At 35.4% G+C, this 72089-nt stretch overlaps 2 protein-coding genes across 2 annotated transcripts; one reads left to right on the forward strand and one right to left on the reverse strand.

Annotated features, from left to right (window-relative positions):
* The first annotated feature begins 14343 nt into the window (after positions 1–14343).
* LOC122590639 (cellulose synthase A catalytic subunit 7 [UDP-forming]) lies at positions 14344–20766 on the forward strand. Its single transcript, XM_043762816.1, has 13 exons — positions 14344–14570; positions 15505–15700; positions 15815–16011; positions 16611–16704; positions 16803–16923; positions 17192–17458; positions 17958–18303; positions 18394–18657; positions 18736–18948; positions 19031–19244; positions 19341–19540; positions 19629–19982; positions 20069–20766. Exons 1-13 carry the CDS (start codon positions 14496–14498, stop codon positions 20648–20650), a joined length of 3123 nt encoding a protein of 1040 aa, XP_043618751.1. The 5' UTR covers positions 14344–14495; the 3' UTR covers positions 20651–20766.
* Positions 20767–28594: 7828 nt separating this feature from the next.
* On the reverse strand, positions 28595–33535 carry LOC122593928 (QWRF motif-containing protein 4). The gene is made up of 7 exons (XM_043766390.1): positions 33324–33535; positions 31861–33088; positions 31635–31754; positions 31336–31452; positions 30689–30778; positions 30270–30377; positions 28595–28937 (listed from the first exon to the last, which is right to left on the reverse strand). Exons 2-7 carry the CDS (start codon positions 32971–32973, stop codon positions 28893–28895), a joined length of 1593 nt encoding a protein of 530 aa, XP_043622325.1. The 5' UTR covers positions 32974–33088; positions 33324–33535; the 3' UTR covers positions 28595–28892.
* Between the last annotated feature and the right edge of the window lie 38554 nt (positions 33536–72089).

Consider the following 72089-nt stretch of genomic DNA (forward strand, 5'->3'; position numbering starts at 1 on the left):
GCAAACTGAGCTCTTAATCTGAATGTAGAGTTCAGATTCAGCTTCTCATGCTCCAGGACTTCCTTCAGTAACCCCTGTTTGTCATCAGATAGAGCACCAGAGGGAGGAGGAGTAACAACTTTAGGAGTTTTCTTGAGCAGGGCCAGGATTTCATCCAGTTGCTTTGACTGGTTCTGAACTTGTTTATCAAGAGTTGACACAGAATTTTTCATGTCAGTTACAACTTTGTCAACCTTGTCATTTGTTGCTTTAGAGACTTCAGAAACCAGCACCCTGACCCTCTCTTCAACTTTGTCAGCCACCGACACTGAAATCTGAGAAATGAGATCTTCAGAAAATATAGATTTCAGTGTCGCAGAAACTTTATCACCAACTGAGGCACCAAGAGACTCTTCATCAACACTTGGCTTCTTTACCAACTCACCTACTTCCTTTTCAAGTGCCAAGAAGGAGTTTTGTATAATTAATAACCAGGATTGCAGATTCGCAACTACTAAACTCTGCACATCCCTCTTAGTCAACTTGAAGGCTTCACCAATCGCCCTACTTAACCCATTGCAAGATGACACCAATTCATGCAACTTCCCAACCACCAAGCTCTCATTCACTGCAATTCTTGTAAATTCAGTACCCATAACACCCTGGGCATCCTTCAGATCGGTTAGAGACTTGGTGTTGGCAGCCATAGATTTTGATAAGCCCTCAACCTGAATGAGAAGGTTTTAGACTGCATTTTGCGATTTCTCTAGCTGAGCTTCCATGCTCAGTGGGGCAGCAGTCAAAGTGGAAGTTGAAGCAACAAAAGGAGTAGTCCTGATGCTCGCCAGAGATTTCTCTAGGATTCTTTCTGAAGGACCATCAGACTCGGTCTCAGAATCCAACTCTTTCTCTTGCTCTCCTGGCAGATCATACGTCCTCCTTGGTGGAACATCATGGATTTGTGGGTGAAGGAATTGAAGAGGTGGTTGAAAGACAGCAGAAGTGACATAGGCAGGAGTTGTGCCTTGAGGAAATAGAGGGTGTTGATGAGAAATTGGTGGTGCTTGATAGGGTGGATCGAGATCAATGAATTGTTGTTGTTGTTGTTGTTGTTGTGGTGGTGGTGGTGGTGGTGGTGGTGGTGGTGGTGGTGAATCTGGTTCTTCAAAATGAGTGAGGGTTGGCTCAGAATCTGAAAGATTCTCCCTCAATAACTCTTCATCAAAAACAAAGTCTTCGAGGTTTCCCTCAGGTAGCTCATCTTCATCCTAGACATTTACATTCTGGTCAGATATGCTCTGGTCTAGATTCCCAAAATCCAAACCAGCACCCAGTTCAGCAGCTGCTTCAGCAGGTGCATCGTTACTGGTCAGAGATGGGACTGCTTCAGACGATACCAGTTGTGCCTCAGTAACTCTTGTGCTGGATCCAAGAGTCTCATCATCGGCCGTAGACTTAGAAACCTCCATTCCTCTGGGTATCACCTGAGAAACATCAAAAGTTTGTGCAAGCAAAGAGTGTAAGATTTGTGAAGTTACAGGGAGTGCATGTACAGACACAACTTCTAATGTGTGTTGGGCTGACACACCAATATCTTCACCATCTCCTCCTAAAGAAGTTGTGGAGATGGCTGCTTGTAGGTTTCCCATTTGACCTTCTTCTGAAACCTGTTTTGAGGTTTCAAAAGGCTGAGCTTGGGTACTAATATCCTTGGGTTGTAAGGATGGCCTAAAAGGACGCAGTGTTAATAAACCCTTTGGAAATCCTGAGGAGTCTTTTGAGAGATCCTCAGGTTGGTCAGTGGAAGATGAAGGTGGCAGGGTAGAACTTGTTTTGGGTTTAAACAAGTGTAGCGTATTGCCACTAGATCGGCTGGTGGGTCTCACATTCTTTTGTGACCCGCCCAGTGATCTTTCTGAGCCAGCCGGTCGTGCTGTGTCAGTTTTAATGTTGTTACTAAGTACTTGAAGCATAGCAGGAGACAGTTCAGGTTCGTCCTCAGACTCAGTCATCTTGGAGAGGTCCTTGCAAAATTCGGTCTGAATCAGACAGTTCAGAGCTCCTCAGACAGTTCAGAGCTCTCCTAAAGAACGTCAGTGTATCCTTCTCCCAGAATCGCCAAAAAACAAATACTTAAAAATCTGGGGAAGGCAATATGGATGCTCCTCTTCCCCTTCAACTTAGTCAACAGCTGAGCAAATAGCATCTCAGCAAAGTCTATCTTCATCCCGTGCCACAAATAGTAGCCCATCTCGACCTGAATCAAAGAGATTTGATCCAGTCGTCCACTATTCCCTCCTAGACACTCTACAATCTGTGTCCAGAAGTATCTCCAGCACCCCTTGAAACCCGCAATGAAGATGTGGCCCGACGTCTTCAAATTGCCATCATCATCAATGATCTGGTTGTGGCTAGTGACCAGCAAAACTTCCCTGAAGTTCACCCCTTTTTGTCTTTTCGTGTACGGGGTGTTGGGAGGCAAATAGTTCAGCCTGAGCGCCTCCCTGAAACTGTCAAGCGTCAATACGCACTTCACCGTACCCTCCTTCAGCGTGAAGGCTATTGACTTCTCATCTTTAGCAACTTCGGCCGTATACCAAAATTCCAGCAAGTATCGATGGTATAAACGCTCTGGGTCAGCAGTAAGAGCGTATGAAATGGGACAACGTTGAAGAAACGCGTTTAATTTGCCCATAAGCCCTTCAGATTTGGCATTCAGGGCTGCTTTAAAATTGTTCATATTGAAACAAATGGTTTTAGACTCAAAGTCTTTTGGCCATTGAGAGCTGGGTTTAACAGTAGATTTGGGTGGAGAATATTCAAAAGCGATGAGTGTTTTGGGTTCTTTAACGGATGATGAGGAAGCCATTTTAAAAGGAGATAGAATGAAATGAAAGAAAGGAGATGAAAATGTGTTAAGAAACTTTAGGGTTTGAAGTTATCAAAGAAGATGAAATGAATGTTAAATATTTGAGAGAATGAAATGAATGTTTGAGAGAATGTGAGAGAGATATGATTGGAAGTAAATGAAAAATGAAGTAAATGAAGGAATGATCTTGGAAAAAGATATATCTATTTTTAAAGAAATTCAAAGGATTTTTTTTTTTGTTGAAAATAAGTAAAAAGATTTTGGAATTCAAACCCAATAAAATATTTATTGATGGTAATTTTGATCGGTTTTGAAGTCTGAAATAATTTTCGGCGACACGTCCGCATTAAATGCAACAACGGCCAAGACCCCACTTTTTCAAGAAAAATTCAACAATTTTAAATGCAAAAGCAATTATCATTTTCCTTTACGACGCAAGTAGTATGACACGTCAGCAAAAAGGTATCCTGGAACAGTAAAAATCACGTGTCCACTTGCCAGCTAGGTATCCATTGTGTAATAAAAGGTTTTGATGGACTTCAGATTGAATAATTTAAAATTCTGAGAAAGGTTAAGGAAGTGCAATCTAAACCTTCTCATATTCTAGAAATTCAGAAGTCCCTCAGTTCCTGAGACATTTCAGACAGAGTGTTTTCTGAGACAAAAATTCCCCCTCAAAAAAAAATTTCTTTTTCTTGTAAAAACATTTTTGTCTATTCCCCCTGAAATGCTACACAGGATTTAGCATTCCTAACTCACTGATGAGATGTTTAAAAGTTTTGACATCTAAAGGTTTTGTAAACACATCAGCCAGTTGTTTATCAGTGGGAATGAAATGAATTTCAATGTCACCTTTTAAAATATGATTACGAATGAAATGGTACCTTAGATCAATATGCTTGGTTTTAGAGTGCATGACAGGATTGTGAGATATTGCAATGGCACTTGTGTTATCACAAAATATTGGCGTTCTTGTGTACTTAACACCATAATCAGTTAGTTGATTCTTCATCCATAAGATCTGAGCACAACAACTTGCAGCAGAAATGTACTCAGCCTCAGCAGTTGATAATGATACTGCAGTCTGCTTCTTGCTTGTCCAACTAACTAATTTGCCACCAAGAAAATGACACCCACCTGTGGTACTTTTCCTATCTATCTTACAACCTGCATGATCAGAATCTGAATAGCCCATGAGATCTAGACTTGAGCCTTTGGGATACCAAAGACCTAGTCTGGGGACACCTTTCAGGTATCGAAAAATTCTTTTTACTGCATTTTGGTGTGCTTCTCTGGGATCAGATTGAAATCGTGCACAAAGACATGTTGCAAACATTATGTCTGGTCTACTTGCAATTAAGTACATTAATGATCCCACCATACCACGATACTTTGTGGGATCAACAGGTTTTCCATTAGGATCTGAGTCCAAAGTTAATGGTGCAGAAATTGGAGTATCTTTAGATGAGACTGAATCAAATTGATATTTCTTTAATAAATCTTTGACATATTTTTCTTGATTAATAAAAATACCATCACTGGTTTGTTTTACTTGTAGACCTAGAAAATATGTCAATTCAGCCATCATACTCATTTCATACTCAGAAGACATAATTTTTGAAAACTTGTCACACAATTTTTTATTTGTAGACCCAAACACAATATCATCAACATATACTTGTACAAGTAAGATATCACTTTTCTCATGCAATATGAATAAGGTGTTATCTATAGCACCTCTACGAAAATCATTATCTAAAAGATGTCGAGTTAGAGTATCATACCAGGCTCTAGGTGCTTGTCTCAGACCATATAATGCTTTGTTCAGTTGATACACCCAGTGAGGTTTTTCTTTGCTTTCAAACCCTGGAGGTTGATACACATACACAACTTCTTCTAGCTCTCCATTCAGGAATGCACTTTTAACATCCATTTGGTAGACTTTGAACTCATGATGAGCTGCAAATGCTAAGAAAATTCTGATAGCTTCTAGTCTTGCCACTGGTGCAAAAGTCTCATCAAAATCAATTCCTTCTTCTTGTACATAACCCTTTGCAACAAGTCTGGCCTTGTTTCTGATTACATGGCCATCTTCATCTACCTTGTTTCTAAAGACCCATCTTGTCCCAATTGGTTCTTTCTTCAGATTGGGGGGACATGGAACAAGCTCCCAAACATTGTTCCTTTCAAATTGGTTGAGCTCTTCTTGCATGGCTTCAATCCAACTTGGATCTTTCAAAGCCTCGTCAATTTTCTTCGGTTCTATCAGTGATAAGAAGCTGACGTATAAGCATTGATCGCTTGTGGCTCTTCTGGTCTGAACCCCTCTACTTGGATCGTCAATCACTTGATCAATTGGATGTGAGCGAGTCCATTTAGAGTAATGACCAGGATGAACAATGATATCAGTGCAAGAACTCCTCTGTCCTACTTCAGAAGATGGATCAGAATAAACTATTTCAGTTTCATCATCTTCATCATCTTGTAAATCACGATTTGCATCATGAAATTCTTCGTTCTGAGGTATTTCAGGGGAAACTGATATGTGAGGAGTAACACGCACGTCTGATCCAATAGTAAATTCAGTAGGTAGTTTGAATGTGACTGAAGGATAGAATGGAATGTTACTTTGCTGATTTGAAGTTGGTTCTGAACTGGATTGAACAGAAACATGTTCAGGTGACTAATCTGATTTGTCATTTTGATCAGAATCATTGAAACTGAGAGGACTTTCTGAAGGTGGTTCAGAGACTGGTTTATCAAAGATTGCAGAATTTGATTCATCAAAGGTAACATGAACTGACTCATCAACCTTTTCAAGTCTTTTGTTATAGACTCTAAAGGCCTTGCGAATTGTTGAATAACCTAGGAAGTACCCTTCATCAGCTTTGGCATCAAATTTGCCCAATTTGCTGGAATCATTCAGAATGTATAATGGACATCCAAAAACATGAAAATATCCAATATTAGGCTTTCTATTTCTGAGTACTTCATAGGCAGTCTTCTTATGTCTTTTGACATAAATGGAACGATTCTGAGTGTAGCAAGCAGTTGCAACAGCTTCAGCCCAAAAACATTTTGGAAGACCTGACTCATTCAACATACTTCTGGCAGCTTCAATCAGTGTTCGATTCTTTCTCTCTACAACACCATTTTGCTCTGGAGTATGTGCTGAGGAGAAGTTCTGAGATATGCCAGTGTCAATGCAGAAGGTTTCCAGAGTGGAATTTCTGAATTCAGTGCCATTGTCACTTCTGAGCTGACGAACTTTTTGCTTGTGCTTGAGTTCAATTTGTTTGATGAGAACAATAATTTCAGCAGCAGCTTCACTTTTATTTCTGAGCAAGATTACGCAACAGTATCTTGAATATTCATCAACTACAACCAGAGTGTACTTCTTCCCGGCTCTTGTCTGAATATTCATAGGACCAAAGAGATCCATGTGTAACATGTGAAGTGGTTCAGTGATGCTGAAATTTTGCTTGGTTTTGAAAGATGCTCGTTTCTTCTTTCCCATTTCACACCCTGGACATGGCTTGTCTTTATTGAAAGACATGGCTGGTATCCCATCAGCAAGTTGTTTTCTTGACAACTTATTTATATTTTTGAAATTGAGATGGGATAACCTTTTGTGCCACAACCAATTGGTGTCCTCATCAGCCTTTGTATAGAAACATTGTTCAGAAGTAGTGAGAAAACGTGTTTCAGCACGTTCCCGGATCGATTAACACGAGATCTAACAATCATAGATGTGCGGAATCCGTCTATGATCGTCTTTAGGGTTAATTAATGATTATCATGATAAACACACACGAAGATAATAAGAACAGGAGATCAACACAAAAATACTATCATTAATCATATGATTACAAGATGAATCCGTATGAACAACATCTACAATGATTACGGATTACAATCATCGAGATGAATCGTGATAGTTTGGGCGGTATCTCGAGGTATAGATCTCTACCTCGAGAACCTAGTGAATGACTCTATGTTGCAACTAAATCATCAACCTAAATTCGTGACCTAAGACTTATATTTATAGGCTGTACAAACAAACTGGGCCTTATTAACTTAATAGTTCTTAGCCTTTTAGAATTATTGCATCGGACAACAGATTGTGCACTTTATGTGCTCTAACAAGTAGCACTGTTCATATCTACTACATAAATGTTTCCTTTTCTGGGAGCAATCATTACTACCTTCCAATCTCTGTTGAATATGGTGCCTTGTGAAATATCAAATAAAACCTTAAAGCCATCATCACAAAGATGGCTGACACTGATCAGGTTATATTTCAAACCATTCACATATGCAACTTTTGTGAATTTGAACTGACCGTTATTCACAATACCATATCCTTCAGTTTGTCCATGATCATCATTACCAAAAGTTATTGAGGGCCCCTCTTGCACCCTATATTCCTCCAGCAGGGATTTGTGACCAGTCATGGTTCTGCCAGCAGCACTGTCAAGAAACCAAGTATTCTTTTTGCGGTCACCCTGCACATACACAAAAATTAGTTCTTTTTGGGAACCCATCTTTTGATGGGTTCACTGGACTTTCCCTGAACAATCTCAGATTTCTTTGGTATGTGGGGAACAAATGGATCAAAGGGAATTTCAGTCATAATTTCTGATGACACAAAAACAGTTGGTTTAATGACCTCAGAAACCTTTTTCTTCTCAGATTTTTGCTTTTCTTGTTTAATTTTCTTTGAAAAAGGTTTTGGGTTTTGTTTGGGATTTTGGGGAGTGCTTTCAACATTTTTCAATCGTGCATTACAGCTTTGCTACTTGCCTAGCCAAATTTTGAAATTGACTTTCAATCCTTAACAAAATAGATTCTTGATCAGACACCTGAGCTCTACCAGAATCTGAGGTAAAAGGCTCAGCAGGGATGACATTCTTCTCCTTTTTCTGGTTTTGGAACCCTGATTTGAAGATTGAGGGGAAGGCTTCTTGGATTTAGCCTTCTTTTCTGAAGCACTGGTCTGACATGCTTCAGATTTGCCCTCAGGTTGTTCCTGGGCTTGATCAGTTATCAGTTTTGATTTTCCAAGATCTTTAAAAACAATTTCTGGTCTCATTTCTTTTGGAAGAGCATCAAGATCAGTTATTACAGAAGCAAGATGAAGATCACCAGTGCCATAGGCGATTCTTTGGTTTTCAAAGGTTTTCTTTATGGGAGCTTCTGGAAAAGGTGATTTCATCCAAGATTTTATTATTTTTTGTTCTTTTTCCAAAATGATGTTCAGTTCTTCCTTTTCCAATTCTAATTTTGAAACCATTGATTGATAACTTTTCAGGGTCAACTAAACATCTTTCAGTTCTTTTAATCTGGCCTGACTGGCGTTCAGTTCAGAAGAATTTATTTCAAAATTTTTAATACTTTCTGAACGCACAGTCTCAACATATGATATGTCAGCCTCAATTCGAACTAAAAGATCCAGTTTTAGTCCATCATTCTCAAAACCAAATTCACTAACCTTTTTCATGATAATATCCACCCAACGACCAGATTCCACATCAGACTTAACAACATGACTTTGATCTTCACGAGCCATGAAACACATATCCCTTATTTCTTCTTCGTCATCAGATGACTCGTCAGAATCCTCCCATTTTTCAGTATCAGCTACCATGCAGCTATTTTTGTTGGATTCTTCTTGTGCCATCATTGCCATGTGGGCTTTCAGCTTTTTGTACTTAGCTTTATACCCATCATCTGGCTTCTGAAAGATAGAGTGGTTAGGGGCAGTGTGTGATGAGGAAGCTTGTGATGATCTGCATTCCTTCATAAAATGTCCTTTCTTTCCACATTTAAAACATTCAAGATTGGACTTATCAACAGTATTGTTTGAAGAAAATTGTTTGCCATTTCTTTTGGTTTTAAATTTAAAACTATTAAAGGTTTTGGCAATCATAGCAACCAGATCATCATCATCATCTTAATCACATTCATGTGATGCATAATCAGCAATACCAACTTTCATTAGTTCAGCTACTATCTTCTTCACAGAGTCAGACTGATCACTCTAAAAAGATAGTAGGGCAGTATCTTGAGGTTCAGAATAATGAACCAGAGTTGACTTGGTAGATGAATGATTCTTTGCATCTTGCTCAGCCACAGCCTCTCTGCTTTGTTTTTCTCAGTAAATCTAAAAGTACCATACAGAGAGGCCAGAGTGTGGCTGTGAAGGATATTGCCTTGTCTTAACACCATGATCAAATTTTCCCATTTTGAAGGCAAAGTATCACAAAATTTTTCAAGCAAAATTTCATTGTCTTTTGTGACACCAAGAGCTTTTAATTGATTGACCAAATTTGTAAATCTAAGATATGTTTCAGTTAAAGACTCATTTGGTAATGCAAAAAATGCTTCATATTTTTTATTTTAAAAAAACTTTTCTTGTGGTGACAGTTTCCTTTGTTCCTTCAAATTGTGTTAGCAATTCTTCCCACATCAACTTAGAATTATCAAGTAAAACAAGAGTGGGTTTCAAACTTTCTGGGACAGCAAAGAGAATCATGTTTTGTAATTTAGAGTCTAGGTCAGCCAAACGATGATCTTCTTCTAACCAATGATCTTTCTCTTTGGGTGTTAACCTAGGGGTCCCATCTTGATTAAAGACAACAGTTGATGCATTCATGGGAACATAAGGACCTTCAACAAGAATGGTGGTCAAGTGTCTTTCAACACCAGCGATGTACTTGAGCATACATGCCTTCCAAGTAATGAATGTGTCACTAATTCCATTAAATTTAGGTACCGGATTGTTTGGAAAGTGAACATGAACACTGGGTTGAGCTGGTGGTGGAGGTGGTGGATTTTGATTCATATTGGCATTTGGGTTAGGGTTTGGTTGTTCGGTTCCAGACATCTTGTAGGATCAAAACAGGTATAACAACTTAATCATTTAACCTGGCTCTGATACCAAATGTAAGTTCACCTAACAAGATGTACACAAGATCAAGATATAACAAGATATAAGGTTAGACAATAATAATCACAAGTTATATCAAGTAACCCGACTGGCAAGTAAATCGAAACTAGATATGACTAGTTAGAATTACGATCCAGATAATGGATAAAAGTAATAAGATATAATTGCTTGAAACTATATAAATTACTAAATATAATCAAGTATCATGGCAATGAGTCGAGATGTACTTTTCAATGTATTTTATTTATTGCTTATAAACAAAATACAAGAGTTGTTGCGGAACAAAGATAATCACACTTGTGAAAGTATCTAAACAACCCAGAAATACAAATGATCTATGCGACGAGGAATTACTCGTAAGAATACTTAGAGTAATATCACACGTTGCAATTGCCAAAGTTCCAAGCAATATTGCAAGTGTGAGAAGTCTTATATTTATAGGCAAACATGTCCTGATGACATGGCAATATGCCGTACTGAATATGGTTGGATGGATTCGTGGGACAAATCCATAACATGCTTGTTTAAGGTAAAGTATGTAAGTTTCTTGATGTGACTTGACATACTTTATTCCTAACCTTTTTGCTAAAACTTTCCCAATCCCAGGTTGATAGTAATTAACCGGGTAAAGGTAGTTAAAGCTGCAAAAAGACTTTCCTCGTAATCAGTGAAAAAATGTTGTAAGTACTTTTTCACTGAGCCTCTTCAGATTCAACTTCAGGTAAGATCTTCTCTGAGCTCTGCTTCTTAGATGATCTTCTTCCTCAGTCTTCAGTCTTTGACTTCCGTCTGAACGTCTTCAGTGTTGGTTGATTCTGAATCTGAAGTGAAGCTTCAGTGAGCTATATTCTGAATGACTTCAGAATCCTGAGCAAGCATTCTTCACTGAGCTTCAACTATTTTGAACAAATTATACTTAGTCGATTTTTGACCTAATATGAATGATTAGGATAAATGTGGGGTTGAGGCTTACAATTTTGGGTATGGACAGGAGTATTTATACACTTAACTAACTTTCACTAATACTCCTTCCATTATTAAAATAATTACATTTTAACACCATTTTAGATTTCTAACATTCTTCCCCTTGGTGTTGAAATGTAATTCATACACGACATCATCTATAAATACGAATTTGTTGATGAAGGTCTTCGAAGCTTTCTCATTGTCTTCAAGATCTTCCATTAAACTTGACTTTACGTCTTTAATCTTCACACTTACCTTAAAGATGTATCTTTAAGTCTTGAACTTCTCAGAGTATAAGCATTGCAGAAACTTGATCTTGGCTCTTTAGATTTGAACATGAAAGCCTCTTCTTGACAAACTTAACTTTGTCACACTTCCCCTTAATTAATGAATCTCTCTCTTAAGGCATTTGGACAAACATCATTTTCATCACAAACTTCCCCTCGATCAAACAATCATATTTGCGTACCACCAACGCTTATGTATAGGGTGTACCCGCGGCGTACCCACCACGTTGGCGATAACTATCTTCAAAGAATAATTTTGGGATCACTTTAGTCAACAATTTATCTTTCTTCCCCTCAACTGATGAATTCTTCTTTTTCCCATCAAATTTCAAGAAAACATTAAGGTTGTTCGATTTCATTGTTCTTTTTCTTCCCGTCATGATGAATATGAGTCTTCATGTTCATCATGTCTTTTTGAAGTCAAAACTGGGAATCAACCATTATGAAGTAGTAATCCAATAAACATCTTTAGCCCGGGTTATACACTGACATGTGTATAAGCCATATTCATCGAATCACTTACGAACAACCTTTGGGACCCATTTTTGTGTAGGCCCAACGGTTTTTGTCTTGACATTCCATATCTACGTGTCATCGATTCGACAAATAGAATCTGCACTCCACGGAGGATGAAAACTTGACGTTGAGGAAAAGTGAATTTTCCGTGGAAGAAGTGGAGAAGCAAAGTCATTCACTTTTTGCACTAGAGAAGGTGCAAGGTCAAACAGCTTCAAAAGTGAATATTTGAATGACTTTGACTCGGTTGTCTTTGGTTTGTATACTTGTTGACATTTCAGCTTCTTCAACTTAGATTTTGCTTGAGAGATGAACTTGGTATTGTCTTCAAATGATAAGAATGAGACTGAAGATACTGATCCATCAACTGTAGATGATGTTGAATACTTCTTACTCTTCTCCAATGAGTAATTGGTAAACTGAGACATCTTTCGGGCAGGAGTTGATGACACATTGACATTAGAACTCTTTGGGATGGACTCAGTGGAAACTTTCTTTGAAACATCAAGTTCAGTTGGAAGTATTGGACTTGTATCATGATAAACTGGGTCATCATCACTTTGAGTGTCACAAGATGTTGATTGTGTTTGCAATTCAATCTCAAGTTCAGAGATTCTCTTTTGTAAAGATGTTTCATTTGATTGAGATTGCAAACATTTTTCTTCAAGAGTCTTGATTTTGTTGCAAACATCTTGTCTCTCCTTCTCAACTTTGTTCATCTCAGCAATAAACTTTCTCTCCATGGTTAAGAAAATGGAGGACTCATTTTGCAACTGAAGTTGAACATTTGAAATCTTTTCTTGCAAAATAAGTTCTCTTGATTTGCTCTCCAAGATAGTATCATTCATCTTCTTGTTGGAAGTTTCCAATTCCTTTGATAGACTTGAAATCTTGGACTCCAAAAGATCTTGTTCCTTTTTAACACTTTTCATGTTGGAGCTCCTTTAATCGGAACAGTGACAAGGGTTTGGTTTATATAGCCAAACCTTATTTTAAGTTACATAAATCACCCTTGAATATAAATAAATGCATTTTGCTCCCAAAATTCAAGAAGGCAATAAATGTACATCTTCAATCCCTCATAAGCATAAACTGAGCACTTCAAATCCTTTCTTGTAAAACAGTCTTGATTGCAGCTTCCTTCATTGCATTGTTTAACATCTACTTGATATCTTGATCAACCATAAGTCTCACAAAACTATCCAAATAACCACAATTGATTTGATAAAATAACAGATGATGTACCACCAGTAGGCACATTCTCATCACTAGTGTTTTCAACATTAACAACCTAACAGGTGCATCTTTAGGTTTATTTAATATGAGAAAAGGAGGGTTGACCCCCTTCCTCACCATCCATCTGTTTAATACGATTTATTCTAGCAGCTAGCAAAGCAAAGTTTAGGCTATCTCTCTTACTCATTAACTAATACCCATATACACACGAAAAAAAGGAAACGACCAGAAAAGAAAAAAAAAGCACAAAGAATTCCACCTAGGGATGTTCATGGTCCGGTTTGGACGGTTTTAGCCAAAAATCTCAATCAAACCAATACATACGGTTTCATAATTTTTCAAACCAATCCGTCCAAATTGTTATGTCGAACCAAACCAACTAAAACCAATTAACCCGGTTTGGTTTGTACGGTTAAACGGTTTTTTATATTTTATTGAAAGTAAATGTATAAAAGCATAAAATAATACGTAGCATTTAAGATTCAATATCATGACATAACAAAATATACATAAATCTTATTTACACAAAACAAACATAACAATTTAAGATTCGATATCATGTCTACAACTTTGACAAATAATAAGTATATGTAATTTACATTATTAACTATTAATATAAATATAAACTTACAATTATTATAACTAAATGGCCCGGTTTGGTTCAACCGGATTATATAATATTTAAAACCAAACCATACAAATCGTTTACGGAAAAAAAACAAATCGACTGTTCAAAATTTTGATTTAAAATCAACCAATCCATCCAAATACTTCGGTTTAAATGGTAGCCGGTTTGGACCAAACCGTACACATCCCTAATTTCCACCAATTAATTTGTAAAATCCAACTGACCCACGATGCAAATTGAAAGTCAGCCTAACCAAATTAAAATCCATCCAAATAACTGAATAAGTAAATCCACTGTTCAAGCGAAAATTGAATTAGAAGCAAGATGAATTAATTAAAGTCCATATTGTGAACCACGATGAATCAATTAACTGAGAGATATAGGAGAAACATATATAAAAGCAGAAGTTAATAATTTTTTGAAAAACAAAAAAGTAAGAATATAGTTTAACATGTTATTGTAAGTCATTAGTCAATATTTGGTCAACCATGTAAAAATTAGAAAATATAGGTGATATGATATATATATATATCAATAATCTATTTAAATGAGTAACCATGTAAATGAGAGAAAATATATTAGTTATCTAATGACTAAATCCTTAATTGTTTAAGCATAAAAATGTGAGAGTATTTTTCACACGAATATGTAAAACAGTACCAAGAGTATTGATTTACATGTGGTTGATATGGATTTAATCAAATTTGTTTCTTGATTTTAATCATTTATTATGTATCAGCGTCAGAAACATTATGTTTGATCTTTAATTTTAATCACAATTGTTATTTTGAAAAGAATTAGAAGGTAGTTGAAAAAAAAAACAGATTTAAAGTTAACTTAACTTCAAGGCAATGAAAGACCCAGCAACCAACAAACAACAACATACCATCTCATTAGGTGTATGAGGGACACATTAAATCTGTAAGGAAAGTAACATTCCCACCACCTTTATTTCTATTAAAAAGAACCCGGCCTTCATTTTGCTTGCTACCCCATCAACCACCTTTGACTAGCTATTCTTGGCGTCACAACTTTCACCACCATCATCTCTCTTTGTTTTCCACCATGCAAGCTAGCGCCGGCTTAGTCGCTGGTTCCCACAACCGCAATGAACTCGTCGTCATCCATGGCCATGAAGAGGTAATTAAAAACATACATATAAATGTGTGTAAAGTAGAAATTAGCTAGCATAAAGATTTGCAAAGCTTTTTGTTTATGCATAATCTAGTCTGAATTCATCATGAGTGCAAGCATGATTAAGTATATATATATATAGAGAGAGAAAAAAAAGTGTTCCTTGTTTGTGATCATGTATTCGAGTTTTATCGCTTACTGAGTTGTCTAAAAGAAAGAACAAAAAAATGTATAGTACATATATTAGAAGGGTTAAGTATTTGGAAGTGTAAGTAACTTTTACATTTTTTATATTGTGTAATGTAACTTTCATTTGGTTAATTGTATGTAACTAACCTACTAAATTTGAACAATTAACGTAAAATTTTTACGTTGACCAATCAAAAACTTTTACGTGACAGCTCATATGGTGTGCCACGTATACACTTCTACATTAATCGTTCAATTTAGCGAATTAGTTACATACAATGAACCAAATAAAAGTTACATTCACACAATAGACTAAGTATAAAAATTACTTACACCCTCACTAAACCCATATTAGAATGCATTTAGATTCAATTCTTGAAAATGAAAATGCTGATTATGAGAACCTCTAGCAATCTAGCATGCCTACATAATCAAGTGTTTGTTTTCACAAATTTATATATATCCCAATCACCACTTGAACGCTATTAAGACATATGTAAATACGTAGTTACAAAACTATTTCATTAGCAACATATTAGTTCATGATTCTAATCACTAAAAACTCAGGAAGTCAGGATTAGCAACTAATTAAATTCCTTTTTTCAGTTATATAGAGTATATAATTTTACAGCTAGGGTGATTAATTAAACATATTCAAATGGTCAATAGGGTGAAAAACGTATATATGTATACAATGATGTTAAAACCAAGATTCTAAGTTAGTATTACTTTGCATTTGATGTTTGAACAGCACAAGCCTATCAAGGATATGACCGGTCAAGTTTGTGAAATATGTGGTGATGAGATCAGCCTTACAGTAGATGGTGATTTATTTGTAGCATGTAACGAATGTGGGTTTCCAGTCTGCAGGCCATGTTATGAGTATGAAAGAAGAGAAGGCAGCCAGAACTGCCCCCAGTGCAAAACCAGATACAAACGTCTCAAAGGTAGATATAGTTTGATCTTTGATCTCAAAATTCAAAAATGAATCGTTTTGTGAGAAGATTTGATTGAAAAGGAAATTAATATGATATGCATATATACATGTGAAATATTATTAGGCAGTCCAAGGGTTGAGGGAGATGATGATGAGGAAGATGTGGATGACATTGAGTATGAGTTTAACATTGATGATGAACAACACAAGAACAAGGACATTGCAGAAGCAATGCTTCATGGAAAGATGAGTTATGGACGAGGACATGAAGATGATGACAATGCCCAATACCCGCAAGTTATTGCAGGGCGATCTAGAAATGTAAGCAAAGACTCTTAATTCATGCCTAATAAGATAGTTTTCGTATCATGAAATATAGGTCGAAATTTTGACCCAATTACTATATAATATCAATGGGTTTATTTTGGTTGTAAATTTACACGGGTCAAAAAGGTTAGCTAAACAGATCAAGCAAGTTGAAAGTCGTTTTAAATCTTTTTTATAAAAATATCTGCATTATTGCTTTAATAGTATTACTTTATAATCAGAACATTACTAATTTAAAAATAAATAAAAAACTAATAAATTTGGACTACAAAATGTTTGTGGTTCAACCCAACACCAAACTCGGTACTGAAGAGACAGGTTTTCACTTGTTACGTACTATACCTGACTCGACCATCTTTCAACGATTATCAAATCTTTCAACTATGTGTGTCATCAATGCACCCTTGCATGATCTGTGAATCTTGGGCACCAAATTAGGAATAACCATTACAATATTAGTTGAATTGATTGGATTTCAAATCCTAATTTTTGTTTTATTGTATCTGTGCAACTTTGTAACCCATTTCTAGCAAGTTTATTACCCTGCTGTTACCAAAAAAAATAAAAATAAAAAACCTACCTGATGGATGCAGGTGAGTGGTGAGTTTCCAATATCAAGCCAACCGCATGTGGAGCATTTATCATCACTTCATAAACGAGTGCATCCTTATGCATCACCTGATTATGGTAAATATCTACGATATAAGCAGTTACAGTTGATATAGCTCTACCTTTCAGATTAGATATGCTCATTATGAACAGATAACTGAGATATCGTTTTACAGGAAGTGCAAGATGGGATGAAAAGAAAGATGGAGGGTGGAAAGAAAGAATGGATGACTGGAAAATGCAGCAGGGGAATCTTGGAGCTGAAATTGATGATGCCGCCGATCCTGACATGGCCATGTGTGTGTTTTCAATAAGGGTTTAAGACATAATTTGCTTATATACCTTTTGTTTTGTTTTCCGAAAAATACCAGTGTAGGTAACATATATCTAAATTTTGTACCAATATCAACATACAATACATTTTTACTAAACATAAACTTCTTAAGATGACGTGTTGTGATAATATTAGTCCACTTAAACATTCAAAACTTGAAAGTGTTACCATATTGGTACTTTAGCTAACAAAAAGAGTTAACAATGGAAGTTTTTTATGTTAATTATACAGGTTAGATGAAGCAAGACAGCCACTTTCAAGAAAAGTACCTATTGCATCCAGCAAGATTAATCCCTACCGAATGGTGATTGTGGCTCGGCTTTTTATCTTGGCTATCTTTCTTCGGTATAGAATCTTGAACCCTGTGCATGATGCATTCGGGTTATGGTTGACTTCGGTTATCTGTGAAATCTGGTTTGCATTCTCATGGATCCTGGATCAGTTTCCCAAATGGTTCCCAATTGATCGTGAAACTTACCTTGATCGCCTTTCTCTGAGGTACCTAAAACTCCACATTCATTAGTAGAGATGGAATTTTGACTTTTTTACTAATATCGGGTCGATTTGGATTGTGATTTATTTCAAAAATGTAGTATCAAAAAATTCAGCTAAAAGTGAAAGGGTCTAACATATTTAAACATATGTTTAGATATAAGTAATATTCTAGTTAATAAATTCATTCCTAGTTTAAGCATTCACTATTTATAAACATGGAAACCGAAGTAGTAATAGTCAGGTCAACCCAATCCTGCATTTTTTGAAATGAAACACATCGAAAAAATGCACCTTTGAACCCAAATATATTAGACTTACTAGGTACTACCCAAATATATTAGACTTACTAGGTACTACCCAACCTGCCAAGCGTGCTCAACTTGCCATATCCAGTTATAATCAAGACTGGTTCTCACTTCTCAGTAAGTATGAGAGGGAAGTCAAACCAAACAACTCCTTAGAGAAAATAGATATTGGAGTTTAATATAACTTACTGATGCAGGTATGAGAGGGAAGGTGAACCAAACATGTTGTGCCCGGTTGATATATTTGTGAGTACAGTGGATCCCTTGAAAGAACCTCCGCTTGTAACAGCTAACACAGTTCTATCAATTCTAGCTATGGACTACCCTGTCGATAAAATATCGTGTTACATATCTGATGATGGAGCTTCAATGCTATCTTTTGAGTCCCTATCAGAAACTGCAGAATTTGCACGAAAATGGGTTCCATTTTGTAAGAAATTTAACATAGAGCCACGAGCACCAGAGATGTACTTCTCTGACAAAATCGATTACTTGAAGGATAAAGTTCAACCCACATTTGTCAAAGAACGTCGAGCTATGAAGGTCCGTAATTCGGATACCATAATATTTCAAAGCTCTTAAATTTGTTACCTATTTTGCAGCTCTTTATGTTTTATTTTTCGTGGGCTGCAGAGAGAATATGAAGAATTTAAGGTTCGTGTCAATGCACTTGTAGCAAAAGCTTTGAAAGCACCTGCAGAGGGATGGATCATGCAAGATGGCACACCATGGCCCGGGAATAACACAAAAGATCACCCGGGAATGATTCAAGTGTTTCTTGGTCAAAGTGGTGGAACTGATGTCGAAGGAAATGAGCTTCCTCGTCTTGTATATGTTTCCCGTGAGAAGAGGCCTGGTTTTCAGCATCACAAAAAAGCTGGTGCTATGAATGCCCTGGTATGTAAAAAATATGCAATAAACAAATAAAATGTCATGTATCATTGTTGCAAGTTAAGAAGTTCCTATGATTTACAGGTCCGAGTCTCTGCAGTTCTAACAAATGCTCCGTTTATGCTGAACTTGGATTGTGATCATTACCTAAACAACAGCAAAGCTGCACGTGAGGCAATGTGCTTCTTAATGGATCCACAAATAGGAAGAAAGGTCTGTTATGTTCAGTTTCCACAAAGGTTTGATGGAATAGACAGAAATGATAGATATGCCAACAGGAACACAGTCTTCTTTGATGTAAGCCTTTTAAACATTTGAAATGTGTACATATAAATGTATGAAATATGTTCCTTAATTGATGTGTTTTCATCTTTGGCAGATTAACATGAAAGGTTTAGATGGAATTCAAGGCCCGGTATATGTGGGAACAGGATGTGTTTTCAGAAGACAAGCATTGTATGGATATGAACCACCAAAAGGTCCCAAAAGACCAAAGATGGTAAGCTGTGACTGCTGCCCTTGTTTTGGGCGCCGCAAAAAGAATCCAAAGTATGAAAAACATGGAACAGGTGCTGATATAGAAAATGTCCAAGGTTAGTGAAGTTCTTATCCCTCAACTAATAACCATATTCCGCCAATACTTATCAGACATTCTCTTTTTAATTTTATTTGTTGCTTCGGCAAATCAGGATTTGATGGTGATGATAAGGAACTTCTGAAGTCTCAAATGAACTTTGAAAAGAAGTTTGGACAGTCAGCTATTTTTGTCACTTCCACTTTGATGGTTGATGGTGGAGTTCCGCCATCCTCAAGCCCCGCAATACTTCTGAAAGAAGCCATTCACGTCATCAGTTGTGGGTATGAAGACAAAACTGAATGGGGTCTTGAGGTATAATAGTCAGTTTTTTACAAAATGTTTTATCTTTCCTAATGGTTGATAATTTCATAGTCCTGAAGTATCTTTCTTTACTATGCAGTTGGGATGGATTTACGGGTCTATCACAGAGGATATTCTAACAGGTTTCAAGATGCATTGCCGTGGTTGGAGGTCAATATATTGTATGCCAAAAAGACCTGCATTTAAAGGGTCAGCTCCTATTAATCTATCAGATCGTCTTAACCAAGTTCTGCGTTGGGCTCTTGGTTCTGTCGAGATTTTTTTCAGTAGACACAGCCCTCTTTTGTATGGTTACAAAGGAGGCAATCTCAAATGGCTTGAGAGATTCGCATATGTAAACACAACAGTTTATCCATTCACTTCTATCCCACTTCTTGCTTATTGTACCCTCCCTGCCATATGCTTGCTCACCGGAAAGTTTATTATGCCAGAGGTATCAAAATATTTCTCCCCTAGACACCATTATTTATACAATCTATTTAAATCTCTTAATTTTATTTTCTATCTAACTTCATACAGATAAGCACATTGGCAAGTCTCTTCTTCATTTCACTCTTTCTCTCAATCTTCATAACTGGCATTCTCGAGCTGCGATGGAGTGGAGTCAGCATTGAGGAATGGTGGAGAAACGAGCAATTTTGGGTCATAGGTGGTGTATCAGCTCATCTCTTTGCAGTTATACAAGGTCTACTAAAAGTTTTAGCAGGAATCGATACCAACTTCACAGTCACATCCAAAGCATCAGATGATGAAGAGTTCGGGGAACTATACGCTATTAAATGGACAACACTTCTTATCCCTCCAACTACTATCCTGATCATTAACATGGTTGGAGTCGTGGCAGGAATCTCTGATGCCATAAACAACGGTTACCAATCATGGGGGCCTCTCTTCGGGAAGCTGTTTTTTGCATTCTGGGTGATTGTTCATCTATACCCGTTCCTCAAAGGTCTTATGGGAAAGGCAAACAGGACACCAACAATTGTGGTTATATGGTCCATACTTCTTGCTTCTATCTTCTCGTTGCTTTGGGTCAGAATCGACCCATTCGTGTTGAAAACTAAAGGACCTGATGTCAAACAATGTGGACTCAACTGCTGAAAAACTTCCTTCAATTCCATTTTCTCATGGTTGTTTTGAATCCAGAGTGAAAAGTTTTGTATAAATGATGAATTGTACTCATTTTTCTATATCAGTGAAAGAAAGCTTATACTAAATCTATGACTATGAATAGCTACTTCATGAAAACTTGGAGTAGTGCATTTTCTGGTTTGTTTTGATGTGGATTTATGGCTTTAAAGGGAGGTCATCAGTATACCGTTAATTATTAGTCAGACACAGTTAAGCAATTATTTTTGAGTTAAATGCATTTTTGGTCCTTGTGGTTTACCAATTTTTGCATCGGCAGTCCCTCCCATCTTTTTTTCGCATGGATAGTCCCTGGAGGCATGTTTCACTTGCAACCATCGTCCACTTTGACGGATCCATTTGATTTAAGCCGTTAAGCCCCACGTGACGGGCATTTATGTATTTTACACCAACGCACGTTACCAGATGAATATATATGTACACAGATATAACTACCAAATCATTTCTTTTTTTCTTCATACTTTCTAACAAACACAACACATATATATACGATAAACAACAACAACAACAACAACAAGGTACCTAATCCTGACATAAGCCGGGCTATGGGGGAGGTATGATGTAGACAGACTTTACCCCTACACAAAGGTAGAGAGACTGCTTCCAGATCCACCGGAGTGGAAGGGACCTCCGGCCCAAAAGTGAAAAATAGGGTTAGATCCACCGGAGTGGAAGCCTTAACCGGATATGGATAATCTCGATCACAAACTCTCAATCTCAATCCCACTCTTCGGATCACAAATTCAGATCTTAGATCTAGAAAGTTGTTACCGTTAGGGAGAGGGAGAGGTTAGAGAGAGAGAAGAGAGAGAGCTTTTTTCTACATATATATACGATAAACACTTATTCAAACATCAAAGACCCAATCAGGTTAAAGAAGCATGGTACTCGAATGCTTAATAATGGTGTTGACAGAGTAGTTTCTTCGAAAACAAGATGCGGTTGTTAATGTGTATGATCCATATGGTGAGTTTTTAGAGTTTTCATATTGTGCTAAATATATTTAGGGGTTTCTTTTTGGTGTTAAAATTTTTGGGGATTTTCTTTAGAAATTGATTTACAATGATAAATGTCATACAACTGTTATTATATTTTCAGGTTCAAGCCCTAGTTTTTTTTCTATGGAAGTCCATCATGAAGGAGTGTTTACTAAAGGTCCGGGAAGAAAATACTTGAATGGTAAAGTTAATTACTTTGATTTGATAGATGGGGATCAATTTTCAGTACTTGACTTGAATGACATGCCAACAGAATTAGGGTTTAACAAATGCAACATTCCCATGTGGTACCACTTTAAAATACCAGACTAAGATTTGGAATATGGACTTCATGCTTTAGGTAGTGATGATGATGTTAGACATTTATTGACTTATATACACAAATTCAAGTTAATAGAAGTGTATATAGAAATGAACACTTATTCAAAGTCACCAAGAGGATCAAGTAAGGTTGTGATTAAACTAATTGAAAAGGATTCTCCACCAAAACCAAAACAAAAGCCTAAAATGAAATTGATCAAGAAAAGGATTGACTTTGTAGAATCTTATGTACCAATGCAAGCTGAATCAAGAAAAGGAATGAATTTGTAGAATCTTATGATATTCGTGCAAATGTGAATGATGTGTTCAATGATGATCTGTTCAATGAAACTTTCTTGGGTAATTCCAATGTGGTTAATGATACCGGTGGGGAGGGTATAACCAATGTGGTTAATGAGACTGGTGTGGATGAGACACTTGACCAAGGTAACAACAATGTGGGTACTGATAATGTAGGCGGTCAGAATGTAGACAATGGTAATGTAGGCAATCAGAATGTGGATGAAACTGTTATAAAGGATGGGGATGAACTTGAGCATGTAGGTAATACAAATGTTGAGCAAGATGAAGATGAAGGTAGTGACAGTAATAGTAGTGAGGATTCTGACTTTATAGTAGATGATCAACATAGGATACATGAGGTAGAGGTTGATATGACAGACTTTAGAGATAACATAGATGGTGAAGTTGAGTGGATAGGATGTAATGAGGATCCAAGTTTAGAAAAGGCAGTTGAAACACAAGAACTTGAGACATTGAATTTTGATAAACTTGATAGTGGGACAGATTCTGAAGATGATTCAAATAGGAGACAAGCTTTGAAGAAGTTAAGGGTAGATCATAGTACAAATCCTGAAGAAAAGGCACATTTCTATCCAAGTCAAGTGTTTGGGACAAAAAAAAAAAGATACGGTTACAATGCTTGCAATTGAAGCAATTGAAACAAAAAGACATTTGAAAGTAATTAAACATGATAACAAAAGGTTTAGGGTCATTTTTGAGGGTAATATTCCCATATTTGTTGAACCATGTGAGCCCAGTCAAGGTCAGTCCAGTAATCAAGTGATGTGTGAAATTGAGTCTTAAATTTATAACACGAATCACCTAGCGACTGACTACTACACACTTGTGGGCAGTGAACCCGTTCGTATGCAGTATAGTAAACCGGTAAATCCGAGGTCGAACACAAGGACTTTGTAAGCAATTGTTATAATAAAGCGATTCAAGAAAAAGAGGGTTTTTATGGCCGAGTTGCCACGTTGCAAAAGTTAGTGAAAATAGTCAGTAATCCTATAGGATTAATCGCAAGAAAGAGAATTTTGATTTTATGACAAAAGATATTTAAAAGTCATCCGTCTTGACCTCGCTCAACAACATGTTTGGATTACACATTAATGAAGTTCTAATTCAAATTAAGTTGATAAAGATAATCGTGATAAAATACACAAACTGGTACCACCAACGTTTGTAAAATCATTTAAATCACCTAATTAATCAGTTCCTTTGTAAAAGCTGGTACCACCAACGCTTAAAACAATTTCCCTAACCAACTAGTTTATTTGACTATCTAATTAACAATTGTACCTATGTGAAGATAACGTGGTACCACCAACCGTTACACAACACGTTGACAAAATAACTCCTTTTATTAAATGACATTCACTATCATACCATGAACTAGAGATAACTGTTTATAGACAAACAATTAATAGAAAATCACATACGCATTCAACTAGTACCACTAACGAAGAACACATATGTCACCAATATCAAAATAATAATTAATAAGGAATTAAATCATCAAGATCTCCACACAACGATAATTGAAATCAACTATGAATTATTAAAATTGTGCAATCCTACATATTGTATCACTCCATCAAGACGGATGATAAAGAATTTAGCTACCCATGACTAGAATAATAAAACTAACAATCATCATAAAGCCCAAGGCCTTTTCTTCCTTTGCGGCGGGATATAATCACACGAGATCACCACCAATTATGACTTATTATATATTATTAGTCCATATCATTTATCTTGTACTGTAGCTTCATGTAACATCGAGCATTTAACATGTAGCATTTTAGTCTCGTCTAACTATCTCGTGTCTTGTAAAATCCATTTAACCAAGTCATCTTCTGTGAACCTCAAAAATGTCGTTTCTTCCAGAATTACGCTCAAGTACTTGTTAGTAACCTGAAACACTAACATATACCATAAACGCATCAAATGTATACAAAAACGACTTATAAAACATGCAAAATCAACTAAACACATTGTGGGGAATGGGTATAAAATACGACACATCATCAAGTTGAACCCACTGTTGGTCAGTCCAGTAAACAAGATCAAGTTGAGCCCATTGTTGGCCAGTCCAGTAAACAAGGTCAAGTTGAGCACAATCTTGGTCAGTCCAGTAAACAAGGTCAATTTGAGCCCAATGTTGAGCCCAGTATAGGTTATGTTGGGGTCCAGATACCAATAGGGATAAAATATGCAAAGAGAAGGCAAGTGCAAGTGGATAAGGAATCTAAAAAGGAAAAGGCACCTCAACAGGAAAAAGAATCTAAACCAAAAAAGCCCATTACTTGCCCTTGGGCACTACATATATATATCAAAAGGGGTTGGGAATGTCACTTGGATGGTCAAAACATACAAGGATAAACATAAGTGCCTGCAAGCAAGAGAATTAAAAAAGTGTACTTATGAGTTTTTGGCAAAACAGATACAAGAACAATTACTGCCAGATGCAAAGGTTCATGTTACTCAACTTAGAGATCAGATACAGAAGAAATTTGAAATAGGCTTCTCTACACACAAGATATATAGGGCTCAACAAAAGGCAAAAGAAAGAATCATAGGTGATTACACAGATCAATACAAGATGTTGAAAGATTACTGTCTAGAATTTCAAGCAACCAACCCAGGCACTACTGTGAAGCTGGACTTTGAACCACAAACCAATCCTGACACTACTACAAGGCAGTTTAGAAGGATCTATGTTTGTTTGGGTCCATTGAAGACTGGGTTTCAAGCTCGTAAAAGAGATCTACTAGGATTAGATGGCTCTTTTATGAGGGGTAAAGCTACATGACAGTTATTGACTACAGTTGGTGTGGATCCTAACAATCAAATTTACCCTCTTGCATATGGGATTGTAGAGTCTGAGAATAGCTCTTCATGGACTTCGTTTTTAGAGTGTCTTGGGGATGATCTTGACCTAAATCACATGTCCAACTTTACCTTCATTAGTGATAGACAAAAGGTAATTGTTTCTCTTTTTGTTTAATAAAAACAGAAATCCATTTTACTTGATTAACAGAATTAAATAACTTGTTTGTATTTTGTTTCAGGGTATCATACCTACCATTGCACAGTTGTTTCCATGTGCTGAGCATAGGTTTTGCTTGAAGCACATCCAATATGAAAGGATCATGGAGGGGACTGATATATAAAGATTTTCTTTGGAAGGATTCAGTAACACCAACAGTGGATGAGTTTACAAAGGTTATGGATGACTTTAAGAAGGTTAACATTCATGCATATGAATGGTTAAAGGAAATATCACCAAGACATTGGGCCAGGTCCCATTTTTTTGGTAAAATGTTACAATCACTTTTTAATTATGTTTTTTAATTATGTTTTTTAGATAGTTAAGGCAATTTTCAATTCTGTTTTTTAGGTAGGTCAAGATGTGATGTGTTATTGAACAACATGTGTAAGGTGTTTAACAGAAGACTAATTGATGGTAGGGAGAAACCAATAATTCTGGATTTAGAGTACATTAGGGAGTATTGTATGAAACGGATTGCTAAAGCTCCAAAGTTATTGACAAAAGTACTGGACCCTTAACATCAAATGCAAAGATCGTGTTTGATGAAATCCAAAAAGAGGCACACAAGTACAAGGTATGGTTTATGCTACTGTAATATAATGCAATCTATCAATATTTAGGTTATGCAATATGTCACTAATTAGATTATGCAATCTGTTCAGTATTAGTCAACATGGAATGGAGGGAGACATTTTCAAGTAGTAGACCCATGGATGTATCAACATGTAGTTGATATAGTTGGTAAGTCATGCACATGTAGGAACTAGGACTTAACTGGGATGCCATGTAAGCATGCAGTTTGTTCAATGCTTGATATATCTAACAATCAACAAAAAGTTCAATGTCCTGAGTCTTTTGTTGACCTTGTCTATTGGCTGAATACTTGAAAGACAATGTATGGTTTTAAAAATGGTCCAACCAAGGGAAGGGCACATTGGCCTAAGTCTACTTCTTCCATCACTATTACTCCACCTAAGCAGAAAAACCCTATAGGAAGACCAAAAAGGAAGAAAAGAAAGAGTGTTGTTGAGCTGCAAATGGTTAAGGAGGGGAAGCTTTCAAGCCTGCTATACCAGTCAAATGTGGGAACTGCAAGTCTAGTGGTCACAAGAGAACTTGTCCAAACAAGGTCCAGTTGGTGGTTCCCATCCTGGTGGTGGTTCCAAGGTTGGTGGTAAGAATGCTACAAGTTCCAAAGGTAGTGGTAAGAAGACTTCAAGTTCCAAAGTTGGTGGTTTCGAGCCTACTTAGTATGTTTTTTTTTGTGGAAGTAGTTTATCATTTTCATCTTTTGAACAAGTTCTGTATTAAGACTATGAATGTTATTGGCTTTTTTTTTGTTATCAGTTTCATCTTTTGACCAACCTATGTATTAAAACTATGAGTGTTGCTCTCTTTTATTGAAACACTAAATGTATGACATATGGGTGCTATAAAGGCACAATTTTGGTTATTTTACAATGTTTGTCAGTTTTGGTATCAGTTGTATGGGTGCTATGAATTATGGGTGCTATTGCATTTATTTTTGACATTGTTTGACAATGGTGGTAATACCAATTGCATATACTGCATATATTTTTTACAATGTTTGACAATGTTTGACAATTCTGGTAAATACCATTCATTCAAATATCATTCATTCAAAACAAGCATTACACTTATAATACATCTAATTACATCATGCTTACATTTCCTAAGATCGAAACATAATCCACATCACAAAAAAAAACAACCAACTAATGACCAACAATTTCTTGTATTTTCTTGCTTCACTTTCTTTTACTGTAGCATGTTCTTCAGCCTTATTCAAAGATTTCAACAGCCCAGGAATAATTTTGACAACCCTTCTACACATGGGTAGATCGTGCCAACTAATAAAGTCACATCTTGATCCCTATTCAAGAAATCAAGAACAATGATGTAATTATTCAACCTTTTTAACGACAAATAATATATGTAAATATGTATCCGTTTTAGCACAATAGTAAAATCTTCTTCCAGGGTTATTCAATGTCCATGACGTGCGAATCGTAGATAGAGCTCCACATCTGCATATCACCATCTTTGTGTAGTACACGAACCCTAATTAGGGTTTTTAAAAGGGGATTGTTTTTTTTTTTGGTCTGGATGAAAGAATGAAAGAAAGAGAATTAAAGGAAAAATGTTATTAAAATTGGGTATAAATAAACGTGGTAGCAGGTGGGTTGGTGTAAAATACATTAATGCCCATCACGTATTGCTCATGTGATGGGCTTAACGACTTAAATCAAACGGATACGTCAAAGTGGACGATGGTTGCAAGTGAAACATGCCTCCAGGGACTATCCATGCGGAAAAAAAGACGGAAGGGACTGCCGATGCAAAAATTGGTAAACCATAGGGACCAAAATGCATTTAACTCCAATTAATTTTACTATTTTATCATTATTTAAATTGTTTCTTTGTAACCATCTTTTTAGGATAATTGGGAAAATGTCTAAAAAGTTATCAAGATAAATGTATGGCTAAGAAACACACAATTAGTGAAATGAGATTAGAACAAGCTTAAACACGGTACACAATAAAGATCGAATAACGATGTAAAGCCATTAGGATAGCGATTTTAGAACAACATGACATTTACTCGTATTTATTTTTTCTTATTATTAGTATCTTTCTTATCCCATTGTTCTTAATATTATAGAGAAAATTACATCAGTAGCCAAATTTCGTTGTGATTGTATCAAAATAATCTAGTGTTTTTGGATTATTACAAAATAACCAACAAAGTCAATATTTTGCAAAAATCACAATGAGATCTGGAAAATCTCAATGAGATTCTTAGTAATCGCAACATCGCAATATATTTACTTTGACTTTTGATAGACTGCCAATGGAAAATTTTCGTATGACCCATTTTTAATCTTCGCAAATGAAATTAGTTCCTTGCAAAACTCGAAAACATAAGTATTTTCTTTGAAACCAATTTGCACGAGATCTCAAATTTACATAAATATATTGAAATTAAAAGCAGCTCAAGATTTAATGCTCAAAGTTAATTTCGGCGTAAACAATATTTGGAATGACAAAATTAGGAGGTCCTAATGCAAATTTGAACTTTGACCGATTACATACTACCTCTCTCTTACACGTCTTGACGGGATTGAACATTATTTGTTGGTGGTGTTGCTGTAAACTTGTAATCTGTCATATAAATAAAATTCTTTTATGACTTTCTTTAGTAGTATTTTAATTTGCATATATAGAATGAATGAAGCTATAACCATTGCATTGCCATTGCTATTGGATACATCAACTAGTTACAATTTTTCACCATCACCCTCAACTCCCCTCCTAAAATGAGGTGAGAAAAGAACCACACATGTGAAAAAAGAAAACTGTACACGCGACACACACTATATATTAGCGACACACCACGTGTCGTTGTTGATGCACTTTCACCCCTTACGATACAAAATGAAATGAAGTTAGTGTCAGATGTGGACGGAATCACGAAGGTATCATTTATCGGTGTATCATACACTCTTCAAACCTTGTTTCAATTCGACTGTACGAGATTTGTCCTAAGGCTGTATTCCTCTACCTACACATAACCAAAAATGAAGAACATACAGAAATGAACATAAAATTTTTATAATTAATACATTATATCTAGGTCTCAAATATCAAAAAAGTGCATTTGTTATCATTAACTAGCTAGTTGCATTATGTTTGTGGGACTAGTGCTTTCTAAAGCGCAACCGGTACAGGCTAGAACATTAAATAAAATCTCTAGAGATTGAAGAATATGCCTGATTTAGCAAGCTAACAGATGGATGTCCTTGTCCAACTGGAAAGTTCCATTGAGGAATTCTATTGTGGTACAGATTCCTTCATAATTGAAAAACAAAAGTACCAACTCACCGATTTTACCCAAATCAGAATTTAAAGTTACTTAACCAAACAATGCACAAATCACTCGTTTTTGCCCCCACACAGCTGTCAATGGTGAAAAGTGATGAATTTCGCAATTCGGTTTGTAAAATACGAATGGGGTCTGCCTTGTATTTGTAATCTAGCTTAATTTTAAGAAACAGCATGATGCCACACGGTGCCCTGTTGATGTGTCAAAATCTACTCCATAGTGTCCAAAAAACGTAATGTTTGATTTGATCTAACATGTAGTTCGAAAAAAATGTTTAGTTACATTTTCATAAACTGTGTGTTTTTATCTGTCGAATATTTATTTTGGTACAGAGGAATTACTAGCTTGTTAAAAATAGCACAGTGAAATTTTTTACACAATCAATATAGAAAGTGTTTTAAACTTGTGACCAGTTACTATTGTATAAAAGAAAATTTGATAGGTAAGTAACCTGTTAGATACTTACAAACAATTCATTCAGTTTTAACAGGTTACTTACATACAATGAACCCGACTGAAGTTTCTTTCATACAATAGTAGCTGGTCACAAGTTACATACACAGATAGATACTTTTCCCTTTAACCTTCTCCTGACCGGGAACTTTTAATTGGTAACTTGGGTAATGTAGTCTTGGAAATTATTGTAACAAAGGAAGGAAAGACAAACTACTCAAATAGATAGAGACAAATCATTGGCCACATTGCCACAATGCCCATAAAATTGAATTTAATGTCATATGGCAAGATGGCAAAGGACCACAAGGAGTGCAAAACTAAAAGTAAGGTGCCAAGATTTTATGCCCATAACAACACTTAGGTTGTCCCTAAATTATGTGGACAGCTGGACTAAGAAACCATGCTTTTGATACAATAATAAAGCATCATGATTAATGACCTTTTCCTTTTTACGCAATCTTATTTGTTTATGCGAGTAAAGAGACCTTTACTCATACTCATTCAATAGTAGATAAAGTTATTGACATATTTATGTAATATAAATGTTACAATTACCTGCAGAGAAGATGTAGATGCCATTAAAGATTCACATTCATCAAGAAGAGCTCTTTCTTGTGCTATAACAGTTGAAAGTTCGGAAACCAGCCAATTTGTTTCCTCCAGCTGTAAAAATTGAAAGATGAAATTTTAGAAGCATATTTTCTATTTTGTAAAGTTTTAGTGTTAAGGGGTAAAGAAAATAGAATAACAGTGGATAACCAACCCTCATTATCAGCCCCTTACCGACCGGTCTCACGGCTAACATGAGGAAAGGTAAATCACGTAACAGTATGATTATAGAGACATGAGGTGGGATTTGAACCTTGACCTCCACTTTTATGTTGCATGTATGTCTACGATTTAGGCTACTATCATTAGTAATATTTTATATATATTTTTTTAATTTATATAGCCACATATATAATAAATCTTACCCTTGATAATGTAGATTGTAAGGAAGATCCAATTGTCTGCATTACTTGGATGGCTGAGTAAACAGCAGACTTCACACTTTGAATATTTGCCTGTGAATTGTATAATCAAGTATCATTTGTAGGCACACTAAAAGTGACAATTTCGACTCTTTTATCTCTAAATTCGTTTTCTGTATGCATACTAGACGTGTCTAGTTTCTACCCATTAAAATTCTAAATTTGTGTTTTCTGGTCTTTCATTTAACTAATGTATCAAACAGGTAAAAGAATATAAATAATAACTTTTGAAAGGAAAAAGGTCATATGTGTCAAAAGGTCCTCTAAATTATAATCTTAATGCATAAACCACTTGAGTCACTTTTTGCCCAAAAAAAAAACTTATATTACTCTTTAAATGACATGAATTGTATGTTATTGTATGTGACATGCTTGTTACTAACTCAAGATTCAAAAGAATTGGACAAAAGACCGACTTGTGTGACCCCTACAAAAAATGTAACTGCTTTGACCAGTTACCCAACATCGCCGACCCACCCACTTTGTCACATCTGAACAGTAAAATACTAACTGATCTAAGCAAAAAGGAGTGTTGCCGGTTTGCCTTTTGTTTCTATGTAAATTACTATATCTTTCAGTAAATGGCATACCATAGCACATCCAGTGACCGGAAGTCGTAAGGTGCTTGCTTGTAAATCTTCAATAACACCATGTAATGAAAAACCGTGCTCCCTTTCTATCGAAGACCATTGATTAAGGTAAGCAATCTGAAACAGAGATACCAAACGAAGAGTCAGCCAAAGTTTAATGTCACACAACAAGTTAAGTTAAATGGAATCCTTGACTAATGACTGATTATATCTCTATAATCAGTCTCAGAAAACAATTTCTAACTAAATTTTTAATTACTGTCTCCTGTAAATAAATAAAAATGACAAAAATGAATTACTTGGTGGTTCAAAGCCAAGTAGAGCTTTAGCTGCAGTTTCAACTGACAGATGTTAATCCGCTTTGCAGCTACTAAATCTTGGAGTTGAGACATAGTTCTCTGGGCATTAATCAAAGATTTCTGCATGATTACAAAATATATACAAATTACAATCAGTGATACACAAATGTCTAGCAGAAAGGTCCAAAAAAATATACAAAAATGACAAATGTAGTAAAAAAATTACCTCAGCAGTAATTTTCAGGGAATTCATCATAGCTTCTGAATTGGCATTAACAAACCGCCACTGCACTTGTCGGTTATACAATAACCGTAAATGGTGAGCGTCTTCTATACGATTAGCAACATTTTTGCCCTTCTTAATGTCAGCAATAAATGTGAGAACCGAAACTGTATTATTGGAATTGCATAGCTGCTTTGAAGGACTTGATGACCTCATTCGATTAGGACTAACCCCTCTAGAGGGTGCAGAAATCATGGCTCGTGTTCGAGATGGACTCACTCCTCGTGAACCACTTGTCAAATTATTTGGAGATGATTGTAATGATCCATCATTTTTCTCTAATGAACTTGATGAAACAAGGTTCGATATTCTTTGAGGCCGGTTTCTATCACCAGGCAAAGACATTCTCCTGAGATTTGGAGAGGTAATATTTTTGATAGTTTCAGTAGATAGATCTATACTTTTATTCAAAACATTTGAAACTGTTCGGCTAGGCCACCGATGCTGATCAACGAGTCTAGAATTTAACCCATCCAACGGTTTAGAATTCTCTGACTGATCAATGTTGCTTTTTCCTTTAAGGGGGCTTCTTTTTCTCTCTGGTGTAGCCTTCCTATACGTAGGCGATGAAACAGGCTGTTTATGTGTTACATTTGAAGACGGCTTCAAAGTACGATCATAAACAGCCTGAGGTGGAGGCTTTTCCTTTTTACTCACTGGCATCGAATACGAATTAGACTGAAAAGCAACGCTCAAACTACGCATTCTTGACGGCCATAATGACTCTGGCAATTTACTACCACCACTCGCCTTTCTAGCAGCCAGTTCAGTGTACACAGATGTATCGTGGACCGGGGTAGTGGGGCTGGGCGGTGTTACTGCCAGCCTCCTTCCAGTGGATACAGCTCTCTTTGGTGCAGTTGCAGGTGCTGCTGCTGGTGGTGGTGTAACTGTTCTTGTAACACTTGGCGATGGAAACCGCCTTGGTGTAGGTGATTTGTATCTCGAACCACCCTCTCGAGTGAGAGGATGATGTAATATTCCATGGTTTTTTACGTGCAGCAATTCCGGGTTTCGGGTGGTCTCTAATGCTTGGTTTGATTCATATACATCCATCCACTCTATTCAAATTCAACCACATTTATCTCTTGTATCACATTTACCAATTAGCCCCCCAAATTCTTGACACAAAGTGATGGTTTCTTGCCTTTACTTCTTTACTATTCAAACACTATTACAAATACACACAACACATTATTATGATGTTAAAAGAACAAAAAAAAAAAAAAAAAAAAAGTGCAAAAAAAGGTACACATCTTTACAGGCAACTGGATCTAAATGACTAAAATGTTTGTCACTTTTTTAGACTTTAAACAAAGTTAACCAAATGGGCATCTTTAAATTATGACAACACACTAAACATGATCATATTAAAGAAACTTGCACTTTAAGAATATAACACTTACATTTGATAAAAGTAGTCAGAAGGAAAACTGGGTCTGTTTAAATGGTGCCAAGATAAGATATAGAGATAAGAAATATAGTGTTACAAAAAACAGTGAGTGTAGTGTGAGTGCCACTTGTAGTCTCTATCACGGATTTGCCATGGTCGACAAGACTATATATATAAATATATAATAATAATAAATATAAATAAGAGAGTTGCAGAGAAATGGTGGTGAAAATATCAGAGACACACAATATAATGTTGAAAGCATTTATGAAAGAAAATAACTATAGGCATTGTATTTGTCCAAATTTATTATTTTGTATGTTTGCACTGAATATGAGATAACACAATCAGATTCTGTCTTTACATAAACTTTTTGGAACTTCACTTGCGAGACTTTTTTTTTTTTATGAGATTGATATTAGCATCATTATTTTGGATAATTTTATCACATTGTACAAGTGATATAACACACTTTATAAATAGTAAATGCACAAATGTGGTTGGTTTTTGGAAATATATTACTAATATCATCGACCTTTTTTTATTTGGTCAGGGACTTTAAAATGTATACAATGTTTTATTATGTCTATTCTAACTTACAAATTTGTATATTGTATAACTGTATATCCAACATTCTTATAATATATGTATATGTAGAGATTGGTTATTATAAAATAAATACTTATTAATGTAAGATAATTTTCATAATATACAGTAATTTTAGTGAAAAAAATTTCATGTAACATATAAACAACTTGTAAGTCAACAAAGATATTACGGATGTATGGAACGCATATAAAATATATGGATGCAAGTAGTATAATACTCGGTCATACCTCTACTACTTGAAGATATAGAAAAACCTCCAAGCAAAAATGTGTGAGGTCACTCCTTATAAGAATTTATGTTTCCCCTTATTCCTCCAATATTCGATTAGTTTTTTTTTCTCTTAGAACACCTTAAGAACGTCCCCTCCTTATAAACCCCAATTCTTTATTTATTATTCCACTATTCATTCGTTATTTTATTATTTTATTTTTCTTTAATAATAACTTTTATTAATAAAAAAACATTACATTTATTAGAAAATTAAATATTACACTAAAAACCACAAATTAAATAAAATATTAAAAAAGACATTATTAGGAAATAAAAACTACGCATTAACGTTAACGGTGGTTTTCCGGAAGGTTCCAAATGTGTTCAATTAGAGCATTGCGGAGTTCATGGTTAGCCCTTCTATCGCTCAAATCCCCGTACTTACGAAGTTGTGTTGAACACCTTTCGATCCACGTACGGGGTGGGAGGACATTGGTAGCTATCAACTCTTCTTCAAAAGGGCTGATTGCACGCTCGTTATCTTCAACGATCATGTTGTGTAGAATTACACAAGTGAACATGACACGTTTTATCTTGTTTATGCTGTATTGTCGGGCATTTTGTTTAATGATTTGCCAGCGACCTTGAAGTACCTCGAATGCTCGCTTGACTTCCTTGGAGGTTTATCTTCTTGGTATCTTTTAAACTTAGAGGTTTTCGGGTCCATCAGGCACTTGAAAGACTTCACAATAGTGGTCCATTCAGGATAAATACCATTTGTTAGGTAGTATCCCTTTCCAATCGACGGCCATTTACCGAAAACTCTCTAGGAGCCTTGTCCTGAAGCAAATCGTTGAACAAATTTGATTCGTTGAGGATGTTGATCTCGTTGTTCGAACCAACACGGCCAATGTAAGCATGTCAGATCCACAAATCATATGAAGCAACCGCTTCAAGCATGATTGTTGGATGTCCCTTGTCGCATGGCGTGTACTGCCCTTGCCATGTCACTGTATAATTTATCCAACCCCAATGCATGCAATCTATGCTACCGAGGATACCTGGCAAACCATGAACCTTAGCATGTTTAGCAGTTAGCCGTTGGATATCTGCTTCTGTTGGCCTTCTCACCACCTGGTCGCGATACTGTTGTATCACACATTTACAGAACTGGTCTAGACACTGGTAACCCGTATTATGCGCCATTTGCAAGTACTCATCTAAAGCATTAGCCTTAGCACTATACGCTAACTGGCGTATGGCAGAAGTGCATTCTGGAAAATATTATAACCGGGACGACCAGTAGCATTTGTCGCGCCTTTGTGGAAAAACTCAAAGTGTTTCGGTGGAGGTTGAACGCTGTCAAAGGAGTTTATATCTCGCACTATGCGGAAAAACATTTCATTTCGCATTCGAAACCTTTTACGAAACATGTCGGGTGGGTAAATTGGCTCAGGCGCAAAGTAATTATTGTATAAAAGTTTTGCGGCACCAAGGTGATCCCCCTAGATCACCCTTCTACTAAACTTGAACTTGACTCTTCTTGGCTTTGATTTTCTTCTTCTTAAAAGATAACGTTAAGACAAGCGCGTACGGCCTGAGCATTGAAAAATGCATTCACTTGCATAACAGCCCGATGGGATTGATTCGTAATCGTCGTTAAAGGATGATGAACTCGACATTTTTTTGTGGTGGTGTGGTTGAAATGCTTTGAAAATGATAGAAATAGATATGTTTAGATTGTTGTGATTTGAAATGGTAGTGTAAATGGGGTACAAATAAGAGTATGGAATTAAAAAAATTAAAATAAAAAAAAGCCAACTAGTCGATGGTTTCAAAAACGGTTTTGAAAAATGTTTATTCTTTTAAGTTCCAACTAGGGGAGAATACGGTTCGGTTTGGGTCGATTTTTGACTAAAACCGAAAACCGAACTGTTATAATTCGGTTTTTAAAAATTAAAACCATTGGGTTTCGGTTTTTCGGTTTCGATTTTCTCGGTTTGGGTCTATTTCGGTTCGGTTTTTCGGTTTTAGTCGGTTTGTAACCACTTGTAGTTTGGCTTAAATTGAGCTTGAAAAAATTATAAGTTTATACCCTACAATTACACCATAAATAATTTCAACAAGTTTTGAAAACAATACTAGTAACAATAATACTAAAACAATGACAATAAATCCATAAAAGTAAGTTGTACAAACTTAAAACAAATTTTATATATAACTATCTATACCTTTTACGCGTTGTTTAATTATACAATTATTAAAGAAAATCAATTTTGTTATGTATTTTCACTTAAAACATACAAACGATATTATTATATACACCTAAAAATGCAAATATATTAACATATTTAATAAAAGTTAATATTAAATTGATATATATATATATATGGGAAAAGGGAGTATAAAGTTGTCCGGCACCTAAGCTTAGGTGTGAAACCCCTCACATACTAATATTTTATTATTTCTTGTTTAATGAATAAATGCATGCCCCCCCCCCCCCATGATTTTTATGGATCAAAAAAACAATATGTAAGTATTCCACAGCTAAGCTTAGATACCCGACAGCCTTATATTCTCATCCCCTATATATATATATATAATAAAGTAAATACTATATATTTTTGGTTCGGGTTTGGTTTTAATGGTTCGGTTTTTCATTGGAAACCAAAACCGAAACATAACTTTCGGTTTTTGGAAAACCGAAACCAATGTTTTTTTGTTTTTTCGGTTTTCAGTGTTTTCGGTTCGGATTTTTCAGTTTTTATAGGTTTTTCGGTTTTTGATTCGGTTTTTGTTCACCCTAATTCCAACAGTTCAAACAAAAAGAGGGGCCCACAAACACTTCTGAACGCGCGTCTAAGTATAGAAAGAACCCCCCAGACGCCATGAAAGACGTGGCCCGTGCTAATAGCGTATTCCCCGTCGGTGGCATCGGACGCTATCCGACGAGGGGTTAAACGCATTATAAGGATCGGTCTTACCAAATTAGGTGTGATATGTATAGGTATTCTAAATCGTTTACATATGTAAATTAACCATTTTAAATAAACTTGAATTATTGAAAATATATCAAACCGTTTATTATATTTTCTTTTTATGTATGGTCGTATAGAGTGAAATGGGAAATAGTTACAAGTATATTATGTGAACTACAAGCATGTAATAATGTATATAATCAAAATGTTATGAAAACATCTATGAAGAACCATGTGACAAATAAAGATCATTGTCTCTAATCATTGTTAATTCAGTGAATCCGTTTATTTACATATACATATGTCTGTATATATATTAATTATAATAATTATAAAAATTATATAGAAGGTGGTCCATAGCTTAAGTAACACTAAAGTGTAACCTCTAAAAAACACCCAACTAGAAGTGCGGAAGTTTATCAACCGACGGTGTTCTACTTTAAAATCAACCGGCAACAAATGCAGTAAATTAAAAGCAATATATGGTCCTTATGGAATTTGCAACATTTATGTGATATAAAAATTCACGACGTTTGTGTAAGGTACTCGGATTTTGTATTAGAGTTCAAATTTAACTCGATACCACTTAGCTTATCTTTTATTATACTAAAACAAAATTACTTAATCAATTATAACGGTTGATTTCTTAATGTTGACTTTTGTTATTAATTTTGACTTTAATTTATATTTTTTTTATCACAAATTTACACTTTTTATCCATTAATTTTAATATAATAAATAATTATTAATAGCTAATATATATCCGATAGAATAATAGCTAATATTTATCTAATAAAATAATAAGTGATATATATCAAATTAAATAATAGCTGATATATATATCCAATAATATGTTATATCATATAAATATATATTTCAAATAAAGATAAGATATTATTTTCAATAGCGTAAAATTAAAATGTAATATACCAAGTGTAACAATAAAACAAATAAAATGATAGTGACCTATTATGATATTTTAATATTCAAATATCGCTAAGTATGTCACAATTTACAACTTTGATGAACATATTATATTTTGTAATATTCAAATATCGTTAAGCATGTCACAATAAACACTTCGATGAATATATTTTTTAAAAAAATATTTCAATATAAATTTTATAGTGTTGATATATAGATCAACTTTTAATTACTCAATATACTATATTAAGTTTTTATTACTCAAAATAATATATTAAATTTTAAACAATAATAAACTAGCATTCAATATTAATAACACCGTAAGCTCGTGTATTAGACACGAAACTTTGACGGTTTGATGTAACATAAATGTTATGATCAAAAGTAATTGGATTTGATTAAAAGTATTTGGATTTCTGAAAAACTAAAATTTGTGAGATTTTGAAAAATGAATGTATGATAAATTATGGGGGCGTTTGGTAATGAAAAAAAATGTAAGACATTGAAAGAAGAGGTCGGGAGAAAAAATTATATTCTTGTTTAAATGAAGAGTGATCGACAGGATTCGTACTTGTGGTTTATCCAAAAAGTTTGATTTCGTCCTTTAATTTTAAAATTGTCTAATATGATTGTAACGACCAAACTCATTTAATCAAAAACCGGATATATATATATATTTGTATATATATATTTACAGAACTCCACTGCGGCGCAGTGAGGCAAAACCCTCCCACTACGGCGCAGTGGAAACTCACGGACCAAAATGACCAAAAGCCTCACTGCGGCGCAGTGAGCCTAAAAAGCTCCCACTGCGGCGCAGTGAGAAGTTGCTGCACAAAAATTCTTATTTAACAACCAAATTCCTGCATATTAGACTTCATCTTCATACATCAAAACACCATTCCATTTCCAAACCTTTCAAATATTTAACCAAGACATATAAAAACATCATTACATTGAGATTTGCCTTCTATACATAATTTACAACTTCCTTGTCCATCAAGTGGGTCAATTACCCAACTTGGATAATTAACAAGTTGTTCATACTTTCTTTCAAAAACTTACATTTCACCACAACCACCATTTTCCATAAATTCACCAATACATAAGTTAACCAAAAAGACTTGTATTAAGAGCCAAGATGTACAAAAGGGATTTTCTATCCAAATCACCCAAATTGCCAACCTTTGAGATGGCTAAAACCTCCAACTTGAACTTCACTCGTTCACTTCTTTGCTCTTGCTACTACCAACTCCTATAAAAGAGTTAGACAACTAAAATATAAGCAACGTTCAGTGAATGCATACACATATAATCATAATCATGTTACCGTAACATTGTGCATTAAGCACCACATATAGCCTATCAAAGATAGTCATTACATTCGTATCAAACACAAGCATAACATTCATCACAATTTCATTTTCAACATGGCCATGGACAATTTGGCTAGTAGGAATTTACCCACCTACTAGCTCTTACAAACAATTTGACTAGTAGGAATTTACCCACCTACTAGTTCTCACAATCAATCAAACAAATGGGTCATAGAAATTGACCCACCTATGACCTCTATTAACAAGAACATGATTATATGCAAATACACTCACCTCAAACTTGGCTATTAGGTACTATGGCTAAATGCTCAACTAGATGATCTCCACCACCTATACATAATACAATATATATATGACTATGAGTTCTATAAACTCAACTTTTTCACAAACATCAACTTGCATTCAACATAATTCTAACATTATGGTGTTTGGCCACTCAAAACTTTTTCAAAAATCCAAATTCTCATAATAGAACTTTATATCATAATTACTAGTCAAACATCACAAAATATGAGGTTCTTGCTATGGGGGTTTTTCATTATCAACATTCTCTTTCAATCAAACTATTCATTTCTCAATCAAAATTACTAGGCTTTACTTAAAAATTTCAAATAACAAAAACCCTCAATTTCTAGGATTAAGAACCCTAATTTTCAATAACAAATAAAACTAAAGTAATGGAAATCAATACCTCGAAAGTGAAAGACAAAAGATTAGGGTTTTTAAATCAAGATTCATTCCCCTTTCTTCCTTAAAAATTTCGGCCACCACCACCTCTACACAAGCCCTTAATTTCAAATTCGAATATAATTGGAGATGATTATTGTTATTACTCTAGGATTAAGATTCTTTAGTTTGAGATTAGAAATCTAAATTGCATGGATTGAAGTAGGATAGAATAATCAAGAAGAATGAAGAAGTAGTGGAAGAAGTTAGGTAAAGAAATAAGGTGGGAATGTGGCTGGCACCCCATACAAAAGCCACAACCCCTTTACAAATTTTAATTGGGAATGTTAAAACTATAAAAGGGTTAATTTTTTATTACCTTAAAACATTGGGGTGTTACAAATCTCCCCCACTCAAAATCGATCACGTCCCCGTGATCCAAGCCATATGTAAAGATGTGTAGTACACCAACATGTCATGCTCGGTTTCCCAAGTATATTTCGAGCTCCTTTGGTGCTTCCATTGTACCTTGAAAGTTCGTATCGTTTTATTGTTTATCTTTCTCAACTCTTCTTCAACAATAGCAATCGGTTCCTCAACATAAGTTAACTTCTTATCTAGTTCAATTTTATTTAATGGAACACACGTTGCATCATCAACAAGACATTTCCGGAGTTTAGATACATGAAAAGTGTTATGAATACGAGATAACTCTTCAAGTAACTCCAATTGGTATCCACTTTGCCAACACGGGCTAAAATCCGAAAAAGGCCAATGAACCGTGGACTCAACTTTCCACGTTTGCAAAATCGTAGCAAACCCTTCCATGGAGATACCTTTAACATAACTCGATCACCAACCATAAACTCAATGGGCTTTCTTCTAATATCGGCATACAACTTTTGTCTATCTTGAGTCGCTTTAAGTCTTTCACGAATTTCATCTATCTTTTGTGTAGTCTCAAGAACAATATCAGTTCCTCCTAATTCTCGTTGGCCCACTTCTCCCCAACAAATGGGAGTTCGACATCTTGTACCATAAAGCATTTCGTACGAAGGCATTTTAATACTATAATGGTAGCTATTAGTGTACGAAAATTCAGCCAAAGCAAGTATGCATCCCATGGTCCTTCAAAATCAATAATGCATTCACGTAACATATCTTCTAATGTTTGGATGGTTCTTTCGCTTTGACCGTCCGTTTGCGGGTGATATGCAATACTAAAATGTAACTTAGTACCCATATCTTCATGAAACTTCCTCCAAAAATGGGAAGTAAATCGTGTATCTCTATCCGAAACAATAGAGACGGGAATGCCATGCCGAGCTACAACTTCTTTCACATAAATACCGGCTAACACCTCAGAAGATGATGTCTCCCGAATGGGTAAAAACAAAGCACTTTTTGTTAATCGATCTACAATCACCCATATAGAGTCAAATTGATTCTTGGGTGTTTTAGGAAGTTTGGTAATGAAGTCCATTGTCAAGTGCTCTCACTTCCATTGGGGTATATCCAATGGTTGGAGCTTCCCGTATGACTTTTGATGCTCCGCTTTAACTTGTAAACAAGTCAAACACTTTTCCACATACTTGACTATGTCATGTTTCATACCCGACCACCAATGTCGTGATACATTTTTGTTGCACCAGGGTGAATAGAATATTTGGATTTATGTGCTTCATTAAGAAGAATTTCTTTCAAAGTGCACGAGAATGGAATCCAAATTCTTCCATAACGAACCGTGAGACCACGAGAGTCATTAGAGAAATGTTTCATTTGTCCCTTAATTCTCTCTTGCTTAGGGTCACATTGCAAAGCCTCTTCTTGAGCTTCCTTTATACGCTCCAAGAAGTCATTCGTAATTACTACCCATAAAGGTGAAACTCAAATTGAAAAATGAGAACTCTTTCGACTTAAGGCGTCGGCCGCCACATTGGCCTTTTCGGGGTAATACAAGATTTCACAATCATAATCCTTCAATAAATCTAACCATCTTCGTTGTCGGTTATTAAGATCACGTTGTTCGAAGAAGTACTTAAGACTTTTATGATTAGAATAAATGGTAAATTTAACACCATACAAATAGTGACGCCAAATCTTCAATGCAAAAACAACCGCGGCAAGCTCCAAATCATGAATAGGATAAGACTTCTTATGAGTTTTTAATTGTCTTGATGCATAAGCGATAACTCGCCCCTTTTGCATAAGGACACATCCAAGACCATTAAACGAGGCATTACAATATACCGAGAAATCTTCAACTCCATCCGGTAAAGTAAGAATAGGCGCTTGACTCAACTTCTCCTTTAAGGTTTGGAAAGCATTTTCTTGTTCATTCTTCCATTCAAACTTCTCATTCTTTCGGGTCAATTTAGTAAGAGGCGAGGCCAACTTAGAAAAATCTTGAATGAATCGGCGGTAATAACCCGCTAAACCAAGAAAACTATGAATTTCCGTCGGGGATTTGGGAGATTCCCACTTCATGATTGCACTAATTTTTGCCAGATCAACTTTAGTTCCGTCTTGGTTGACGACATGTCTAAGGAATTACACTTCCCGCAACCAAAATTCACATTTTGAAAATTTGGCATACAACTTCTCATTTAGGGTAGTGATGAATCTAATTATTAACCAATGGGTTGTTAGCCCAATGCTACCGCCCCCTGTCAAGGGTTCTAGGTAGCTCGATAAGCGTGGGTTCGAATCCAGGCGAAGCCAGAATTTGTGCCCACCCAGTTCTTGGGGTCTCACTGGGGATGCCAATATGTGGTAGTGCGACATGTTACGAATATGGTACGTGGGGCTAAGAGGTTCCTACCCACCTACCATTTTTAAACCTAATTATTAGTTTTATTATATATATATATATATATATTAAGTATAAGTTAGTGATAAATCTAATTATTACTTAGGGGTTAATTATAATAAAATAAGTATTAAGCTAAAATAAATTAGACAATATCTTGACCCTTAGATCATGATAAAATTAATGCACGAGGATTCACAAAACACAAGTATATATATTGATACATATTGATATTCATGATGCACGGTGATCTTCACTTTAAGAGAAACTATTATTTTAATTGTTTTACTTTAATACTTGTTTTATATTTATCTAACAAACTTACGGTGTACAACTGGGGTAAAACATATATTGTTATTAATAATCAATAATAGTTATGGATTTATCACTCTCATATATATACTATTATATGAAATTATATATCCATGTTGAAAAGTTGGAAAAAAAAAGAGATGTGAAATAACCACACTATTCTAATATACATCAAACATTTAGATCAAATATCTTTACATCAATTATCACCACCACTCGTTGGCGACACCATCACCACTCGTTGCCGACACCATCAGACTGCGTGTCGTAATTACCACCGTTGCATTGCGTGAATATATAAAACTAAGGGGTTTATGGTTGGATCAGTGGTAAACACCTTTGCCTCTGGAGACAGAGGTTATGGGTTCGATCCTCATCCCATGCAAAGGTTGGAAGACCTTTTCTACAATTTAGGTAGAAACTGAAAGCAGTTTCTCTACTTAGGTAGATGTAAGGTCTGCCTACATCTTAACCTCCCCCATATACCGTCAAGATATTGGGCTCAAAACCCGCAGAAGACAGTTTTTTGTTTGAGAACAACACATGATGACTCACAGAGATGTGCCTATAGATTCTGAAACCGTGCCGAAATATCATAAATAATCATGATTAAAATAACAGTATGTATATACTATTAATTTCACCAAAAGATCTACACCGAAATTGATTCTATTGTTTAATCTTTTAAATAGTCTCTTGGAAACCACCAATTTTATTATATATATTTGTTAAGCCAAATAAACTTGTACTAAATCCTATTTCACCATTAATGACATTCAATTTCAAATCTAAATTCAAATTTCACGTTGACTTAATTTAAATTAACGGACACAATATATAATCAAAATAAAAATACGTAACATAATTTGAATTTGAACTTGGGACGTAATTAATTAATGAAACATATCTATCTATATCTATACTAGGATATTTTTACCCACGATATGTGACTGTTTTAAAAAGGTGCTCAATAAAATGAGATTTGAATTAAACTTGCTTAAAAAAATATTTAATGAAATGCTTAATATGTGAACAAATGAGTTAATGGAATGGATCAATAATGATCGTAAAAAAAATATATGGACGAACAATCTATTTAGTTTCACTTAATTAAATTAGCAATAACGTATTCGTTATCCAATCATTAAACTAATTGTTATATACACTTATTTTGAACTAACTTTTCGTCTACCATCATAATATATTTTTCATCATCATCATGAAAAATTGTATTGTTAAAAACAAAAGAAAAAAAAAAATTATATTAACCATTATCATAAAATTCAAAAAAAGATAAAGAATTAAACCAAAAATTGTACATAATTTTCATAGTGATATGAACGAAAGAATTAACATAACTCTTTCAGAAAGTTATAATATTATACAAAGCTCTTAACTCATATAAGATGAATATAATTTAGTGGTGATAAAAAAACTTATAAACTTTAAATATTGCCACTAATGATTAATGCTATGAGAGTTCCAACTAACCAACGGCCTAAGCAAACTTTCATATATTCACCATAAAAAAAAACGAAAGAAACCTCATATAAATGTTGAATAAAAAAAATAATGAAATATCATTATGTATAAACGTGATTTTTTAAACTAAAGAGAAGATATCATTTTATCTAATGAGAAGATCTTAGATTCTTACAATATATTTATTTATTTATTTATTTTAACATATATACGTTCATTTGTTTTCTAAATATATAGTTTATTTAAAAAAACATATGGAGTTGACACATAAGATAAAATCTTATGTGGCAATTTTTCAAATTAGTTTTAAATTGCAAGAGGGCTTTAAAATGCTTGGTTAACTATTGTTTTATAAGAGTTATAGATCTATACTCCTTATTAAAATTATCAACCCATGTTGAAAGTTTACAAGATTTGGGACATGCAAGTTTACCCTTTTACCCCTCTTTATTTCTTCCTTTATCCCTACATTTATTTATTCTCTTTATTGTTTTCTTTCCGCAACAAAAATACACACACCTCCACCGTTGTCCTCAAAACCCAACAATCACCTCCATCGTCTATCGCCTCCACCTTCGTTTAACACCACCACCGCCACGGAACGTCTCCATGAGACCAAAATGACCAGTGAAATTAGGGACACCTGTATTCTACTGCAGTTTTGTTTATACGTCATGTCAATGTTATTCGCCGCAACGCGCATGTACCATGCTCGTTATATATAAACAGAATAATGATAAATAATTATTTGACCGGTGATAGATTTGACTTTTGAGTGTATGATCTGCGATGGCTACCAGGTGTAATCGGAAGCATCAATATTCCGGCCAATCGATAGTTAAAATTAGAAATTTGAAGCAGTTAATATAATATACTCATAATGAATATATTCCAGAGCGGGAGAGATGGCTTTTATTTTAGTTGTACACGAGTCATATGACCCCGCAATGCAGCGGTATAGTTGCGGTGCGAAACTTGAAAATTAGAATCGGATCTGCATGGGAGGGAGTCATGATTTATAAATAATAATTTACAAAATTATAGGTAATAGAAAGTTAATTATTACATCAAAAATTCAGATTAAACATAGTCGTTTTTATAGCTACTAATAATATATCCATCACCGTCACACACCACCGTTACATCGCCACCACCGTCGCCACCTATCAGTGCGACCACCATCACTGTCACATCATCCGGGCACTCTATTAGTAATATCCATAACACATTACATTTATTGTATAACAGATTTTGTAAAACTATACTTGATGACTGATGGATCTGACCCCTCTATCTTTAATTTTTCTTTTTATATATAAAGTAATCCATATATCTATTTCTATAGCTATATTTATATCTATAATCTATAATTTATATTTATAATCTATATCTATAATTACTATATAATAGGGGAACCCATTTTTTCAATCATAATTAAGGAATTGAAATGTCTAAAACACCCTTTTTTTTATAATACCCTAAAAGATTCTCAACTACTCATTTTTATCTCTCTCTTTAAATTTCAACCACTTATTTTTCTCTCTTCTCCGTAAATAATTTAATTCATTTAGTTCATTCAAAATCTTTTATCTCAAAAATCGTATACCGATAAATTATAAAAATTATATGGGTGATTTTTAAAATTCATGCTCTTTCATTAGAGATGTCATTCGATATACATTCGAAGAATTTTTAAATCTGAGGGCGGAACCTGTACGGTTAAGGCATTTGACTATCACACTTTATGACCTATCACCTCCTTAATAATGTACAAGAGAAAGTACCCGCGCATTGTGACGGTGAGATGATCCGATGATAGGTCATAGGATGTGATAAGTCATATTGATATAATGAATTAAAATCCATTTTGTTGTTTTTTTCTCCCTCTAATATTGATATAGGTTGTTTTTTTCTCCCTCTAACTAGAAAACTGGTCAAAACACACTGTGATCTAAATTTAACACAATGTGTTTTAATTATATTTTTATAAAACATAATGTGTTTTTATTGTGTAATCTAAAATACGTTGTGTTAAGTTTAAATCACAGTGTCTTTTTGATAGCGTTGTACATCAGAAAATTATTCAAACACACTGCGATATGAACTTAACACAATGTGTTTTCGAAAAACATATTAAAAACGCATTGTGTTAAATTTAGATCACAGTATGTTTTGGTAGTTTTCTAGTCTTCACGAAAATTTTAAGTTTCAAATGATCAAAACCCAATATATATTTTATATATATTTATATATGTGGCCCTTATAATCATTTATCAAATTATAATGATCAATGACCTAATTACCCCAAAATAATTAATAGGTAATTATTTGATGGACGTAATTACCATATTTATTAATTAGGGTTTCCCCTTGGGTGTGCTATATATAGAGATCAATAGGGAAGCTTAATTCATTAGACAATAACACCAACACCTCCATCTCCCTCTCTACTCATAACCCATCCTTATATCACAGCCTAAACGGGAACCCGTCTCTCAACTGAGTCATGGTGTCTTCTTCCTCTGCGGTTACCGGATGATCAGGTACACATCCCTAATTTATTATGTGTTTCATTTATACAAACATGTGGTATCAGAGCATTGTTGTTTAATCAATTATGTATGTTCATAAGAGATCGAATTAAAATCTGGAAATTTAAAATTCGATGTTATGTTTATGTATGTTGTTGCTATATAGAACAAAATCTTATGGATTGTTTTGTTCGACCGCCACACAAATAAAAAGAAAAACAATATGTTAATAGATCTTCATATAAATCAATTGTTTTACTTTATTAGCCGTCGCCGATTATATTCGAGGCGCCATATGAGAATGCTAAAGAAAAGTTCTTTTATAAATGTTTTGTTAACCGCAAAACAATAAATTTAGTTTTCAACTAGATTTGTTAATTTGTTGATTTATTTTGAGCCGCAAATTAACGAAAAGTTTTTATTAATTATGATTACTCAATGGCTGGGTAAATATGTGCCGATATACAATTATGTGAACAGTCTGTACATGAACGTTTTTAACTTTATATGTCATTATTATTGTTGTTTTTACGAACAAGGATTTTGTCTTGTGAAATCGATTAGTATTCGTGATTCTGGCTTCGATTAATGATAAATTTGATGATCATCACTAATCTTTCTTAGTGTTCATCCTTTAAAAAAAAATAAAAAATAATGACCTTTGAGGATCAATCACCTAAATTTTAGTGATTGAATTAGGATGTGATAATATTTGCTAGAATTCTAAACTTTGTCCCCAGGATTTGCTATAATAATATTTACTTTATTTTTCTGATTTGCAAAAGTAATTCTTGGAGATCTCTAATAAAACCGAAATTTTATCATATCCATAATTTTTTTTTTTTCGTGACATTATGAAATTTTTCCTCGAACTTAGGTTTACCGATAACTAATCTATTTTGTCAGGAACTCGTTTCTTTTTGCCGGAAACTCATTTAGTGTCAAACTTTAATGCTAAGTTTTTTAGATTTATAAAACCTAAATCATGTTTTATGACACCTAATCATTCAATGTATTTTATTTGATTGATTTTGTATAGCTTAACTAAATGACTTTATCAAGGTACCACTTCTGCCCAAAGGTGATGTGCTACTCTTACACTGTCATTTAATATAATTAAGCATTGTCATGGATTGTTATGTCTAACTTAATGAACAATCTCAGTCATATAAATGTGTGTCCTAATGTCCTTAGATGTTAAAGTAGACACACATATGATATTAGTTTAAAAAGAAAGAGAGAACTCGTATGGGGATAGAGGCCATATGTTCGTAGTAAGGAATGGAAGCCATACGTTTGTAGTCAGGAAGGATGGCAACAACCATGATTAGTTTTTATCCTAGTTGCACTACGTACTACTTATTTCAGAAATGATAGTCTATAATATGTACAAATAATGGCTGGCAATGAACTATTAGTAGATTCTGGGGACAGAATCCTCGAGAAGAATTTGTAACATCCCAAATCTTATTTTCATCTTCTTTGACTTGTGTGTTGGTCAACATGCTTCGGGTCACTTCATATGCGTCTTTTAATGTGCTAGTATTTAATTTGTGACATATAAGCATGATTAATTATGATATTCAATATGTGTCTAAATATGATTATTTTATGGTGAGTATCGTAATTATGTGTGCTATATATATACTTATGTGTTTAGTAATTAAAAAAAAATTAATGATGATTAATAATGAAACTCTAGTATATTGTTGTTACAAATATACATCCATATGCCGCCATGTTAGTCGTGAATGAGTTGGCCCAAGTAGTAATTAAATTAAGTATATTGATTAGCATGTGATGGGCCAGTAATTAAAGAAGATACGTAAATGAAAGTTTAAGGATGCATGGGCCGACTTTGTTTCGTAAGATAAGGATAAATAGAAAACAATTTTAGACCTACAAATCATTCACGCTACAAAAGATATTAGGGTTCTTTTATGTGCTCCGTAAACCAAAAAACAGGACTTTTATAGCTGTTACTTGAACGTCCATGTTGTGGTATTGATCAGCCCTTGTGAGTCACCCTCGCGAGTGTGGATAACGTATTCGAATATTGTGCGGCCGTTTAATCAACTCTTGCTAATATTCAGGTAACATTGATTTTCTATAATTGTTGTCAATTTGATCGTTAATTGTACATTGATGTAAAGTCGGAAAAACTAAAATGGGGATAGAGAATGGGAAGGCTCTTTCGAGAGATATAGCAGTACTCAATGAAGAATTATGTTTTGTGAATGGCTAATGAAGTGTCAGTTATCCTAACAGCCAATGAACAGAAAAAATAGTTGTTTAAGTCATGAGTCAATTTTAATGCAGAATTAATACTCCAATATTATATATGATATAATATGTGTGTTATATAATAGATGGATTTTAACTGTGTCATTTATGGATATAGCAACATTAATAAGAGTGTCAAATTTTAGTTCTACGTGAATGCACACGAGCTTCCATGAAATTGGATTTAATTGAAAAATCATGTAGGCATTTGTTATTACTAGTGAATTACTTAATAAAGAATCGTCATGATTTAAGTAAATAACTATCTGTACATGTATACACATGAGCTACTGCAAATGAGTATATCACATTTTAAATATCCTTACGTGATTGAAAACGGACTAGCATAAGATGCAGAAGGTTTATATTTAGAATTCATGAAGGCATATATATAGCATAAGTATATAATGAGTCCATTTAATTTATGGGTTATGACCATAATATCATTATGTTAGACGTGTTCGATTTATTTAGCATATGAATTTAGCGTCTTTGTGTATAAAATTGTTCAAGTGTTTGGGCATTCGAGAAGGAAAGAGTTAAGATAGTTTACCAAACTATCTAAGGTAAGATAACATCTTTTATCACATGAGGGACAACAAAACATAGTTTTCATAAGTTAACTTCCTCAAATAAATGTTTGTATGCTTGTATGTACTCGGGAATGTATGGGAGGTTTATATGGGAATGATTATGTTATCATTGATGATGAATGGTAAGCTTACACATGCTATGATGATATGTTGTTATTATGTTATAACGATATGAGGATATGATGTTAATATGTGATGATGATATGTTGATGCATATATGTCATATGATTGATTGCATGGCTTGAACACCTAGTCACTAGACTTCTATAGGTTTTCCATGGCACGTGCACGATTAAGGGCCCTAAAGTAAAGAAAAATGTATGTGATTAGTTTAGATGAAAGTGTAGCCTAAGCTAATATAATAAAAAAGTCTCGAGCATATGTAAAGTCTTGTGTTAAGCTTAACCCATGCTAGTTCTTCGGAGCTAGTGTGTACGTGGTCACGTGGTATGAGAATCTAGATACCTCCCCGTGGCATAGTTATGTTTCCTTAACGACAACGATGGACCACCGTAAGGTCTACCCATCAAGTCGGGTGTGAGGATCCCATGTAAGGTCTTATGGTCGCCTACTCACAACCCCACATTCCTACGTATGTGTGACTTATGTCACATAGCCTCTGTCTAGGCAAAAGATAAGAAATAAAGTAAGTAAGGAAAGATGAAAAGTAAAGCTTTATGATATTAGGCACATTTAGGTCTACGGTGAATTCCTAATGTGTTAACTTACGTATGTTGCTTAAATGTTGTTGATATGATTTGCTAATGTATGATATGATAGACACCATACTAATGTGGTGATCTTAACATGCCATGACGAATATGTGATATTAACAATTATAAAATGTTTTTGTTAATATGTAATGAATTGGCAATGTTTTCATAAATTCATGTTATCTTACTTAGCTTTTAAAGCTAACACTTGCTCTTTTGAAAAACGTTGTTCCCTCAGGTTAAGCAGCTTGAGCTAGTGAATCACTTAGCTTGGTGAGGCGGGTAGTTGCTATGAAGTAGATATTTAGTTTTCCCGCTTAGTCATTTATGTTAGCCTTATGATGATTGCCTACTTTTAATATGACTTATGTATTGTTTACGTTGGCATTTATCTTGGTGCCAAATCTGGATTATCTTATACTATTTTAATGATATGAATGATGTAACACCACTTTTATAAATGAACTATCCATTAAGGGTTAGTTATGTTTTAAGGATTCTGTTTTCCGCATTTTTAAATGCCATCAGGCAAAAGTCATTTGAAAATCCAGATTTTAAAATGACGGGTGTTACAGTTAGTGTGTCCAAGATTAGGAGTGTGAAACTGAGAATGCTCCACCGAATGATTGTTACTTTCTTGGTACAGCGGTCCACTCACTGGGACAAGGCATACCAAACTGATTTATGGTTGATTAAGCTGTTTTCGGAGGGGGCACCCAGGAGGTTTACTTTGGCCCCCATAGTTGTGCTTGATAGGATGTGTAATCACTCCGACTCGGAGTTGGTTTTGGGGCACTTCATCACCCAGATCTACAGGAGGATGGGTATTTTTGACACGGATGAGTGCCAAACAGATCTATCTCCTCAGGTTTTTCAGGAGACTTATACTGAGGGCGAGTTGGTGAGGGGAAAATAGTGAAGAAGATGACGAAGAATGAGAGTTCGAGGTTGCTGGATAATACTGGGGTTATTGTTGCGCCACCTCCAGTTGTGGAGGCGCTCGAGGATGTGGAGATGGCGGATGCTCCGCAGGAGCCACCGAGGAGGCGGGGTCCGGTAGGTATTGATTTGACCTCATTGAGCACCCAGCTCCAACAGATATATGAGGGGCAGCAGGCCAGCCGCCAGGCATTTGATGACTATCAGGGGCGTATGGATCAGGAGGTGACATGGTTAGGGTTGCAGCAGGCCCATACAAACTACACTCTTGACTATTACCAGCCGATGTGGCAAGCCTAGTATACAGGGATGGAGTTTGTGGGGCCTGACCCGATTCCACCTTTCAGCTCACCACCTATCCGTGTTCCACCTTATCGACAGGATGGCGGTTCTTTCTTCTTCACGCCATCCCAGATGTCCCCACGGCCCCATGACTTGGGAGGATCTCCCCGAGGGCCGGTTCAGTTTGTTCGATATACGGGTGGTGATGCTGGGATTTCCTCGTCTATGCCTAGTTTCTTTGCAGGTACCAGCTCTGGGTTCGCTGATTTTGCTGGAGGCTCGGGAGGATTTGCTGGTGGTGGTTCTGAAACAGGCAGATGATCAGCCAGGAGGCGGTATGGCGGTTCAGGTTCAGGACGCACGCCAGAGCAGGCCACTAACTGGGTGGATGATCTCTTTGGCCCGCCTGGTACTCCTTATGGCTATCACGGGCAGCAGCACTGATGACAGTGATGATGATGACCTCCATCCGGTACCGTGGGATGGGGTCATTTGTTGATTGATATTCACTCATTTTAGCAGATGGATGACTGTACTTGATACATTATTTTCTATTTTTTCTCTTTATTTCTATTGGTATCCACCCTACGAGGTGATGAAACATTGTATTTGGTTTTTTTTCTTTTTTCTTTTGGTTTGTTGCATGAACAGTAGAATAAGGTTATGCTTTGAACTATTATGGTTTGCTTTGATGCAATATGAGCAGGTTGTTATAGTTGATGGCTAAAGCGCAACTCAAGTACGGGGGGAACCCCTTGGATTCTCTTCTCATCTATTCTATGGCATCAATGTGTTGATTGTGTGATGGTATGCGTATGCTGGCAGTAAGTTCAGCGCCATATTTGTTATTGCTATGTTTGATGCACACACAACTCTCGCACCTTCCGTTTTGGTACAAGTTGTTTATCCCGCCAACCAAAGTGTCCTTCCTACTTCGGAAGTGCCATTTGTGACACAGGGTCGATAACTTGTTTCAAAACAGAATGTGTCCTTATTCCGGTATGTGCTCTTATTTTTCTATGTTGCTTACACCTATTTACTTTTGGTTGACCGAATATGGATATTGAGGGCATTGTCCATCTTAAGTGTGGGGGGTGGCAAATAGGCTTAAGCCACCGGGTTTATCACTTTTGTTGTTTTCCCATTGAGATTTCTATCTGTTTTGTTGATGTGTCCCTCTGGTAGGCCTTTAGATTCTATCTAGGGGTATGAGTTTCTATTTTTGATCTCTTAACTGTGATGTGCATGTTTAAAACTGGTGATATCAATTTGGCGAAACAATAGAAGTTGATATGATTTTTAAAACTTGAGTTGAACTTGTCCTTGTGGTAAACTGCTTTTGACACTTAATTGATTACTTATTAAGAAATTTTACTACAAAATGTTTAGTGTGTTCTGAACGGTTGTTTGGCTAGTCCTTTGGGATTGATAACATTACTTGCATACTCATATATATCCAAAAACACCCAATTGTGAGATTTCATCATTTCATATATAGTATGTCAAGTGACGGTTTTGGTTTGTTTGCTTCATAAATACGTCCCTCTCTTAGGCTCTTGGATTTATTCGGGAGTAAGGGTTTTCATTTTGATGCCCTGCACTAGGATGTGCGTGTTTGAGGTATTTCTAAGCCATTTCCGAGTTCTTTTCTTGATAAGAGTATACCGGTGATGTGTTGACTCTAGAACTTGGCCTGGTGATCGTGACGAGTACATTGGATGACGAATTGACATTTAGGTTTGACCATACTTTTTATTTCTTTCTTTTCACTTTTCTTTTGTATATCCATATCCCTTATACATATACTTGTCTATATTCACACAATTTTCTTTTCTTGTATAACTTAGCAATATATACACATATACATCACTTTAACTTACCTTTCCATTGTATAAATCCACCTATTCATGTAAACTTCACCTAATTATATCGATAGTCTAATCTGGGGGTCCATTGATTGTCATTGGTTTGTTTGGATAGTTTGGGAGAGCTTCAGTGAGTTGATTTGTGGAATATTCTTGTCTATGAGAATATGTAAATGGGTTAAGTTATTGAAGATTGTCTTGGATTGTTCAAACAAGGAAAGTGAAGTATTATAGGCATGTTTATAGTTGTAAGAGGGTATCTACTAGTAGAGTAAAAATGGTTCAAAAAGAATAAAAAGAATTGAAAAACAGAAAAATTAAAAAAAAAAGAAAAAAAGAAAAGAAAGAACTTGGGCTACTAGTAGGTATTTCTCATTTTTAAATGTCTTGAAAGTTGTTGTATCACTATTATGGAAGATTTGGTTGATAGTAAGTTGTTTGAAGTTGATACACCAAAATGGTGTTGGGCTTGCTTGGTACTTTGGAGGTGTTCGCGGGATAGCATCTTATGAACCAGTGGTTTGTTGGCAATCAATTGTATGGGTTGATTAGACTATTTTGTTCATATTTAATATAACTTATACTATAAATTCTTACCTTTCACTTTCAACCAATAAATTTCCCATATTCTATTTTACATATCCCTTATACATAACCTTAGTTTAACTAAATAACCACCCTTAATGCCTATTTTGACGATGTACTTGATCCTTGTGCCTTAATGGTGGAGTGACGATCCTAGTTCAAGCCTATGGTAAAAGAGTATACATCACGACTGAGCTATGAGTGATTCTTCATATATTCAACCCCGAAAGTAAGTTTGTTGGAGTAGAATGATATTGATAGGATTGTTTGTTTTCATTTATGATTAGTTGATTATCGTGGCTTGCGGATTGTTCAGGTATTGTCAAACATTTCGAGTTTTCATTTAAGATTAAAACTGCTTCACCCACTTTTTGTCATTTGACATGCTTGGTGTTGCTTCTTTTTGATACTGGTCACTTGTTTGATTGTCAAGGAATGCTTTACTTAAAGTTCGGATTTGCTTGAGGACAAGCAATGCTCAAGTGTGGGGGGATTTGATGTGACTAACTTATACCCATTACCCACAACATTATTGGCCATTTTATTATGTGTTTTAAGTCGTTTTCGTATGCTTTTGGCGCATTTATGGGGTTTGTTAGTGTTTTTAGGCTCTAAACAGGTTACGCGTTTGATTGGTGCATTCTTGGAAGACTTATTGGCCCAGAAGTGATTTATAATATTGAGAGTTGATTCGAGTTGAAGAAACGACGAGTTAACCAAGTTCAAGATCAAAAGGAAGAATTTTTACACAAGCGATGACTGCGCCGCAATGGAGGGAGGCTATGCCCACTGCGCCGCAGCCAAATCCCACGACATATTATTGAACTAACCCCACTGTGGCGTAGTGGGGATGGCGATGAAGAGACTTCGCCGCAGTCTAGGAGGCAAGAAACCAAGACGTGGAATCAGACTGCGCCGCAGTGGAGGGTTCGTAAGCCCACTGCGCCGCAGTCACCTTGAAGTCAAAGTCAAACAAGACTCACTGCGCCGCAGTGAGGGAAGACAAAGCCCACTGCGCCGCAGTGGGAACACGGGGTCTGAAAGAATGGATCGGTTTTGCATTAGATTTTCAGAGAGTATATAAGCAAAAACCCTAGTTCAAAAATAGGGGATCAAAAATCTTTCTAGGAGCTGTTCTACAAGGGTTTTTCAATCTCCAATCAAGATAATTTCTTAGGAGGATTCGTTGAAGATTCACGGGCACCCATCTAGATCGTATCTACTTACTTTCTTGCAATTTATTTTTTATCAAACGATTGATACATCATGTTTCTCTTCTATTTTAATTATTATTGTGGATTGATCATGAGTGGCTAAACGTTTAATCATCCACCTTGATGAAACAAGACGGATAATGTGATTGCAATATATTTAATTCAAAAGAGTTTATTTAATTATCTTTGTTTTGTGATCTTGATGAGTTTAATTCTTTTTATTAATTAATTTTGATATTGGTTGCATATAATTCTTCGTTGGTGGTACTAGTTGAATGTGTATGTGATTTTAAAACGGTTACTTGTCTATGAGTAATTATCACTAGTTCATGGTATGATAGTGAATATCATTTTAAGAAAAGATTAATTTTGTCAACGTTATTGTCACATAGGTTCAATTGATAATTTGATAGTCAATAAAACTGATTGTTGGAAGAATTGTCTTTGTTTTGGTGGTACCGGCTTGGGTAATTTAACTAACAGTTAGGTGATTCGGTATTTTGTACACGGTTCGTGGTACCACGTGAGCACCTTAATCTTGTCACGATTATCTTTAAACTCTAGAGAATTTGTTCTTAATTAAATGCAATCACATTTGAAGTCGAGGGAAGTCATGGTGGATGACTTTTATTATATTGTCTGAAGTTCTTTACAAATTTATGCAATTATTTTGCAAACCAATTTTACTTTAATTGTCAAGAGGATTTTTAAAGCAACACCCGTTTTCCAAACCATTTCATAAGCAACTAGTCATTTCCAATCCCTGAGAATGAACTCAGACTTATCTCTTAACTATATTGCAAACGATCGGGTCCACTGCCCGTGAGTGCGTAGTAGTGAGTTTTTAGGTAGTTTAAGCATTATAAATTTAAAGCTCGATTTTGCACATCAGTAGTCTTTAGGAGTAAAGGTACTCTAATCAACCTTAGAATAAACATGCTTAGTCAGATACATGCAATAGGTTCTAGAAGAAGCAATTACTACTGAAGAGATCAAATATAGCAAATGAGTAAACTTAAATGTCCTATTAAACAGTCATTTCTCTTGTAGTAACGACTTCCCCATTAAAACATTATTATATTTTTGTGTTGCATTTTCTGACTTTCCATGTTGAGAAGGTCCTAGAAGGAACAGTTACTACAGAAGAGATCGGATATAGCAAATGAGTAAACTTAAATGCCATATTGAATAATCATTTTTCTTGTAGTAACAACTCCCCCTTATACCATTATTCTATTTTTGTGTTGCATTTTCTGAATAAGTTGGTTCTTGAGAGATAAAAACTAAGGGTTTCTCATTTCAGTTAACTGGACTAGAAATTCAAAACGTAATCGATCAAAGGCCTTATTGTAAACATCATATGTAACTCATCATTGCATATTCATCATTGGATAACATTAATAATTAGCTTAATAATCATGTCATCACAATTGATTTATTAACAAGCATAAAATAAAGTAACACTTTATATACACTCATTTTTCTCAAAGTTGTTCCTTTATAAATAAATTATAAATCAACATTCATGAGACTTGCACTATGATTTACAAAGATGAAAACTGATAAAGAAGTACGATAACCCACTATGTTATCTAATGAAAATGTGCCCAGAACTCAGTCACCAATAACCAATGTAACATGATCTTCCTTGACTGTGTTCTCTGCACAAAAGATATGCACCTAGTTGCTGAACGGTACCCAAGCCTCAGTAGACTTGAATTTACTGTCCTTATCTTTCACTGAGACATTTGTCCAATATCCATCACTATTTATTGGAGTCTTGGATTTTGAAGTCTGTCTCTTGTTTTTCATTCAAGTTGAGTACAGAACAGTCTCATACTCACTTTTCTTTAATAATAATAATAATAATAATAATAATAATAATAATAATAATAATAATATTAATAATAATATATTTATTGGGATTAATTTTGCTATTTCCAGAGAAATGTGGCCAGATAATATCTCGACTTCTCACTAACTTCTTGTAAATCCTACGAATTTTTAATGATAATAATAATAATAATAATAATCCTTTATAAAACCTCTTCAAAAGCCTAATATATATATATATATATATATAGGGAAAATGATCCGTACTACAGACTTTATCTAAGCTTAGGTACTGCCACTTTTATATAAAGTTACAAATTAAACATTTGAATTTTATAAACATACATAGCCCCCCCCCCTCCCTGATTTTTACATAACCTCCCCTGATCTTTACATAATCTCCTCCTGCTTTACCTATGATAGGAACTGCATGTTTTACCTAACATTTTCCCATATATATATATATATATATATAGGGGTTATGTATTGTAAAACAAGTATTAAAGTAAAACAAATAAGACAAGATCTTGACATTTAGATCATGGTTAGATTGATGCACAAAGATTTACGAAACAATTGATACGCGATGATTTTCATGATGCAAGGTGATTTTCAGTAAAGAGAAACCTATTATTTTATTTGTTTTCCTTTAATACTTGTTTTATTTTACGTAAAATTTATATATATAATAATTAAAGAAACATAGTGATAAAATAAAATAGAGCTTTCAAAAAGTTAAAATAATAAATATTTTTTTTTGACGCGTACGGGTATACAATTGCAAGTCATCAAATTTCATTTAACTTTGGTTTATGTTTATCTTAGCAATATATGTTACCAAGTATGGGGTTACACGATTTACAATACATGATTAATAAGGGTGTATTTTGACAAATTATATAAAATATAAGTATTAATATTGTCATTTAGTTAAGATTTTTTTCCTTATTTGTAAAGGGTGCTAGGGACATTCGCGGAGTCCATGCCTTCCGTACCACCGAAAGGTCGTTCTTCGGCGGATCCTGCTTCTAAACATAAGAGATAGGGAAATAATTAAATTTGATCTAATGGTCATAAATCAATGATAAAATTCATTTAATAGTTCTTATTTATTTAGGAATGAATTTAGCATCTGAACTTGTAGATGTATCAAAAGAGCCATAAATTGTTATTGTACTCGTATCAGACTACGTACGCTACTTTTTTCAAACTCCCATTTACATATGGGAAGTGATATCCGTACCATCTCTTTTGATTAACTTACCTTATTGTACAGTTTTTAAAGCATACTGTACAAGCTTTTAATACATGATATTGAAAGAAATGGTACCATTATCATTTCCCTTTACATATTACAACCTATTTAATTTTTTTTTTCGTATGAACAGTAGCTATTTGGCATTATCTGCTGTTTTAATTTAAATATCTATTCTGTCAAATAAAAAACAAACGTGATACTTGTCAAGTGGTGGAAGGTCCCCGGTTCCCGGTTCGAAACCCCTCGCTGCCCAATTTTTTTTTTTTTTTTTGGTTTTTTCACTTTGCCCCCTTCTTTTTCCTTTTTTCTTTTCTGTCCCCTCCTTTTTTTTCTTTTCCTTTTATGCCCTTTTGTTTTTTTTTTTTTAATTTATTTTACCCCCTAACCTTATATAATTTGTGTTTTTTATAACATTTTTTTATACATTTTCCTACACTTTACATTTTGTTCTTTTATAACCTTTTAAAATGCTATATCTTATTCAAATGTTCTACAAGTATAATTTGTTTTTTTTTTTATCTTATTCCTTTTCATCTTTTTTCTTTTTGTTGCATTATATATTTGTTTTTATTTTTAAACATTTGGTTTTATACCTTTTTTACATGTAATATTTGGTTTTCAATAACTTTTTCATTTAGTTTTCGTATTGTCTTTTGTTTTTTTGTTCTATTTTTTATTTTTTTGTTTTTAGTATATTCCTTTTGGGTTTTCTTTTCCAAACACTTGGTTATCCCCGGCCAGCGGCCGGGTATAACACTAGGTCTATGTATAAAGTATTTCCAAATTTATATGTATATGTATCTAATATAATATATTTCGAATTTATTAATTACATATTTATAGCTAACTATATTTCAAAATAGAAGGACTAATGTTCTGCAAACTAAATAATAAATTTGGTAACAATATAATTATTTTGATCTAAGGGGTTGTAACTAAAAGTTAAAATTCATCCAATGTTTCTTATTTGTTTAGGAATGAATTTAGGACCTTGTTATATATATATATATTGGTGAACGAATTGCATTTTTGGTCCCTGTGTTATCACACCATTTGCAATATTGGTCCAAACATTTGCAAAGTGGCGATTCGGGTGCCACAAATGGAAAAGTTTTGCAATTCTGGCCCATTTTTAACTTTCCGTCCATATGTCTCCGTTATTCGACTCACGTGCGTGTCACGTTAGGGGTAGATTTGTCCATTTAATGCGTTTGGACCAGAATTGCAACAACAAACAGAAAATCCACCCTCTCACGTGAGGGGCAGGTCCTCAATTTCTTTAATCACAACATTCTCTGGACTTTGCAAATAAGTATTTAAAATTGTTTTCCCCTTTTCTATATAAATTTCTAACAAATTAGGCTTGCCAACATACTTCAATAAATACCTAACTTCATCATCATTACCTAAAGCATGAAGACCATAATCCAAGTCACTATCTAGAGCTTTAAAGTGATACCACAGTGGAACCTTCTCAGTATACCCTAGCTTTTTAAGCATGACATTCACTTCAAGTACGGAAAACTGGTCACCATCTACATAATCGACATAACTTACATTTCCACCAACAAATCTTCTGCCTGGATGCTTCTTAGTAAATGCCCCCCGTGATGGATTTCCAAAGTAAAATAATTAGGGTTTTTTCCTGTCAAAATAAAATTAGGGTTTTTTAAGATAACAAAACATAAACACTTATATATACAAATTATCTTGATCACTGATGAGCAGGAAGTTTAACTTAATTTTCGTAACAAGTTTTAAGTTTATATTTTACAAGGTTAACTTCTCTACTACACTCACTCTCAGGCAGTGGACCCGATCGTTTATAGTATAGTAAGTCGGTAAGACCAGGATCGTTCTCAGGGACTATGTCTAAGAATGTAGCTAGGTGTAATTCTAAGATTGGTGGGGTATGTCACTACTTAACTAACTAAGACTAACAAAAGCTTCCAACCGCTTAGTCTAGCGAGGAAGCACGAAATGATTTGAAAATGAAAACCAAAACTATAATAATTAAAACGATACATCTACTTGGAACTAGTTCACATGCCACATAGATCATCTACCATATTACTTATAATTGTTGAACGACTAATCACGACTAAGCTACCTATCAAGTCCCCCGGTCTAAGTGGTCAAGATTCCTGTCAAGTCACCTAACCCTTTAATTAAGCTTCCTGTTAAGCCACCTAATTAAGATTATAAACTAAGCCTGTTTTTATTGCCTAACCTTTATAGTTTAACGGGATTCCTGTTAAGTCACCTAAATAGTTTGGTTTCCTGTCAAGTCCCCAACCTACTTTAACTAGGTCAAACATAAAAACGGTTCAACAATTACAAGCAAATAGTATCACTACATAGGCATGATCACATTATCCAAGCAGATGCATAACAATCTAGCTACTCATGGCAAAACACATAACACTAACAATCATTAATAGAAAAGAATCCATAGTAACAATTGCTAAATAAATAGTCTTGCAACAAAGTATGCTAGTAACAATAATAAAAGTACTTAAACAATAAAAAGAGAGAAATCAAACTAAAGAGGTGAATAATTGATGATGCCGGATTACTGTTGATCATGCCATGGTAACTTACGCATGCGCCACACCGAACACTCTCCTAGTTGTTGAAGAATCCTCTTAATTATTGAATGCGGCTACTAATAATTAAATTGAGATTGATAATTGATTGATTGTTGGTGCTTGATCTTCTAGATGATATGGTGGTGTTAAGAGGGTTTAGTTCTAATGGAAATACCCTAAAAATGGCCCCCAAGTTGCCTGGAGGAAACAAGCTACTGCCCTAGGGTTTTAGAGGGGTATTTATAGGTTTTTGGATAAAACCTAGCTGAACTGGGTTGACCAGCGGCGCTGGTGGCTGGGCCTGATGGGCCAGCGGCGCTGGTTTGCACTAGCGGCGCTGGGATGCTTAAGGGAGCGGCGCTGGATTTCTCCAGCGGCGCTAGTAGATGACTGACCAGCGGTGCTGGCTGTTGCCAGCGGCGCTGATGGCTCCTGCTGCACCTCCTGCGTCTTCGTTCAGCTCCGAATCGCTTCCTTGTGTCTTGTAATCATCATAGGCTTCCCTCCTGAGTTACTTGATGCCATTTACCCTGTCTCGCATCTTCCATGAATCTATATAAACATGCAATTCATTAAGTACCAAAAGTTCCAGAATATTAACTCATTTAGACATAGAAATGAAGCCTTTCAATAGGGGTTTTTATCACAATTTGGACGCTCATCATATACCCCCACACTTAAGTCTTTGCTTGTCCCCAAGCAAATAGTCCCATAAGATAAAACAATTGATGAGTGGAGAACAGTCATGCAAAGTAAAAAGTAATCTACTATATTGAATTCATTTGAAAGAACAGTCATGCAAAGTGTTTTGAGAAAGCTTTAGACAAAATCAGTAAGCTATAGCTAGAGGCGAGATAATTGGTCAATTAGAACTAAAAGCTAACTTTATACTTGTGTTAATACCTCTAAAACAGTTATACATCCATATGTCTTACAGCTTAATCTTACTACTTTCTGCTAACTAGTTAAGCACCTAATTAAGGTTTGTATAGCAATCGGAACTACTAGCTACTAGCAAGGCATTTCACATTTCAAGGTTTGTGTACTTGTGAGTCATTACTTAGACACACTCCTACACTACAGTCATGCTCACTAGCTAAATACAAAAGCAATTACATGATATTATCATCTTTAATAGTTGAGACAGCGGTGACAGGTCGGTGATTCCTCACTAGCATAGTGACATAACTTAACTAAAAGTTCACATCAAGACAGCGGTGACAGGTCGGTGGTTCCCCACGCGCAAAGCGACATAACTTGATGTATATTGATTTTACTCATTAATAGTTCTTTGAACTTTAATTAATCTACTGATTGCCTTTTCTTTAAGATACTACATTATTCATGCATAGACATTTATCAGAGATCCCAGATGACTCATACTCCTACTCCACAGGCAACTAGTTCACATTAAATAGTGTAAGAATTAAGGCGAACCATACATCTAAACTAGTTCCTACACAAGCACGTATAATTAAGTCCAATTAATATACCTATACTAATGACTAGATAGCTCTAATTGCTAGGCATATTAAAGTCCGGTTAAGTGTACTATGGCAAACATAATCGCATACAGTTTTAGTCTAAGCTCTAATTCAGTTGGAAGCATGAACAACCACAAATGTATAGTTAAACTAATAATCCTAACTAACCGTTCATTCTACCAAAGCTAATGTTGCTTAATTATCGTCATCTTTTGCCTTTAATTAAGCTTATTTCTCAAAAATGTTTTAAGACACAAGAAAAACTTTAAATTTGCATGAAATAGGTAGTAGAAAACTTTTGAATTATCACACATTTAGACCAAGGGTTTTTTCTATTCCATCCCCCCACACTTCAATTGTACAACGCCCTCATTGTACTAGACATAGAAAACAAAGGGAAATAGGAAAAACATGTGAAAAGTAAAAGTAAAAGGATTAACGAAACTTCCCGGGTCTAGAATTGCATGAATTGTTGTTGAAGATGGCATGTGTGGAGCGACTTGAATGATGAAGATCCTAAAATACTTGAGTCGGCTCCGTTTGATGGTGATCTATTGATGCTTCTCCATCTTCTTTTCTTTTTGGTATTTTATGATTTTTTTTGGTTTTTTCAGTGATCTCGATGTGCTAACAGAGGTTTGAGTAGCTCTTGATAAGTGTTAGGTGATTGGGAGGAGTTAGGAATGTGATAACAAGGTTTAAAATGAAGTTTGAACTGCTGCTGGAGCTTCCAACGGCGCTGGCAAGGTGCCAGCGGCACTGGTGAAAAGCCTGTACATCCAGCGGCGCTTAAGAGGGTCCAGCGGCGCTGGTCATCCAGAATGAAGAAATATGCTCAAAACCAAAGTTGTAGGTCTCTCTCCCGGTTCCGTGGCCTGGTCACTCGTCGAAAACGGACATCGGATGAAGAAGTTATGGCTGAGTCTACCATGGCGGGGTCTTAAATGCCCCTACACTTAAAGTGTCGGGCGGTTTACGCGAATAAGGTGAATAGAATGTGAACCTAATCTTGACCATTACCCAAACCGATTCAATCACCTTCTCAAAATTCCATTTCATTTTTAAGATGTCAAAATCCTTAGTTTTCTTTTCAATACTCATATCAAAAATCCAAACTTTCATCCTAACATATACCATTTCAAGAATACACTTATGACACGTGACCTTAAAGTATTGCATGTTAAGGCTTATGTCCATCCATTTTAAAGGGCCGGGAGCTAAGAGGTCGGGGGCTAGTTTCAAGAATAAACAATAATGCATGTAATTACTACTAGCCCTAAGATTAACCAATTTAATGCATTCAAAACTAGTAAAAGCATAAAAGGTTAGAAAGCTCCCTGGATAACCCGACTTAATGCTGGTGAACTCCCCAGCGGCGCTGGTTATTATCTGGAGGCCATGAGCGGCGCTGGAGGTCTTCCCAGCGGCGCTGGTTGCTGTCTGGGCCAGATTCCGGTTCTTCGATCTTCTTCTTGACTTTTAAGCTTTCAATCTCCGGGACCTGCCAATTATCATTAGGTATAAAAGTAAAATCAAGGGAGGGATTAAAAGACTTACCTGAATAAGTGAACATATGATTCACTTTGTCTCGAGTCGGTGGTATTATAGACTCCCCCACACTTAAAGTGTTGGGTGGTCTACGTTTGAAAGATGAGAAGTCCTTGCATTCGACATGACATATGACCCGATCTGCAACTTGTATATCTACTACGGGTGGTTGTCGTCCCATGATGAGGTAAAGGAATGGAATCCGCGTCAACAAGAGTGATCTTTTTTTGTTCCGGACGCGGGTGAGAAGGTTTCGATTCTGATTGTGATGCTATAATCCTTTCCCATTGATTCTTCAACCTCGAAACGGTTCCCATCTTGACTTCATGAACATTCGTCTTCACCTTTTCTTCAAGTTCCTCGTTTCTTGTTGGAGTTTCTTCACCCATTAAGTTGTTTCTGGCATCTTCTTTGCTCGATTCAGCCTCAAATAGATCATTTTCACATTTGTAAGAGTGTCGGGCATCCTCGGCATTCTATGATTGAGCAAATAATGAGATTTCGTGCGAATCGGAGCTGCCAACGGAACTGCCAGAGGCGCTTGAAGTTTCCCAGCGGCGCTGGCCCTTCCGTATCAGCGTTTGATTTGTCTATTTCTTCAGTTCCTTCTTCGTTTGGCTCCCGTATGACCTGCACTTCTCCATCTGTAGACGAAACGATTTCCACATCAACAAGCTTCCTCTTGTTTGGTTCCGGATTTGGTGCTTGATTTGCTTCCATCTGTAGAACTTCTCCATAGTTATTTCACCAACGTCTAGTCGGGGATAAGAATCATCTATGTCTAGGAACTCCCTTAAAAACTCTCCGTCGATCATGATGTTGAGGTCTTGATCAACACGCCACCTCTTGCTCGAATCATCATGCTCTTGCTCCGTCTCGACTACTCAAATGATCGTCCCCTCTTCGGTGCTTGAAATTGCCTCATCTTGATTGGTTTTGCATTCCCTAGCGATTTGGGCTTCATCCGCACCTTCCAAATGAGCTAAAATTGAAGTTTCACGAAAATCTGAGCTGCTACCGGGGCTACCAGCGGCTCTGGAAGTTTCCCAGCGGCGCTGGCCTGGGGGACCAGCGACGCTGGTTGCTCCAGGACAGTTTCAGAATCTTCGATTTGACTTGTTTCGCCTTGCTCTTGCTCCTTTTTGACCGGGACTGCATTAGTAGTTGAGGAATGGTTTTCCACATCAGCAAGATGAATCTTGCTTGTTTCCGGATGTGGTATTCCATCTCCATCTTCGGGGGGTGACTGACAAACCTCATCAGGATGTCGATCATCATCATATATGACCGTGCAGCCGAGAAAATCCTTGATTGTTGGGCAACGCTCCTGTGATTGTTCCTTCCCCGCTTGCATATACTCCTCCAAGAAAGTATAGGCCTCTATTAATGAATAAAGGGGAAAGTGACGACCACAAGCAATGTCCACCGCCTTCACACTTGGAACCTCTAGTCCTAGATAAAACCACATTGCAGAATTATATTCAATTATCTCTTTGTCTTCCAAATAATCATCCGGCGGTCCAAGCTCCCAAAATGCGTTAAGCATCTCCTTTATTCTCTTCCAAGCATCTAACCATGTTTCATCTTCTTGTTGCCTGAAATCCCTAATCTCCTCCAAATAAGCCACAAACTCATCATCGGATTCACAGTCTTCAAATTCCATGAGTAATGTTAATCCTGCAATACAGACACTAACTAAGAATAAATTAAACTAATCCTAACCTAACTAAATCTGGCCTAATAGTCCCCGGCAGCGGCGCCAAAAACTTGATGAGCGGGAAGTTTAACTTAACTTTCCTAACAAGTTTTAAATTTATATTTTACAAGGTTAACTTCTCTACTACACTCACTCTCAGGCAGTGGACCCGATCGTTTATAGTATAGCAAATCGGTAAGACCAGGATCGTTCTCAGGGACTATGTCTAAGAATGTAGCTAGGTGTAATTCTAAGATTGGCGGGGTTTGTCACTACTTAACTAACTAAGACTAACAAAAGCTTTCAACCACCTGGTCTAGCGAGGAAGCACGAAATGAGTTGAAAATGAAAAGCAAAACTATAATAATTAAAGCGATACATCTACTTGGAACTAGTTCACATGCCACATAGATCATCTACCATATTAATTATAATTGTTGAACGACTAATCACGACCAAGCTTTCTATCAAGTCCCCCGGTCTAAGTGGTCAAGATTCCAGTCAAGTCACCTAACCCTTTAATTAAGCTTCCTGTTAAGTCACCTAATTAAGATTATAAACTAAGCCTGTTTTTATTGCCTAACCTTTATAGTTTAACGGCATTCCTGTTAAGTCACCCAAGTAGTTTGGTTTCCTGTCAAGTCCCCAACCTACTTTAACCATGTCAAACATAAAAACGGTTCAACAATTACAAGCAAATAGTATCACTACATAGGCATGATCACATTATCCAAGCAGATGCATAATAATCTAGCTACTCATGGCAAAACACATAACACTAACAACCATTAATAGAAAAGAATCCATAGTAACAATTGCTAAATAAGTAGTCTTGCACCAAAGTATGCTAGTAACAATAATAAAAGTACTTAAACAATAAAAAGAGAGAAATCAAACTAAAGAGGTGAATAATTGATGATGTCGGATTACTGCTGATCACGCCGCGGTGACTTACGCATGCGCCACACCAAACACTCTCCTAGTTGTTGAAGAATCCTCTTAATTATTGAATGCGGCTGCTAATAATTAAATTGAGATTGATAATTGATTGATTGTTGGTGCTTGATCTTCTTGATGATATGGAGGTGTTAAGAGGGTTTAGTTCTGATGGAAATACCATAAAAACGGCCCCCAAGTCGCCTGGAGGAAGCAAGCTACGGCCCTAGGGTTTTAGAGGGGTATTTATAGGTTTCCGGATAAAACCTAGCTAAACTGGGCTGACCAGCGGTGCTGGTGGGCTCTCAAGCGGCGCTGGTGGCTGGTTTAGTTCGGCCAGCGGCGCTGGGATGCTTGAGGGAGCTGTGACAATCCTCAATTTCCAATTAGGACTACTTACTTATATTTATCTAGGTATCGATCCCTAGAGGTTGTTAAGAGAATTTACCTTCTAGATATTCAAAGCATAGTGATAATTGTCCTTTAGTACAGTGAAATGCCTTAGAAATAACATAGATGACTAGCTATATTAGAAATGGCATAACCAATAACTATAATCATTCAAGCCAATCTCAAGCTACAAATATTAGTTCTAATTGAACTTGACAAAATGCCAATGAACCAAAAATTTTATCTCGAGAAGTTAAGTTATATAATTAATAAGGTAAGACTCACAAGTTGTGATAACAATCATAAATCTTCACAAAGGACCAACAATTCAAACACCAAACTAATTGATGTGCATTTGAACATAAAAAATATAATGACCATCTAAATATATTTTTGTAAAATTATGGTGTCCATAAAAGTGCTTGAATAATAATAAATATCTCTATGTAGCTAAAATGAATACAAGTGGTGAATAATACGTAAATAACCAATTTGAAAGATAAAATGTACATGCATACATACATATACATACGGTTTTATGTATATATAAAAATGGGAATACATCTTGTACCATAAGGTCCTAATAACTAGTACTTAAATAGTACATGCACCTGACATTCAACATATACATTGAAGTACTTAAAGCAACTAACAAAACTAAAATCCACTTTCAAAATTTGAATGAAAATTCTGCACATGTACATATATATTTACAAAACATACAACTACACATTCTTAGTGTACAAGAGTAGGAGTATAATTTAAGGGCCACACACCCTCCACCCTTACCTCACACTCTCTTTGTCCCATTCTCACACAAAAATTCTGCACATTTCTTTTCTCTCTCTCACACGTGAATATACCCCAGCCCACTCCACTCTTTCACTTCATTTCCCAAAACACAAACACACCCACATGCAACACTTTCTCTCTTGTTTCTCTCTCACTCTCATTCTCCAAGAAAAGCTTCATTGTGTTCCTTTCTTCTTCAAAATTTCGAGACATGCATCACAAATTGGAGTTCAAATCTTAACTAATCAACTAAATAATAAGTGGGTTAGCTAGTAATCATCAAGGTTCAAGCAACAATGGAGGTTTAATCTTTAAGTAAACAACTAAAATAATAAAGGGTTTCAATCTTGGATCATCAAGGATCATTGAAGCAAGCTTGGGGTTCATCTTGGTGTCACTTTTGGTCACGAAAATTCTGCTCAGAACAGCCCCTCTTCACAGCCCCAAACCTCGAATCAAAAGGTTGACAACACACTCTCTTTGACTAACAAATCTCATCTTTAATCTTGTTTTTCCAAGAACCGATTTCTATTAAACTTTTCTCCATGTTTTCTTTCAATTTCTTCTTCATTTAAACTCAATGAGGGCGAGGTTGATAGATTCTTATCTCACATGTTCATGCATGTAAAGATCTAGAGAAAGGATTCAATGATTCAACAAGGACAAGACCCAAGAGTTAGTAGTTGAATGATTTGTTATAAAATGGTTAAATGGGTCTCTTTAAAATGATTTTGTACCAAAGAAAAGATGCTTATACTTCTGGGATTTTTCATAAAAATGATGTTTTGAAAAAGAAGGTTAAAGGTTATAGCTTGATTATGTTCAAAAAGGGTAGATCTTGACATGCATGTACATAAGTTGTGTTAAATTAGTTGTTAAGAGCTTGGATTGAGATAGATCTTTAAATGATGAGTGATGATCTTGAAATTGATAATAATCTATAAATCTGAAGTTAAGAGATACAAATTAAAGTGAAAATCTTGTTAGTGGTGATGAGCGATTTATTTGTGACTTTTTCATTACTAAATTGTTTTGATTTCAAGGCATAAATGAATCATTAATGTAAGCTTTAAGGTACTTAATGGATTTAGGTTTGTTGACAGGTTCGAATTGAGAGATGACTGATCGAGAGAGTAGGAATGAGTGTAGGAGAGTTAAGGACGAAGTTCAAGACTTGTGAGTACGAAGAATGAGAGTCGAACCATGGAAATGTAGGCGAAATGAAGTGTTTAGCGATGCTGGAAATTAAACCAGCGCCGCTGGAGTCCTTCAGGCACCGGACCAGCGCCACTGGCATGAAAACCAGCGCCGCTCATCCTTCAAGCATACACCAGCGTCGCTGGCACCAAAACCAGCGCCGCTCGTCCCCTCAGGAAGCAAACCAGCGCCGCCGGCATCAAAACCAGCGCCGCTGGAGATAGGTCGGCCAGAATAGGGTTTTTCGTATTTTGCCTATAAATACCCCGTTATAAACCCTAAAAACAAAAGCAGAGCACATAGGTCGAAAGTGACGGCTAGAAATCAAAGAATAGGGTTTCCCAAGGCATTCCATAATAGATTTAACATCATCAACACTTGGCAATCCATTCCAGTGATTCTTAATCACCCGGTTCTTCATTCTTTCTTTCTCTCCGTTGATTTCAGATTTCTATGTTATTTTATTTTATCAGATTGTTCATGGCTACTCAGTCTATGAGTAGCTAATTTACTAGACATTCGTTTGGACGTCATGTAAACATGACTTGATTGTTGATTATGGTTGATTGTTGAACAGTTTATATGCTAAATCGTCGATCCATATTTATTTGATCCTGCTTGTTATTAGTTTTCATATACAAACTGATTTTAATTGATTTGGTTGAGTCGACTTGGTACCGAGGCTCTAGGGTCATTTTAATTTGTTTGCGAAACATTGATCGGTCTTTAATCAGTGTAATCAATTGATCTATAACTGGACACTTGGTTGGGAATTAATAATTGGGTCAAACGGGTATGATTTTAATTAAGATTAACTAAACCAATTTGGCGAATGGAAACCGGAGCCAAGTGGTGTGGGTAATCAGCGTCTTTATACTTTAACAAGAATTTAGACTTACATTAATGATTTCAGTCATAGTAACAGGCTCAATGCTTAATGCTTAATGAATGACCTTAGCAGGAGTTCATTAAAGTGTTCAACCAGTCGAAAGGCAGTTGAACTAAATTATTCAAGTGAATCTAACGAGAATCTGAATTTGAAAAGAGTCGTTCAACAACTTCAATCATAATTGCTTTTAAGCGTGTCAATCAAAACCAAACGAATGTCAGTTCTTACATTTATTAATTCTTTCAAATTTATGTGCAATTAGTTAATTAGGAAAACCCCCAATCACAACTTGTAATTTCATTTCTAAATATTTTAGTTTTCTTAGAATTAAGTTCCCTGAGAACGAACCTGGACTTACCTAGGCTATATTACTACTACACAGAGTACACTGCTCTTAGTTGCGTTTTAAGATCGAATAGGTAATCCTTGAATTATAAATTTAAAACTTAGGTAGTTTAATAAAAACGCACATCAAGTGGTAATTTAGAGGCTAACACAAGCAATCAACATCATTGGTGGGATGTATTAACCAATAAACTTTTTGACATAATTAATCTTCTGTCTTGTAAGGAATAAACTGAATATGTGAGGGCATTTTCAAGCAAAACTATCAAAATAAAAGTTTTAGACAAATGAGTTAATATTAACCTCCAATTGGAATTACTCAAAAATACTGAACCAAACGAAAGAAATGATTTTTCTACTGAAACTGGTCAAAACTGTAATTTGGTATGAATATTTTATAAACTTTAACAATTTTTATCTCCTAATTCATAAAGTTTCAGGAGGTCATACTTGGTGGAAAGTAATTTCAATGTGTTGTGAACTTAAAATAAAATCATGGGATTTTTCTAACAATCAGAACATCAAAAACTTTTATTAAACTTCTGATGTCGCAAGCAGTGTCCATTCGGGACAGTTTGTGTTTGGATAATTTTTAAGGACACCAAACATTATCTAAAAATTCACCAAAAATTCACAAAAATACTAGATACATATAAATCTCTATATAAAAATCATGAAGATCCAAATAATTCGTCTTGACCCCAAAATAGCAGCCAACATTTCATAAAATGTGAAGTAAAAACAGAAAATTTTGAAAGAAGCTAATCATTAGTGTAATGGGCTAAAAGATGCACTAAGGAGTTAATGGGCTAGCCCGGCCCAACTAATGAACCGACAATGAATATAAATCAGTAGGCCTATTTGGCCCCATAACCACTATGATCCATTAATCACATAACCCAATTAAGTTCCCTGAGAACGAACCTGGACTTACCTAGGCTATATTACTACTAGATAGAGTATACTGCTCTTAGTTGCGTTTTAAGATCGAATAGGTAATCCTTGAATTATAAATTTAAAACTTAGGTAGTTTAATAAAAACGCACATCAAAGTTTTTGGCGCCGTTGCCGGGGAACTTTGAAGAAACTGGGAATATTAGAATAGAGAATTATATGTTAGGTTTTAAGACTTTTCCACGAATTTAGAAACCTTAAGAGTAATTAGGATGAGTAACAGTGAAATGGAAGAATCATTGTTAGTAAAACATAGGAAAGTTCCCGAAACTCCCAATCCACCTATCAAGGTACCTGAAGCGAACATTCCGTTTTCTGCGAAATTGACTCACATCAGCATGGTGCAGAGCTTGGGGTTTGATGGTGAGGTTAATCAAGATCCGTATCATCATCTTTCGTGATTTATTGAAGAAATGCAGCTGTTTAACTACGGAACAGGTACTGAAGAAACGGTCAGATTAGGGATGTTTAGGTATTCGTTGCAAGGAATGGCGTTAGCATAGTTAGAGGAGCTCGACCCGGACTCGATCAAGGCTT

This window comes from Erigeron canadensis, chromosome 3 (genome assembly GCF_010389155.1).
Source record: "Erigeron canadensis isolate Cc75 chromosome 3, C_canadensis_v1, whole genome shotgun sequence".
NCBI classification, from domain to species: domain Eukaryota; kingdom Viridiplantae; phylum Streptophyta; class Magnoliopsida; order Asterales; family Asteraceae; genus Erigeron; species Erigeron canadensis.

What these genes read in the sequence shown, in the direction of transcription:
- LOC122590639 (XM_043762816.1), top strand. Translation starts at nt 14,496, where the DNA reads ATGCAAGCTAGCGCCGGCTTAGTCGCTGGTTCCCACAACCGCAATGAA. An exon ending in CTTGATCGCCTTTCTCTGAG is followed by an intron (nt 17,459 to 17,957) that starts GTACCTAAAACT and finishes TTACTGATGCAG; the next exon opens with GTATGAGAGGGAAGGTGAAC. An exon ending in GGAACACAGTCTTCTTTGAT is followed by an intron (nt 18,949 to 19,030) that starts GTAAGCCTTTTA and finishes CATCTTTGGCAG; the next exon opens with ATTAACATGAAAGGTTTAGA.
- LOC122593928 (XM_043766390.1), bottom strand. Translation starts at nt 32,973, where the DNA reads ATGGATGTATATGAATCAAACCAAGCATTAGAGACCACCCGAAACCCG. An exon ending in CCCTGAAAATTACTGCTGAG is followed by an intron (nt 31,755 to 31,860) that starts GTAATTTTTTTA and finishes GTAATCATGCAG; the next exon opens with AAATCTTTGATTAATGCCCA. An exon ending in CATCTACATCTTCTCTGCAG is followed by an intron (nt 28,938 to 30,269) that starts GTAATTGTAACA and finishes GGTTATGTGTAG; the next exon opens with GTAGAGGAATACAGCCTTAG.